The sequence below is a fragment of the Elephas maximus genome, chromosome 25 (assembly GCF_024166365.1).
Source record: "Elephas maximus indicus isolate mEleMax1 chromosome 25, mEleMax1 primary haplotype, whole genome shotgun sequence".
In the NCBI taxonomy this organism is placed as follows: domain Eukaryota; kingdom Metazoa; phylum Chordata; class Mammalia; order Proboscidea; family Elephantidae; genus Elephas; species Elephas maximus.
In genome coordinates this window covers 46,482,806-46,554,894 of record NC_064843.1, presented here as the reverse complement: position 1 = coordinate 46,554,894, position 72,089 = coordinate 46,482,806, and the positions used below count along the sequence as shown (strand labels likewise).

The following is a 72,089-nucleotide window of genomic DNA, read 5'->3' as shown; positions in this document are numbered from 1 at the left end:
ATGGTGAAATTCAACACCCACTCATGACACATCCATATTAGCAAATTAGGGATAGATAGTAACTGCTTAAACTGGGAAATGGAATCTACAAAAAAATAAGACCTATGGTAAATATCATATTTAATACTGAAATATTGAAAACTTTCCCATTGATATAACAAAATGGTCTATATTGCCCACTACCACCTTATCTAGTCAACCTTGAATTAGATCCATAAAGGACAATTAAGAAATAAATGGTATACCAAATTCTCATAAGACCAGACTTAATGGTCTGACCGAGACCAGAAGGACCCCAGTGGTCATGGCCCCCAGATCTTCTGCTGGCCCAGGACAGGAACCATTCCTGAAGCTGACTCTTCAGACATGGATTGGACTGGACAATGGGTTGGAGAGGGATGCTGGTGAGGAGTGAGCTTCTTGGATCGGGTGGACACTTGAGACTATGTTGGCATGTCCTGTCTGGAGGGGAGATAAGAGGGTGGAGGGGTTTAAAAGCTGGCGAAAAGGACACGAAAAGACAGAGTGGAGGGAGAGAGCAGGCTGTCTCATTAGGGGGAGAGTAATTGGGAGTGTGTAGCAAGGCGTATATGGGTTTTTGTGTGAGAGACTGACTTGATTTGTAAACTTTCACTTAAAGCACAATAAAAATTATTTAAATAAATAAATAAATGGTATAAAGACTGGAAAGGAGACATAAAGCTCTCATTACTAATTTAGAATATAAATGTATGTAATCCCATTAACCCATTGCTGTTGAGTCGATTCCGACTCATAGTGACCCTATAGGACAGAATAGAACTGCCCCACAGAGTTTCCAAGGAGCGCCTGGTGACCCTTTGGTTGGCAACTGTAGCACTTAACCACTATGCCACCAGGGTTTCCCTAAATGTATGTAGGAAACATAAATGAAGTTTGTGTAACAAATTATCGCATAGCTAGTGCCTTGAAAAATACACATTTATGATCTCATTGTTCCCATGGACCATTAGTCTGGGCATAGTGTAGTGGCAATCTCCGCTAAGGATTTCATAGGCTACAATCAAAATGTTGACCCAGGTATTCTAATCTGGGGTCTGGGTTTTTTTTTTTTTTTCCAAGCTCATTCAGATTGTTGGCAGAATCCAGTTTTTTGCAGTTCTAGAACTGAGGCCCTCAGTTCCCAGGGCCACCCCTCTCTACAGGCTGTTGACAACAGAGTTCTTTGCTTCTTCAGGGCCAGTAGGACAGCATCTCATTCTTCAGGAAGAGCCCAGTCCCGTGTAAGTTGAGCTAGAGTTCATCACAGAGGGGCTGGAGGATGCTGTGACAGGAGAGGGGTATTGAAGGGCTTCAGTGGTGCTGGTATGTTCCATTTCTTCATCTGTGGGGATTTACATGTGTGTAAATGTTTGGATATACTGTAGGGTTTCTCAGTTGTGGCACTATTGGGTCTTCATTGGGGCAGGGGGAGGGTTATCCGGTGCATCATAGGGTATTCAGCAACACCCCAGGCCTCTACTGTCCAGATGAGAGTAGCACCTCTCCATCCCTCCCCCCAAAGTTGAAGCAACCAACTGTCTCCAGACATTGCAAAATGTTCCTTGTAGGGGGCTAAATCACCCCTTAACCTCCACGGAGAACACCGGCATAGTAATTTCCTAATGAGAATCCCCACTAATACAAAAGTGAACGTTAGTATTTCACAATAGCCAACACAATTTTTGCTTGAACCTGCCACCTCTAACATAAGTAAAAAATGGTGAGGTATTTGCCTACTTTTTTACAGGAGGAACATTTATTGCTGGCTACCAACCCCTCCAAATCCTGAGTTTGAGGTTATGTCTGTTGCATGACTCTTTTATTTCGTGAGAGTTTTAAGGGCCACTACTTTATAGAGGGAGCCCTGGTGGAGCAGTGGTTAAAAGCTGGGCTGCTAACCAAAAGGTTGGCAGTTCAAATCCACTAGCTGTTTCCTGGAAACCCTATGGGGAAGTTCTACTCTGTCCTATACGGTCACTGTGGGTCAGAATTGACCCAAAGACAATAAGCTTGGTTTGGGTTTGGTTAATTTATAGATGAGGAAATTTTAATCACCTTTCATGATTTGAGGAAAATCTTTGTATTGCATGTCATTGGATAAGATCAATGGAGAAAGGGCTTATGCTTTGAAATTAAACAGCTGCAATAAAACTAGCGTCATTTCTAGTCCTCAGATATGGAAAAAACAAGTGTTTTTAAGTGTTACCTAGATTTATTTTCTTTTTTCTTGGGGAAAAAAAAAAAGTAGGAGCTGAAAACTTGACAGCACAGTGCATGCTTTATATAACAGATGTGTTTAAAGTACATGTTGTCTTTTAAATAAGTAAGTGCATTTAAAAAAATTAATGTAATTCATTGGGGTTTAGGCAGTGTTGTAAATCTGTCATGGAACATAGGAAGAACATCATTTAGTTATGTCGGAAAGGAGGTCAGCCCCACGGCCCAACCACCTGGACTTAACTGAGTCATTTAAAAACTCTTAGCATGAGGCCAGGGGGTTTGCATAACACGCACAAACAGTAACTTAACACCAAACCTAAAAAAAATCAACCCCCTGGCCATCAAGTCAATTCCCACGCAAGTACTTAACGCTAGTTACATCTATATAGGACAGTTCACTTAAAAACACATGTTCTTGGGTTATTTTATTTTTACAACTTTAAATAAAAGAAATTTAATAAATGCCTAAAAGCCAATGATTGAATTAAGGGTAGTATTTTCAGTTCATTAATATGCACGCACACATGTACTCACATATCTGTAGTCATCTATTTTGCAAATACGCCTTAGAGTAGTTTTAAATCCATTCGTCTGATATTTAGAATAATATATAAAGGGTATGCAATTTATTAAATAAAAACCAAAACCAAACCCATTGCCAGTTGAGTGGGAATTTTATGGAAGCTGAGAGCCACGTTTTTCTCCCACGGAGCTGCTGGTGGGCTCGAACCATCAACCTTTTTGTTAGCAGTCAAGCACTTAACCACTGCACAGCCAGAGCTCCTCTTCGTTTATTAAATAGTAGTATGCTATTATCAGTGCTTACAGTGGGCCATTGGAACCACCTTGCACCAGATTGCAAACGGCAACGGAAAAATGTTCAGAAATTTTGCTAGCTGGTGAACTTCAAGTTGGTAGTTCAAGTCAGCCACGGTGAGAGTAATTAGATCATAGAAACTGGCAAACTCTGCAGATCAGGTCTCTCTCGCCTCAGGGATGTGGGTTGTTCAACATTTACTGGAACGTCACTGGTGCTTGGGTTAAATGGTATTTATTTATAATTTTAAATCATGTGTATGCTTTAGCAGTAAATTGTATTACATATTTATGTGAAATATGGACTTTTAGGTACATTTTAGTTACATTTTCTTTTATAGAGTATAGCTTAAATATTTTCCCAGCTTATATCAAAAACCAAAAAAAAAAAAAAATCCACAGCCATGGAGTTGATTCCGACTCATAGCGACCCCGTAGGACAGAGTAGAACTGCCCCACAGAGTTTCCAAGGAGTGCCTGGTGATTTGAACTGTTGACCTTCTGGTTTGCAGCCATAGCTCTTAACCACTACACCACCAGGGTTTCCAGCTTATATCAAGACCATATAAATCATTGCCTAACAAATACCTCAAAGTATTTTATTAAGTGAAACAGAAGATGTTGAATTTCTGGCTTTCATTATCTGAGATTTTAATGCTTACCTCTTTCTGTATTTTGGATTTCAAAATTTTATATGAAGACAAAGGGAGAGGAGCTTGAAATACGGATCAAGATTATAAATTAGGAGTATAAAATTAAGTTTATTCAAAGATGAAGTCTTTTTTTTTCTATCTTCATTAAGAATGTAAGCAAAACAAAACAAAGTTTTAAAAACTACATGATTTAAGTAACTTGAGAAATACTTGGTTTGAATATCAAGAAATCTTTCCTAAAATGTGATCTGCAAAGTAAAGTAGACTCCTGTGTAGTCACACAGTGACTAAGGGTTTAGTTAACACATCGTACAGCTAGGAGCAGACCAAGACTGATGCTGGGAACCTCAGTGGGTGTCTTTGTTCATTTCCAGTTTCTCCTTTTCAGTAATAATACATCTTGACCAAATGTACTGAGCAGATGTTTATTATTCATTCATAGTATATATGGGGTTTTTGTTGCTATTTCATTTTGTTTTTTTAGGTTGAGAGTTAAATTTGAGATTCTTTCGTCTTCTCATTGTCATGCCGTACTTCCCATCTGGAATTTTTCGTTGACCTACTTCTTCATCTAATCTACAGAGCAGTTCTAAAGTCCTCTATCTTTCATGACTTATTCTCAGACTTCCCATTCTGAAATGCCTTAGACCATTGAACACTTGGTATATAGATAAATTCATTTAGCAATTTCTGATATATCCTGTGCTGAACAGCTTGTATTACTGTTTTCCAAACATTATTTAACTTTTATTACTTAACTTATCGGTTAATACCTTGTCCCATTACGAACAGAGCCTTATACTTCTCTCGACCTCACAGAATCTATCACAAGGCCTGCACGTAATATATGCTCAATAAAATTTGTTGAATGAAATGATGACACCAGCTGCTGTGCTCCAGTCTCCCAGGCCTGGTTATTATCAGGGACGACCACGCAGCATCGTTAATTTTCATACTTGGATTCATCCAAGTTTCTTTTCCATCGTGTACAATTTGCCAGATTTGAGGCAAACAATTGCTGCAGAAAAAAATTTATGCTTCCCATCTTCCCAGTTTTCATTTAATCTATTTTAAAGTCGACACACATGTGCAGGTTCCCCAAAAATCATGTAACCAGAGAACACTGTAAAAAAGTGAGGGGTGCAGGTACTCCAAAGTGGGGAACTGATGTAACTAGAGTCTGCTGAGGATTTTACAATATTGGGGTGGCTGGTCCTGATCACAGATGGTTGAAGCCTAAGGGGAGTCACAGGGAATCATCAAATAAGCTGTATCAGCAAGTATTAAATATGCGCTCTTGCTCAGCAGTGTGAGCATCTTTTCATATGTGTCTTCCTTCCATTTGTATTTCTTCTACAGGTGTTTATAAGCTTCTTAATCTTTTTCCTATTGGGTCGTATGTCTTTCTCTTAGTTTATAGAACTCCTTATATCTCAGGGAGGTTACACTTTTTTGTGTTCTCCATATTTCAGAAGTTTATTTTTCCCCAGGTTGAATTTTAGTAAAAACATGTATTTCAGTTGTGTGAACAATTTTATCCATCGGCTCATTTATAACTCCAGCATTGCATGTGTTACTGAGGGAAGCTTTGATCAACAGATGATTATGAAAATATTCTCTAAAATCTCTTCCAAGAATATTTGTCATTTTCTGCTTTTTCATTAGCGGGTCTGGAATTTATTTTAGGGTATGGTTTAGGGTCGAGATATATATTTTTCTTAATGAAGAGGCAATTGTCCAAATACTATTATGTTCAACTTTCCCTCCTGATCTAAAATGCCATTTATGGATATTACTCGTGTTTATCAATAGTTAATTCACATGGACGGTCACTCTTTCAGTTAGGCGGGACCCTATGATTGGCTTTAGCCAAGGGAATGTGGGCTGAACGGAAAATTGTCACTTGTGGCCTGAAGAAGCAAAAAGCTACTTTCAGCCTTTTAATTTTCTCTTTCCTTGCACGTTGATCATTGAAGAGGCCTTGTGATGAGATGGTAGACATTGTGTGGTGTGCAGAGTCCCTGGAGAGTTGCTTAAATCCATGATGTATTTGGCATGACAGAGAAATGAATGTTACAAGTCTCTGAGATTTGGGGGGTTGTTTGTTACTGCGCTCTATCATCATCCTGACTAATACACCACCTCTAACATACATAAGGAAACCGTGGTGGCCTAGTGGTTAACCAAGTGGTCGGCAGTTCGAATCTGCCAGGTGCTCCTTGGAAACTCTATCGGGCAGTTCTACTCTGTCCTATAGGGTCGCTATGAGTCGGAATCGACTTGATGGCAGTGGGTTTGGTTTTGGGTTGGAACATACATGATACCTACAAACATATAGTTTTTTTCTGGAGTCTTTATTTTAATCCATTTATCTATTTGCTTCTTCTTATACCAATACCTCCCTGTTTTATTGTAACTTTATAGCAGATTGCAATACTGGAGAGGGCAAGATTTAAATCATTTTCTTTTTTTAAAAATCCTGTTGGCTAACCATACGCCTTAATTTTTCAAAATACATTTTTAGAATTCTATAAAAGACCGTGGCAGGATATTTGATTTATACATTAATTTGGGAGAATTGACATCTATGCCACACTTTGCCTGCATCGTAAGTCCGTTTTTTAATTCAAATCTTTTTTTATATTAATTATTCAAGTTCTCTAGCTTTTTTTATATGTGTCTTATGGTTCTTTTAGGTTTAGTTCCTTGACAATTTTTGTCACTATTGAATTAGACCTTTGTTTATATTAACCCATTGACATTGAGTCTATTCCGACTCACAGCGACTCTTAGAAAATTCTTACTGGTGTACAGAAAGGGAATTGATTTCTGTATATTTATATTGTATGCAGTGCTTTTTCTCAGCTCACTTATTAGTTCTGGGGGAAAAAAGTAGTTAATTTTCTTTCACCAAGATGTGTTCCTAAGGTTGCTATTTCTTAGAGGCATATCAGATCTCTTTCTGGATCCATTTCTAATCATCCACTGGGGTATGATTCAATGTATTTCCATCTTTCTTGGTTTCTTCTACCATCTGTTCTAAGAAGTAGTACTGTGTCCTATTTAAATTCTCTCTTCCAACTCTTGTTCCTGTAAGGCATTTAGCAAATCTGTTTGTGTAATTAAATTCCTGTACTATCATTACTTTATGGACTAATTTTACAGCATTGCTTAGTTTATTTAATATTTCCATACCGGTTTCACCATCCTCAGTAGGAAAACCACTGTATAGTATTTCTGTAAGCTATCATTACAGAGTTTGTAATCTGAATCCAATTTCCTTCTCTCTCATTGATTATCTTCTTAATATCAAGTCCGGGGTTGACAATTTTATCAAGTTCTTTACTTGTTACTGTGTATTAAAAGTTTCTATCATTAGAATATAAGTCTTATGCAGTTTGGTAAATTGTCCTTTTACATCTATGATTCAGTGTACAACCAAGGATTAGGGCACAAAAGACAAATATCTGATGCTTATGAGTCTGGTTATATAAACCTTACTATGTTCTTTTCAGTCTTTTATGAACAAGTTTTAAAACATCCTGTGAGTACTTAAACACCATGGCAGAAAAGCACCCAACTACCCAAGGGCTTAAAAAATATTCTCTCTAATGCCTTTTTCTCAAACAGGCATCTGACACAATATCTACTTCAAAAGGTAAAAGGGGAGAGGTAGTTCCCATTCTGCTCTCTGAAAATACCACTCCCCCATAAAAACAAAAAACAAAGCTTTTCTTTAAAAAAAAAAATTTTTTTTTTGTTGTACTTTAGATGAAGGTTTACAGAAGAAACAAGTTTCTCATTAAAGAGTCAGTACACACAATGTTATATGACATTGTTTAACAACCCCAAGACATGGCAACACTTTCCCTTCTGCACCTTGGGTTCTCTATTACCAGGTTACCTGTTCCCTTCTGCCTCCCAGTCCCTGCCTCTGGGCTGGTGACTCCCTTTAGTCTCATTTTGTTTTATGGGCCTGTCCAATCTTTGGCTGAATGGTGAACCTCAGGAGTGACTTCATTACTGAGCTGAAAGTGTGTCTGGGAGCCATGCTCTCAGGGTTTCTCCAGTCTCTGTCAGGCCAGCAAGTCTGATCTTTCTTTTTGAGTTAGAATTTTGTTGTACATTTTTCTACAGCTCTGTCCAGGACCCTCTACTGTGATCACTGTCAGAGCAGTCAGTGATGGTAGCCGGGCACCAGCTAGTTTTAGTGGGCTCAATCAAAAACCAAGCTATTCTTGAATAAGTTGTTAAAGAAGGAGAGTGGGTTATTCAGAATAGGCTGGATTACGCTTCAGTGACACACAGCTCCAAATTTCAGAGTGGCTTGTTTACGGCCACAATTTATTTTGCTAATCTTGTAAAGGTATAAAGTCTAATTTCTACCCCCTTCAATCTGAGTGGGCCTTTAGTGACTTGTCTGACCGATAGAATGTGTTGGGAATGACATTCTAGAACTTCTAAAGATCAGCCCATACTCAAAGGGAGAGGATTACATGTTGTGACTGTGGTTGTTGTTGTGTGCCTTGGTATTGGCCCCAACCCTTAGTGACCCTATGTACAACAGAACAAAACAGTCTCTGGTCCTGCACCATCTTCACAATCATTGCTATGTTTGAGCCCATTGTTGTTGTCACTGTGTCAATCCATCTCATTGAGGGTCTGCCTCTTTTTTACTGATCCTCTACTTTACCAAGTATGATATCTTTGTCCAGCTTTCACATGCATATGTGGTGATTGGAAAGACCATGGCTTGGGTCAGCTGCACCTTAGTCACCAAAGTGACTTTTGCTTTTTGACACTTTAAAAAGGACTTTGCAGCAGATTTGCTTAAGGCAAGAAGTCATTTGATTTCTTGACTGCTGCTTCCATGCTTCCATGAGCCTTGATTATTGGTGCAAGAAGAATGAAATCCTTTGAGAACTTCAATTGTTTATCATGATGTTGTTTATTGGCCCAGTTTTAAGGATTTTTGTTCCTTTACTATTATTGTTATTGTATAAGGGCTTTGTATTAGCTTCTTAGGGCTGCCATTATGAATTACAGCTGAGCCCATCAACCCCAGGAACCATAAAAGATGAGTCGGGGATGGTTGGTTATGCAGTGATAGCTAACCAGAACAAGCTTATCAAAACAAAAGCTTATTTCTTACTCATGTGAAGCCCACTGAGGATCCGGGGAATCTTCCAGGATAACTGTTCTCCATGAAGCAGCTCAGCTATTCAAGCTACCAGGATCTTACAAACTCCTAGATCATGATCTTTTCTTCAAAAATTCTACATCAGGAGAATGGCACAATGGAGTGTCTTGCACTAGCAATTGAATGCTGGGAGTGATACATACACACCCCTTCTGCTCCCAGCCCATTGTCCAGAACTATTTACATGGGTAGGTCTCACTTCAAGGAGGTGTGGAAGCATAATCACCTGTGTGCTGGGAAAGAGAAGGGGACTGGATATGTGTCTACCACACTCTTCCTCTCGTACCATTTTGTCACCTCATCAGAGTTCAAGGGATTTCTTTTCCTACTAGCCGCCCTGTGGTGTCACCATTGGAAGTTAATGCAATTAATCACTTTTGAGATGTGAGCATGCAACAGAGTGAGAGAGTTCCAGCAAGACAGAAGTCAGAGTTTTTTGGAGTCTAATCATGGTCTGACATCCCATCTCTTCGGTTGTATTCTATTTGTTAGAAGTGGGCCACCAGGTCCAGTCTACGCTCAAAAGGAGAGGATTACACAAAGGCCTTGTATTAGTTTCCCAGGGCTACCATAAAAAATTGCCACAAACTGGGGGCATAAAACAACAAAAATTTATTTTACACAGTTCTGGAGGCTGAAAGTCAGAAAACAATGTGTCAGAAAGACTATGCTCCCTCTGAAGGCTTCCTTCCTTCTTCTTAGTTTCTGGTGGTGCCAGCAGTCCTTGGTATTCTTTGGCTTGGAGCTACGTCACTCCAGTTTCTGCCTTTACATGACCATCTTCCCACTGTGTGTGTTTATGTCTCTATATGGCCTTCTTATAGGGATACTAGTCATTAGATTTATGGCCCACCCTAATCCAGTATGAACTCATTTTAACTACATTACATCTGCAAAAAACCTATGTCCAAGTAAAGCCATATTTATGGTACTGGGGGTTAAGACTTCAACATAATTTGGCAGGGGAGGGGGATATAATTCAACCCACAACATCCCTGAATTCCAGGAGGTGAGGATCTTGGGGGCCATGTCAGAAGCTGCATATAGGGAGTACAGTGATGAGATGTTATTTTGCTATGTAGAAAAACACACAAACATGAGTAAGATGAAGCCCTTGATCTTGAAGAGCTCCTAGCAAGGGTTGGAGGAGTGGGGACAGAGTGTGGTAATTACAGGTTAATTAGACTACAGTACTAGAGGGGTTGAATCGACTTGATAGCAGTGGGTTTGGTTTTCTTGGTTTACTAAAGGGGTTGTGGTGGAGAAATATGGAAGGGCGATTGGATCCCAGAAGAGAGCACCTAATTCTCCATAGGCTATTGGAAGTAAACGTGAGCTATATCATGTTACCCAGTTGCCATTGAGTTGATTCTGACTCATAGCAATCCTATAGTATAGCTAGATAGATGGATAGATAGATATAGAGATATAGATATATAAATAGATATAAAATTTTTTTTAATATAGATACAGATATATAGATAGAGCTATAGCATAGAGGCTGCATAATGATTCACCAGTCACCTAGAAAGAAGTGTCCTAAGCAGATGGAAGAGGCAAGTCAGCATAAAAGTGCATGATGTGTTTGAGGAACAGAGAGTAGCTTTGTGTTATGGAGCATAAGGGACTGTAGAACGGTGCAACGTAAGTAGACAAAACTGAAGCTAGATTGTGCAGGACTTTGGGCAGCCTGCTAAGTGAATTTGACTTTAGGAAAAAGTCTTCAAAACATTATAGCATGCTGCTGCCTCCAAATAATAAAACATAATCTTTTTTTTTTTTTTTTTGAGTCATGCCATGAGCTAGGCATTACACTTATTTAATCTTCATAGCTACTTTATGGAGTAGGTTCTATTATTATCTGAAATTAAACAGAAACTTGTTAACTAATTTTAGCCACAAATCACATGGCTAGGGAGTGTCAGAGCCAAGATACTGGCCATGGTCTGACAGCAATCACTCCCTTACCAGGTACCCGGGTCTGTGCCTCCCCACGGTGCAGCCCACTCCCACACATTCTTCTTCTATTCCTTCCTACTGTCCTCGGTCTGAAGGCCAAGATATGTTACAGACAGGGACTAATTCAGTAATACGTTTCTTTTGTGTCTCAAATGCTCTCCCTAGCTTTTCATAATGAATGTATGATGAACGTAGCTTCAACACTGACTGACACTGGGCTACTCTTTTTTCATCCATTTCCTCTCCACCTCCTGCATTTTACTTCCGAGATATTTTAAAGCAAATCATAGACACCATATTATTTCATCCATAAATATTTCAGTATCTGTAACTAATACTTTAAGAAATATAAACATAACATCATTATCACATCCAACAATGTTAATTCTAACTCCTGAAAGTCAGATGCTATTTTTAGAGAACTTTTACCAGCAACATGTCCTATACAAAAGCAGCACTGAAAAGAACTTTAGAATTCTTATGCATGAATTATTTCTTTCTAGAAACACAGTAAAATAGTTTTTATTGAGCTTACAGAATTGATCTGTATACAATGACTGTGAGTTTTAGTAACATTTCTTACAATGACATTTCCTTACAATAGTTTGTAAATACATGAGTGTTATATTTTGATAAGGGCTGGGCCCACATGCAGGCACAGTGGTTAAGAACTATGGTTGCTAAACAAAAGTTTGGCAGTTCAAATCCACCAGCCACTCCTTGGAAATCCTATGGGGCAGTTCTACTCTGTCCCATAGGGTCGCTATGAGTTGGAATACACAGGATGGCAACGGTTTGGGGGTTTTGGTTTTTGGTTGGGCCCACCTAAGTTTTAACTAGTACTAAAGTTCTACTTTATCCTATAGGGTTGCTATGAATTGGAATTGACAGCAACGTTTTTTTTTGGTTTGATAATGAATACCTTATCAGGCAAGATCTTCCGTGTAGCCCAAATCAATTTTTTTTTGCTTATAAATATTGACTGGAGATTGATTTCATGTGCCCTGCAGTGCCTTTAATAGTATAGCTCTCTTAGTTTTAAGGCCAGGTCAGAAATCACGTTTTTTTTTCATGAGATATTGACCACATTATCTAGTTTTACGCTTTAAACACCTAGTAAATGCTTGTGACGCACACTTTGAAACAGCTCACCCACCCGCTAGTTGTAATTCAGTCTTGCATACTAAGGGTGCAGCAGTCCCAAGGCACAGATTATCAAATGTGTTTCTGGAAAGAGATTTGCAAATCATTTAAGGCAACTCTTATTTTAGAGCTGACAAACTATACCCATAGAAGTCTGAGATTAATTTATTGCAACTGACTGTATTCTTCTTAACAGACTAATTTTACCTGTTAGTACCCAGGTTTTAAGAGTTTTTATGAAATTAAAATTCATTTTTTTTGGTAAAAAATAGAATTGCATAGTCTAATTTCACCATTACCTCAAATTAGGCAGGAATGCTTCAATATACATATGCAAAGGACACTTAAATTTTCCTCTCCCTGTCAGCAAGAGATGCCACCATATCATTCCATTCTTCAATCGTCTACTTTGCTGTCCATTGCTCTTACGTTTGCTGCCACCGAAGTGGGCATGAATTTTTTAGTTACCGGCCATGTTTCTCTTCAGGAAAACCCACATGCGCCAACCCCTCTACGGGAGCCTGGGCAGCAGTGGCGCACGTTCTAACCTAATGCCATTGGGTCACCTGTTTATTTTCAGCGTGGCGGCGGGGGGGGCGAGTGGAGGGGCGGCCGTTGCCAGGCAACCGACACCCGGGGCAACGGCAGGGCAAGGCGCGAAGGGGCGTGGCCTCGGAGGGCCCGGGCCGATAAGAGGCGGTGTCGGCGCCGGTGTCTGGAGCGGGTCCTGTGAGCGCGAGCGGGCGGAGGCGGGGCGCACCGGCCTAGCTTCTCCTGTGACCTCCTCGGAAGGCCCGGTCGGGAGGGCCTGGGCACTGGCAGGCGGACGAAGCTGCCGGCCCCGCTGCTTTCTTTCCCCCACACCCCCTGTCGAGGAGCCAACATGGCGGGCGGGCGTTGCGGCCCGCTGCCGACGGTGCTCCTGGCCGTCCTGTCCGCAGCGGTGGTGGCGGCGGCGGCCGAACCCGAACAGGCCGCGCTGCCGGCCGAGCGCAGCCTGGTGCAGCCCATGACCGCCTCCAACTGGACGCTGGTGATGGAGGGGGAGTGGATGCTGAAATTGTGAGTGTGCCCACACGCCCCGCCATTCTCCCGGGCGCCACCCTCCCAAACGCGCGCGGGCCGCTCCTCATACGCGACTGCCTGCAAGATCGACCTCGGTCCTCGAACCCGCGGCGCAAACAACCTGTGGCGTCGGCGCCGGGCCGCTCGCGCTGCGCATGCGCGCGGCCCTCTGCGTTGACAGCTGGGGGTTAAGAGCAACATCCGCCTTCCCCCAGCTTTGTGGGAGTGTTTCAGGGGTGGAGTGAGCACCTTCCCAAGAGCGAGGAGGTAGAAAATCTGCAAGAAAAATCGTGTGCTTTTGATACACGTGTGTATGCAGGGGAGAAGGGGCAGTTACTCGGTGACGTGTATGTAGATTGTAAATACCTAGCGTGGACCAGGCAGGGTATTTGTACAACGAATAATGGACAGCTGCACGATGAAGGGCAGACCAGTTTGTACAAAGGGCCATGCTCTTCTTCATTTTGAAGACCCTGAGAAACCATTGTAAGAATGAATCAGAAAGCTGGGTGCGTCTTAAGTTTTCAGCAAGATTTTTATACAAATGTTGATATTTTCTAGAGGTAGGACTTTCTGGGTAGGGTCGCTATGAATCAGAATCGACTCAACAGCAATGCCTTTTTTTTTTTTTTATCATAGCTTAGTTGTGGCAGTGTCATAAACATCAATAAATTGCGTCTTTAATAGAAGGTAAATGGTGGATAGTATTTTTGCCTGATGGAGGTGAGAAAATATAATTTTGAGTAAGGAGAAGGCAAGGAATTTGTTAAATGTAACTTAAAATTAACTTCTTCGAGGAAGGAAATGATATTTGAAAGCAGGCTTGAAGTTGACAGTGGGAAAATGTTTCCTCAGTAGGCTTGACAGACATTTTTCATTTTCCTTGAAAAATAATAACAGAGACCATATTTCTTTAGCCTGAGGTTTCAGGCAGTATACATGGTTGATCATTAATATTTGGTAGTTAATTGTATGTTGAGAACATAGACACAGACTTGTATATGTCCTTTATTTGTTCAAAACCAAACTTTGACTCTTTCAGTTTAGATGGTGAAGAACATGGCCTGGAAATAGGTTGCAAGCAGAGGCTTATGGAGTGAAATTCTCAGTGTGAGATCAGGGCCAGAGGTTATAAGTCACCCAGCAGATGACATTGTTCAGAGAAGATAGTGCAGTCACCCCCTCAAATATGCATTGACCATTTTGGTTACAAAGAAGGGGATGTTTAGACCTCAAAGGAGAATACCCCTGGGAGCATTATAAATTATTGAGATCAGGAAACACTTATTAAACAGTTATACTGTGGGGGAGATGAGGAGGCCATTTTTCATTTAAGAGAGAAATAGCTTTAAAGTCAATGGAGCTCTATGTTAGGACTCCTATGTTAGGACTGTTTATAATGTAAGAGCTTTAGAGAAGTTACGTGTTCTTTCAGCTAATAGTATAGAAACTGTTTTTCAGTACATGCTTACACAATGGACTTTTTTAGATGTTGTCAGTTTTTCTGGTAAAAGCTGAGTTTGTGTACATACATGATGAAGATCAAAGCCAGAATGGACTCCTCATGCCTAATGGTGTCACTTCCTTCATGGTTCCTTTTGGAATAGCTTTTTTTTTTTTAAGTAGAAGAACTAAAATTGCTAAAATCCAGATGAATATAAGCGAGCCACAGCCATCAATTCCTGTGTTTGGCCATATTAACCCTTCAAATTTTACTTCCTCATACAAGCCTTGATGTACTAACCAATGGTTCTAAGCTTGCCATGTGTCCAGTTGTATGCAATATACTTGGGCTGGGAAGCATGATGAGTCTTGTGACCCAAAAGTAAGTTGTGTAGACATTTGAGATCGTTTTAGTGGAAGTTCTGTTTTCATGGAGTACATTTCAGAATAGATCAATATGAAGTGATCCTGGAAAGGAAATAGGATTGAAGCCAGTGAATATAACTTCCTTTTGTATACCAGAGTTTAAGTATTCGTTCTGAGGGATTACTGTGGCTCCTGTCTACTTGTGGTTTAGTTTTCTGTATTATTAGATGCTAATGTCCTCTCCTTCCTCGGAAAAATCTAACACTGTAAAAAATATAAACTCGTTATATCCTTAGTGCCACTATATGCCTGCTGTACCTTTCTAGGAATTCATCCAGGCAGCCAATAGGCCATCAGTTTGTTTGTTTTCTGATGCATGTAATAGAAAAAGAAATGTATTAATACTAACATCCGTGCTAATACTTTGTTCAGGTGAGATGGTCATAATCAGTGGAGTCTATTAGGGATCCACTCGGCGTATTTCTCTAAAGAAGCAAGTTGGAGTCCCTGGGTGGTCCAGACAATTAATGCACTTGGCTGCTGACGTAAAGATTGGAGGTTCCAGTCTACCCAGCAGCATCTCAGAAGAAAGGCCTGGTAATCTGCTTCTGAAAAATCAGCCATGGAGAACCCTGTGGAGTGCAGTTCTATTCTGACACACAGGGAGTCACCGTGAGTTGGAATCAACTTGTCAGCAACTGGAAAGAAGTACTAAATTAGGAGGCTTTCTGATAGCTGTGTTAATTTTTTTTTCTCTAGCAGTATAGTTAATTTTGACATGAGTAATTCTTAAAATTTTGTCTGGAAATTTGTACACCAGCAGTTTAGACAAGGCCTTACGCAAATTCTGTATTATTTTCCTTACTTAATAATGAAGTACAAGTTACCTAATTGCCAACAATAGGTGTCAAAAGGAATATATATTTAGGGCTAGGGTTGGAAAATTAATAGCTCACAGGTGGCCCAGCCTGACCCCCTACCCGTTTCTGTATGGCCTGTGAGCTAAAAATGGTCGTTACTTTTTTTTTTAGTGATTTATTTTATTGTTGTTGAGAATGAATATACACAGCAGAACATACACCAATTTGACAATTTCTTCTTGTACAGTTCAGTAACGCTGATTACATTCTTTAAGGTGTGCACCATTCTCACCCTCCTTTTTCAAGTTGTTCCTCCCCATTAAAATGAACTGACTGCCTCCTGAGTTTTCCTCAATGGCTGTACCCTTTTGCATTCCCACCAGCAATGGATAAGAGTTGCAGTTTCCCCACATTCTGACCAACTTTTTTTTTTTTTTTCTTTTTTTTTGATCTTAGCTAGCCTAGCCTAGTAGGAATGAAATGGCATCTCATTGTGGTTTTGATTTGCATCTCTATGATGGCTAATGACACCGAGCATAGTTTCATGTGTTTGGTGGCCATTTGAATGTCTTCTTTGGTGAGATGTCTATTCAAGTCCGTTGCCCATTTTATGATTGGATTGTCTTTTTGTTGTTAAGTTGTTGAAGATTTATATATATTTTGGTTATTAGATTCTTATTGGATATATGGTTTCAAAGATACTCTTCCAGAGAGTAGCTCTTCTTTTAACTATTTTGGTGAAGTCTTTTGATGAACGAAAGTTTTTAATTTTTATGAGGTCCCATTTATTTATTTTGTCTTTTGCTATTTGTGCTTTTGTTAGTATATTAGATAATCCATTGCTAAAAGCTAGGCCCCAGAGCCTTGTCCTTGCATTTGCTTCTTAGAATTTTGTTTTTAGTTTTCACGTTTAGGTCTTTAATCCATTTTGAATTTGTTTTTGTATACGGTGTGAGGCATGGATCCTGTTTTATTTTTCTGAATGTGGAGATCTAATTTTCCCAACACCATTTATTGAAGAGACTTTTTTTTCCCCATCAAATGGACTTAGCACCCTTGTCAAAAATCAGTTGACCATAAATGTGTGGGTTTATTTCTGGATTATTGTTTCGATTACACTGGTCTGTGTGTCTGTTACTATACCAGTACCAGACTGTTTTGATTACTATAGCTGTATAATATGCTTGAAAATCAGGAAATGTGAGTCCTCCTCTTTGCTCTTCTCTTTCAACATTTCTTTCGCTATTTGGAGACTCTTGTCATTCCGTAGAAAGTGGGGGATTGGTTTTTCCATTTCTGTAAAGAAGGCTGTTGAAATTTTGATTAAGATTGCATTGAATCTATGCATTGCATCTTTTTATATCTGGATACCTTTTGTTTCTTGTCTTATTGCTCTGGCTAGGACTTATAAAACATATTTAATAGAAGTAGCAAGAGCAGGTACCCTTGTCTTATTCCTAGTTTCTAGGGGAAAGCTCTCAATCTTTCTCCATTAAATATAATGTTGGCTGTTGGCTTTTCATATACACTGTGAATCATATTGAAGAGTCTCTCTTCTGTTCCAGTCGTCTTGAGCTGTATTATACATTTGATGCTGCTTTGAACGATGGGTTTTCAGATGCAAGTTCATTATTTGTTCATTTGATTATATGGTACCTTTCTTCTGAGAATTTTTCTTTCCTATTCCACTTCATACAAAGCTTCTATAATGCAATTCCTGGTTATACTGGCATTGATACTTCAATTCGTTTTTAAGAACCTAGCAACGTTTGGTGGCTCTGAGACATAAAAAGCTCCTGTTACAAAATTTCATTTGTTTTATATTCTTTGTCAGTCAATTTTTTTGGATCCATGCAATTGAATTTTCAGTTTTAAAAAAAGTTCTTCTCTGTTATGAAGGAATATCAGTTAAAATATATTTGTGGTAATGCACCATTCCTATACCTTTTATAAAATCTGAAAAATATCCGTTACCGGCTTACATTTTCTTTAATGCTTTGGGCTTATTGTATACTCAGTTTTTCTCTTTTTGTCTGCTTTCACATATTGTTTTATAATTTTTACCTCTAATTCTGCCGAGTCACTATAGTTGACTTGCTGTGTTATTTTCCCTTGACCTCTGATGCAGACTTTGACCTTTGTCTGAGTTAGGGAAAATAATCTAATTTTTAAAATGCCTTCTGATGCTTTCTCACTTTCTGATGTTTCACTCTGCCCTTCATTCAGTTGCTTTGCAACCTTTTTCTAGTTTAAAAACTTGTTTTGCTTGCATTATATCAATCCTTGAGAATACTGCTTTTGTTCTTTTGGAACACAAAAGCATGCAATATGATACAGTTTATGAACTGTTCCACTGACTTTCTTTCCCAAAAGACTAAGTAGATCTACAAGTAGCTTACTTTTGGACTGCCTACTTTTAAACTGATATCCAAAGGAAAAACATGTCTGTTGGGTTAAAATAAGTTGCCTTCTGTAAAGCATATAGATAGGGTTGTTATGGGTTGGAATCTACTTGATGGTAATGGGTTTTTTTGGTTTCTGTAAAGCATATAAATCTTTATAAAGCACCACTTTTTTCAGACTTTGTTCTTGTGATGATCACATTTCTAAATTGACATTAGGTGTTTGGTAATGGAAGAAAACCCCGAGAATTTCCCTAGGGCATTTAGGTTCTAATAATGTCTTCCTAGTATTCTTCTTATACCTGGAAAGAACATGTTGAACAGCATTGCCTTAATTTGCCCATGCCAGGTAGTTATACTGTCTTGCTGTTTAATGGATTGTCTTGATTGAATGTTAAAAAAAAAAGAATAGTAATTAAATATTTTTTATGTGTCAGGTTCAATGTCAGGGGCCTGGGAGACAATAAACAAGCCACAACCCTTCACCTCCAGGGACTGGTAGTCTGCTGTTTTCTGAAGGAAATGAATAGTATAAGTAACAGTCATTTATTTAGCAAATGCTTGCTGAATTCTTCCTCTTTTTCAGACATTCATCAATGGTTCACAACTGGGTGCTGTAGGGCTGGATGGTTCCTTGGTGCGTGGAGATGGCCCACATATTGCAGAATATTTAGCATCCTTGGCCTCTGCCCTTAAGTTCTACTAGTATTCTCAGTTATGTGACATTAAAAAAAAAAAAGGTCCCCTTCCCTGCCTCCCTGCACCCCCACGCCATGCACATTCCCAGATGCCTCTGATTGAGAACCTCTGCCCTGGGTATTGTCCAAAAACCGACCCATTGTCTTGGGTTTTTGGGTATCTTGGAGTTAATTCTGACTCCTAGCAACCCTATACGACAGAATAGAACTGCCCCTTATGATTTTCAAGGCTGAAATCTTTTAAGGAAGCAGATTACTACATCTTTCTCCAGTGAAGTGACTAGTGAATTCGAAACACCAACCTTTCAGTTAGCAGCCCAGCACTTAACTACTATGCCACCAGGGCTCCTTATTTAAAACTTGCAAAAGAGGAGCTTATAAACCAACACAGAAGAATTTGCTTTTAGAATGTTTCCTCAAAGTGTATAAAGCCTGAGGAAACCTTGGCATTCACCCCACCTGCATCATCATCACCATCATCATCATTAGTACAACCGCAGTAGGGACTTAAATTGCTGTCATGCTTGTTCCAGATGCTGTCTGACTTGATCATCCCAGCAGTCGGTACAGTATTATCATTATTTTTATTAACATAATTTACATGACTGTAAAGGTGCTAATTCCTCTTAAAGGCTCTTAAATCAAAGAAGGATTAATTTATGTGTAAGAGACAATCCCTGCAGTCTATTAAACTGCAAGATATTGTAACTACCAGACATTGGCAAGTTAAGATAATGGTTGCCAGGTATAAGAAGAGTACTGCAAAGATATTACTAAAACCTAGATGGCCTAGAGAAATTCATGAGGCTTTCTGCCATCACCTGATGTCTAACTAGAGATGAAAGTTTGAAAGAGTTAAGGTTTTGGCCAAGGCCAAGCCCTTAGTAAGTGGTGGGCAAGTCCAGAACTAGAACACAGGCCTGAGCTTGCAGTGTGGGATGCAGCCTTGGGAGGGTAGCTTGGTAGTGGTGGAGACTGGGGGAAGGACACAGAGCCTGGCTTCTTCCTGCTTAAGCTCATAGCTGATCAGCAGCATGACTCATCTGAAGAGAGGTCTTGTTCCTGAAGATCAGGTGGGAAGGGGAAATGCTCCCCTTGCCCGTAGGACTGAGGGGTTGGAAGCTATGTTTTTCCACTCATCGTAAGAGGGAAAGGATGGAGGTATTAAGCATTGAAGGAATGGACTCTGCCTGTCCACCACTGCAGTAGTTTCTGCTAATTAATGAAGTACACTATTTGTACATACTCATTCCCGATACTCCTCACCACCCAAATAGGTACCCTGCCTCCACTACACCCCTGCATCCCACATCTCCAGGAAAATTCTTTTTCACTGTGCCTTGGTTGTATCCATTGTTGTCCTTAGCTGTTGTCGAGTTGGACCCAGACTCAAGCACAACAAAAAAAAATGGCCTGGCTAGTTCTGCCCCATCTCCATGATCAGTTGCGGAACATACCATTTGTATCTAGCTTGACCGTTATCACAACTTGTAATTATAAATTTATTTCTTTTTTGGGTACTAGGTTTTTGTCTGGTTTCTCACTAGCCTATAAGCTTTTAAGTAGAGAAACAAGATTTTTCTTCTTCCTGTTTATCTCCAGAGCCTCAGTAACTGTTAAGTAGTAGGTGTTCAATAAATACTTTTTGAATAAATGAATAATAGGATTTATTTGGTTCTTTAATTAAGAGCTTCTTCAAATATAACACTGAAGGAAACATCTGTAAATATTTTCTTAGATACTTAGGGTAACCACTGGCATCTCCCGTTAGTTCATTGGTGCAATAAATATTATGGCCTAGTGAGGCGGGGCCAAGATGGCGGACTAGGTGGACGCTACCGCGGATCCCTCTTGCAACAAAGACTCGAAAAAACAAGTGAATCGATCACATATATAACAATCTACGAACTCTGAACAACAAACACAGACTTAGAGACGGAGAACGAGCAAATACGGGCAGACAGCGATCGTTTTCAGAACTAAGAGCCAGCGTACCAGGCAGGTGACCTTCAGAGCCCGGGCTGGGGCAGAGCCCAGGGGGGCAGACGGCACAGACAACGGGCCCAGCCCTACCCCCTCCGAACCCATCCCGGGAGGGACTCTAGCTGGTTGGCGCGGGCGGCGTAGCGGCGCAGCCAGTGGGAGAAACACCCGGGAGGCGGTGACTGATCTTGGAGCGGGGAGAGCAGCGTCCCAGCCGGGGAGCCGTCCCGCCGGGAGTTTGGCGGGAGGCGGGCGAGGCGCGAGCGTGGGGATCACCTATATTTCCCTAAAGCGACCCCGGGGGGGGCGCCCAGACGTTCGTGAGGGCCACGTCCACCCAGTTCGCGCGAGCGGTGTGGCGCACCGGAGGGAGAAATCCCTGGGAGGAAGTGACTGGTCTTGGAGCGGGGAGAGCAGCGTCCCAGCCGGGGAGCTGTCCCGCTGGGATCTTGGCGAGAGTGGGCGGGGTGTGAGCGCATTCCCCTGAATAGACGCCGGGGGCGAGCCCAGCTGTTCGTGAGGGCCACGCCCACCCAGTTCGCGCGAGTGGTGTGGTGCACTGGAGGGAGAAATCCCCGGGAGGAAGTAACTGGTCTTGGAGTGGGGAGAGCAGCGTCCCGGCCGGGGAGCCGTCCTGCCGGGATTCTGGCGGACGGGGGCGGAGTGTGAACGCGGGGATCAGCTCTATATTCTGTGGTGCTACACGCCTAGCTCTCTGATCCCTCCCCCACCCTCCCCAGGCCGCTCCATTAACATCCGAATACCCTGAGCCAGAAGGAGATTTCAGATAGGGATCTGACTGCATTTTTTTTTAGCTGATTACCAGGAAAATCTAGTTTCCCAGTGATGGCTCGGAGACAGCAGTCCATATCAAACCACATAAAGAAACAGACCATGACAGCTTCTCCAACCCCCCAAACAAAAGAATCAAAATCTTTCCCAAATGAAGATACAATCCTGGAATTATCAGATACAGAATATAAAAAACTAATTTACAGAAAGCTTAAAGATATCACAAATGAAATTAGGCTAACTGCAGAAAAAGCCAAGGAACACACTGATAAAACTGTTGAAGAACTCAAAAAGGTTATTCAAAAACATAGTGGAAAAATTAATAAGTTTCAAGAATCCATAGAGAGACAGCATGTAGAAATCCAAAACATTAATAATAAAATTGCAGAATTAGACAACGCAATAGAAAGTCAGAGGAGCAGAGTCGAGCAATTAGAATGTAGACTGGGACTTCTGGAGGACCAGGGAATCAACTCCAACGTAGCTGAAAAAAAATCAGATAAAAGAATTAAAAAAAATGAAGAAACCCTAAGAATCATGTGGGACTCTATCAAGAAGGATAACTTGCGAGTAACTGGAGTCCCAGAACAGGGAGGGGGACAGAAAACACAGAGAAAATAGTTGAAGAACTCCTGACAGAAAACTTCCCTGACATCATGAAAGACGAAAGGATATCTATCCAAGATGCTCATCGAACCCCATTTAAGATTGATCCAAAAAGAAAAACACCAAGACATATCATCATCAAACTTGCCAAAACCAAAGACAAACAGAAAATTTTAAAAGCAGCCAGGGAGAAAAGAAAGGTTTCCTTCAAGGGAGAATCAATAAGAATAAGTTCAGACTACTCAGCAGAAACCATGCAAGTAAGAAGGGAATGGGACGACATATACAGAGCACTGAAGGAGAAAAACTGCCAACCAAGGATCATATATCCAGCAAAACTCTCTCTGAAATATGAAGGCGAAATTAAGATATTTACAGATAAACACAAGTTTAGAGAATTTGCAAAAACTAAACCAAGACTGCAAGAAATGCTTAAGTAGATTGTTTGGCCTGATGACCAATAATATCAGGTACCAGCACAATACAAGTTCACAAAACAGAAGGTCCTGATATCAACGCAACTCAAATAGGGAAAGCACAAAAACAAACAAAGTAAGATTAATTCTAAAAAATAAATAAACAAAATAATACACATAACAGGAAATCATGGAAATCAATAGATAAACGATCACAATAATCAAAAAGAGGGACTAAATATGGGAGACATTGAACTGCCAGATGGAGAGTGATACAAGGCGATATAGAACGATACAAGTTAGGTTTTTACTTAGAAAAATAGGGGTAAATAATAAGGTAACCACAAACAGGAATATCAATTCCATAACTCAAGAAAAACGTAATGACTCAACAAACATAAAGTTAAACATTATGAAAATGGGGATCTCACAATCTACTAAGAAAAAAGTCTCAGCACAAAAAAGTATGTGGAAAAATGAAAAGGCCAACAACACACATGAAAAGGCATCAAAATGACAGCACTAAAAACTTATTTATCTATAATTACGCTGAATGTAAATGGACTAAATGCACCAATAAAGAGACAGAGAGTCACAGACTGGATAAAGAAACATGACCCATCTATATGCTGCCTACAAGAGACACACCTTAGACTTAGAGACACAAACAAACTAAAACTCAAAGGATGGAAAAAAATATATCAAGCAAACAATAAGCACAAAAGAAGAGGAGTAGCAATATTAATTTCTGACAAAATAGACTTTAGACTTAAATCCACCACAAAGGATAAAGAAGGACACTATATAATGATAAAAGGGACAATTGATCAGGAAGATATAACCATATTAAATATTTACGCACCCAATGACAGGGCTGCAAGATACATAAATCAAATTTTAACAGAATTGAAAAGCGAGATAGACACCTCCACATTTATAGTAGGGGACTTTGACACACCACTTTCGGAAAAGGACAGGACGTCCAGTAAGAAGCTCAATAGAGACACGGAAGACCTACTTACAACAATCAACCAACTTGACCTCATAGACTTATACAGAACTCTCCACCCAACTGCTGCAAAATATACTTTTTTTTCTAGTGCACGTGGAACATGCTCTAGAATAGACCACATATTAGGTCATAAAACAAATCTTTCCAGAATCCAAAACATCGAAATATTACAAAGCATCTTCTCAGACCACAAGGCAATGAAGCTAGAAATCAATAACAGAAAAACTGGGGGAAAAGAAATCAAATACTTGGAAAATGAACAATACCCTACTGAAAAAAGACTGGGTTATACAAGACATCAAGAAGGGAATAAGGAAATTCTTAGAAAGCAACGAGAATGAAAATACTTCCTATCAAAACCTCTGGGACACAGCAAAAGCAATGCTCAGAGGCCAATTTATATCGATAAATGCACACATACAAAAAGAAGAAAGAGCCAAAATCAGAGAACTGTCCCGACAACTTGAACAAATAGAAAGTGAGCAACAAAAGAACCCATCAGGCACCAGAAGAAAACAAATAATAAAAATTAGAGCTGAACTAAATGAGAAAGAGAACAGAACAACAATTGAAAAAATTAACAAAGCCAAAAGCTGGTTCTTTGAAAAAATTAACAAAATTGATAAACCATTGGCTAGACTGACTAAAGAAAAACAGGAAAGGAAACAAATAACCTGAATAAGAAACGAGAAGGACCACATCACAACAGAGCCAAATGAAATTAAAAGAATCATTTCAGATTACTACGAAAAATTGTACTCTAACAAATTTGAAAACCTAGAAGAAATGGATAAATTCTTAGAAAAATACTACCTACCTAAACTAACACATTCAGAAGTAGAACAACTAAATAGACCCATAACAAAAAAAGAGATTGAAATGATAATCAAAAAACTTCCAACAAAAAAAAGTCCTGGCCCGGACGGCTTCACTGCAGAGTTCTACCAAACCTTCAGAGAAGACTTAACACCACTACTACTGAAGGTATTTCAAAGCATAGAAGAAGACGGAATACTACCCAACTCATTCTATGAAGCTACCATCTCCCTGATACCAAAACCAGGTAAAGACATTACAAAAAAAGAAAATTTTAGACCTATATCCCTCATGAACATAGATGCAAAAATCCTCAACAAAATTCTAGCCAATAGAATCCAACAACACATCAAAAAAATAATTCACCCTGATCAAGTGGGATTTATACCAGGTATGCAAGGCTGGTTTAATATCAGAAAAACCATTAATGTAATCCATCACATAAATAAAACAAAAGATAAAAACCACATGATCTTATCAATAGATGTAGAAAAGGCATTTGACAAAGTTCAAAACCCATTTATGATAAAAACTCTTACCAAAATAGGAATTGAAGGAAAACTCCTTAACATAATAAAGGGCATCTATGCAAAGCCAACAGCCAATATCACTCTAAATGGAGAGCACCTGAAAGCATTTCCCCTGAGAACGGGAACCAGACAAGGATGCCCTTTATCACCACTCTTATTCAACATTGTACTTGAAGTCCTAGCCAGGGCAATTAGGCTAGACAAAGAAATAAAGGGTATCCAGATTGGCAAGGAGGAAGTAAAGCTATCACTATTTGCAGATGACATGATCGTATACATGGAAAACCCTAAGGAATCCTCCAGAAAACTACTGAAACTAATAGAAGAGTTTGGAAGAGTCTCAGGTTATAAAATAAACATACAAAAATCACTTGGATTCCTCTACATCAACAAAAAGAACACCGAAGAGGAAATAACCAAATCAATACCATTCACAGTAGCCCCCAAGAAGATAAAATACTTAGGAATAAATCTTACCAAGGATGTAAAAGACCTATACAAAGAAAACTATAAAACTCTGCTACAAGAAATTCAAAAGGACATACTTAAGTGGAAGAACATACCCTGCTCATGGATAGGAAGACTTAACATAGTAAAAATGTCTATTCTACCAAAAGCCATCTATACATATAATGCACTTCCAATCCAAATACCAATGTCATATTTTAAGGGGATAGAGAAACAAATCACTAATTTCATATGGAAGGGAAAGAACCCCCGGACAAGCAAAGCATTACTGAAAAAGAAGAAGAAAGTGGGAGGCCTCACTCTACCTGATTTCAGAACCTATTATACAGCTACAGTAGTCAAAACAGCCTGGTACTGGTACAACAACAGGCACATAGACCAATGGAACAGAATTGAGAACCCAGATATAAATCCATCCATGTATGAGCAGCTGATATTTGACGAAGGACCAGTGTCAGTCAATTGGGGAAATGATAGTCTTTTTAACAAATGGTGCTGGCATAACTGGATATCCATTTGCAAAAAAATGAAACAGGACCCATACCTCACACCATGCACAAAAACTAACTCCAAGTGGATCAAAGACCTAAACATAAAGACCAAAACGATAAAGATCATGGAAGAAAAAATAGGATCAACCCTTGGAGCCCTAATACAGGGCATAAACAGAATACAAAACATTACCAAAAATGATGAAGAGAAACCAGATAACTGGGAGCTCCTAAAAATCAAACACCTATGCTCATCTAAAGACTTCACCAAAAGAGTAAAAAGACTACCTACAGACTGGGAAAGAATATTCAGCTATGACATCTCAGACCAGTGCCTGATCTCTAAAATCTACATGATTCTGTCAAAACTCAACCACAAAAAGACAAGCAACCCAATCAAGAAGTGGGCAAAGGATATGAACACACATTTCACTAAAGAAGATATTCAGGCAGCCAACAGATACATGAGAAAATGCTCCCGATCATTAGCCATTAGAGAAATGCAAATTAAAACTACAATGCAATTCCATCTCACACCAACTAGACAGGCCTTAATCCAAAAAACACAAAATAATAAATGTTGGAGAGGCTGCGGAGAGATTGGAACTCTCATACACTGCTGGTGGGATTGTAAAATGGTACAACCACTTTGGAAATGCATCTGGCGTTATCTTAAACAGTTAGAAATAGAACTACCATACAACCCAGAAATCCCACTCCTCGGAATATACCCTAGAGATACAAGAGCCTTCACACAAACAGATATATGCACACCCATGTTTATTGCAGCTCTGTTTACAATAGCAAAAAGCTGGAAGCAACCAAGATGTCCGTCAATGGATGAATGGGTAAATAAATTGTGGTATATTCACACAATGGAATACTACGCATCGATAAAGAACAGTGACGAATCTCTGAAACATTTCATAACATGGAGGAATCTGGAAGACATTATGCTGAGCGAAATGAGTCAGAGGCAAAAGGACAAATATTGTATAAGACCACTATTATAAGATCTTGAGAAATAGAAAAAACGGAGAAGAACACATACTTTTGTGGTTACAAAGTGGGAAGGGAGGGAGGGAGGGAAAGGGTTTTTTATTGATCAATCAGTAGATAAGAACTGCTTTGGGTGAAGGGAAAGACAAGACACAATACAAGGAAGGTCAGCCTAATTGGACTGGACTAAAAGCAAAGAGGTTTCCGGGATAAAATGAAAGCTTCAAAGGTCAGCGGAGCAGGGGCTGGGGTCTGGGGAACATGGTTTGAGGAGACTTCTAAGTCAACGGGCAAAATAATTCTACTATGAAAACATTCTGCATCCCACTTTGAATTGTGGCGCCTGGGGTCCTAAATGCCAACAAGCGGCCATCTAAGATACATCAATTGGTCTCAACTCACCTGGAGCAAATGCAAAGGAAGAACACCAAGGCCACACGACAACTAAGAACCCAAGAGACAGAAAGGGCCACATGAACCAGAGACCTACATTATCCTGAGACCAGAAGAACTAGTTGGTGCCCGGCCACAATCGATGTCTGCCCTGCTAGGGAGCACAACAGTCAACTCCTGAGGGAGCAGGAGGCCAATGGAATACAGACCCCAAATTCTCATAAAAAGACCATACCTAATGATATGAATGCGACTAGAGGAATCCCAGAGACAATGCTCCCCAGAACTTCTGATGGCACAGGACAGGAACCATCCCCGAAGACAAATCATCAGGCATGAAAAGGACTGGTCAGCGGTGGGGAGAGAGATGCTGATGAAGATTGAGCCAATTAAATTAGATGGACACTGGAGAGTGTGTTGGCAACTCTTGACTGGAGGGGGGATGGGAAGATAGAGAGAGAGGGAAGATGGCAAAATTGGCACGAAACGAGAGACTGAAAGGGCTGACTCAATAGGGGGAGAGCAAGTGGGAGAAGGGAGTATGATGTATGTAAACCTACATGTGACAGACTGATTGGAATGGTATGATTGGAATGGTAAATGTTCACTTGAAGCTTAATAAAAATTAATTAAATATATATATATTATGGCCTAGAACCTGCCCAGCTCCTTTCTGGACACAAAGGTTACAGCACTTGCTGACTTTGTGAAGCATTCATTCTAGTGAAAGGAGAGAATTCTGATGAATTCCACTCTCTCTAGCAGGTGTCTTGATTTTCAGAATGCTACTAATTTTTCTCTACATTTTATGACATGTCTTAGGATGCTCTTCTAGAGAAAAAGATTTTAGCGTAAGGTTTTCAACTATTAGGCCATGGAAGAGTTTTTCCAAGATTTTTCAGAAAAAAAGAATAACCAAACCCCTTGCCATTAGATCGATTCTGACTCATAGTGACTTTACATGGGTAATACGTGGTTGGTCTTTCTGATTCCTCTGGCTGAACTCTTATCCAGTAAGCTAAACTGCCTGTTAAAGTATATCTGATAATAAAATGTTCTTTTTTTTTAAAGTTTGCCTACTGCCTCTTTTGCTAGCCCTCTACCAAGCACGATGTCTTTCTCCAGGGACTGGTCCCTCCTGCTAACATGTCCAAAGTACATGAGACAAAGTCTCATCATTCTTGCTTTTAAGGAGCACCCTGGCTGTACTTCTTCTGAGACAGTTTTGTTCATTCTTCTGGCAGTCCATGGTATATGCCGTATTCTTCACCAACACCATAATTCAAAGAGATCAGTTCTTCTTTTTTCCTTATTCATTGTTTAGCTTTCACACACCTCTGAGGAGATTGAAAATACTGTGACCTGGGTCAGGCACACCTCAGTCCTCAAAGGGACACCTTGGCTTTTCAACAATTTAAAGAGGTCCTTTGCAGCAGATTTGCCCAATGCAATGTGTCTTGATTTTTTTTTTTTAATTTTTATTGTGCTTTGAAGTGAAAGTTTACAAACCAAGTCAGTCTCTCACACAAAAACTTATATACACCTTGCTACATACTCCCAATTGGTCTCCCCCTAATGAGACAGCCCGCTCCCTCCCTCCAGTCTCTCTTTTTGTGTCCATTCCTCCAGCTTCTAACCCCCTCTATCCTCTCATCTCCCCTCCAGACAGAACGTGCCAACATAGCCTCAAGTGTCCGCCTGATCCAAGAAGCTCACTCCTCACCAGCATCCCTCTCCATCCCATTGTCCAGTCCAATTCCTGTCTGAAGAGTTGGCTTTGGGAATGGTTCCTGTCCTGAGCCAACAGAAGGTCTGGGGGCCAGGACTACTGGGGTCCTTCTAGTCTCGGTCAGACCATTAAGTGCGGTCTTTTTATGAGAATTTGGGGTCTGCCTCCCACTGCTTTGCTGCTCCCTCAAGGGTTCTCTGTTGTGTTCCCTGTCAGGGCAGTCATCTATTGTAGCTGGGTACCATCTAGTTCTTCCGGTCTCAGGCTAATGTAGTCTCTGGTTTATGTGGCCCTTTCTGTCTCTTGGGCTCATAATTACCCTGTGTCTTTGGTCTTTATTCTCCTTTGCTCCAGATGGGTTGAGACCACTTGATACATCTTAGATGGCTGCTTGCTAGTGTCTAAGACCCCAGATGCCACTCTCCAAAGTGGGATGTAGAATGTTTTCTTGATAGATTTTATTATGCCAATTGACTTAGATGTCCCCTGAAACCATGGTCCCGAAACCCCCGCCCCTGCTATGCTGGCCTTCAAAGCACTCAGTTTATTCAGGAAACTTCTTTGCTTTCTGTTTAGTCCAGTTGTGCTGACCTCGCCTGTATTGTGTGTTGTCTTTCCCTTCACCTGAAGTAGTTCTTATCTACTATCCAATTAGTGAATATCCCCTCCCACCTTCTCTCCCTTCCCCCTATCGTAACCATCAAAGAATGTTTTCTTCTCTGTTTAAACTATTTCTGGAGTTCTTATAATAGTGGTAGTATACAATATTTGTCCTTTTGCAACTGACTAATTTCACTCAGCATAATGCCTTCAGATTCCTCCATGTTATGAAACATTTCACGGATTCATCACTGTTCTTTATCCATTGTGTGAATATACCATAATTTATTTATCCATTCATCCGTTGATGGGGACCTTGGTTGCTTCCATCTTTTTGCTGTTGTAAACAGTGCTGCAGTGAACATGGGTGTGCATACATCTGTTCGTGTAAAGACTCTTATTTCTCTAGGATATATTCCAAGGAGTGGGATTGCTGGATCGTATGGTAGTTCTATTTCTAGCTTTTTAAGGAAGTGCCAAATCCATTTCCAAAGTAGTTGTACCATTTTACGTTCCCACCAGCAGTGTATAAGTGTTCCAGTCTCTCCACAGCCTCTCCAACATTTATTATTTTGTGTTTTTTGGATTAAATGCCAGCCTTGTTGGAGAGAGATGAAATCGCATTGTAGTTTTGGTTTGCATTTCTCTAATGGCTAATGATCGTGAGCATTTCCTCATGTATCTGTTAGCTATCTGAATGCTTTCTTTAGTGAGGTGTCTGTTCATATCTTTTGCCCATTTTTTAAATTGGGTTGTCTTTTTGTAGTTGAGTTTTTGCAGTGTCATGTAGATTTTAGAGGTGAGGTGCTGATTGGAAATGTCGTAGCTAAAATCTTTTTCCCAGTCTGTAGGTAGTCTTTTTACTCTTTTGATGAAATCTTTGGATGAGCATAGGTGTTTGGCTTTTAGGAACTCTCAGTTATCTAGTTTTTCTTCTGCATTTTTAGTAATGTTTTGTATACTGTTTATGCCATGTATTAGGGCTCCTAACATTGTCCGCATTTTTTCTTCCATGATCTTTATTGTTTTAGATTTTATACTTAGGTCTTTGACCCATTTTTAGTTAGTTTTTGTGCATGGTGTGAGGTATGGGCCTTACTTCATTTTTTTGCAGATGGATATCCAGTTATGCGAGCACCATTTGTTAAAAAGACAGTCTTTTCCCCATTTAACTGCTTTGGGGCCTTTGTCAAATATCAGCTGTTCATATGTGGTTGTATTTATGTCTGGATGCTCAATTCTGTTCCTTTGGTCTATGTGTCTGTTGTTGTACCAGTACCAGGCTGTTTTGACTACTGTGGTAGTATAATAGGTTCCAAAATCAGTTTTAAAATCAGGTAGAGTGAGGCCTTCCACTCTGTCCTTCTTTTTCAGTAATGCTTTACTTATCTGCGGCTTCTTTCCCTTCCATATGAAGTAGGTGATTTGTTTCTCCATCTCGTTAAAAGATGTAGTTGGAATCTGGATTGGAATTGCATTAAATCTATAGATGACTTTTGGTAGAATAGATATTTTTATAATGTTAAGTGTTCCTATCCATGAGCAAGGTATGTTTTCACACTTTTGTAGGTCTCTTTTGGTTTCTTTCAGAAGTGTTTTTTACTTTTATTTGTATAAGTCTTTTACATCTCCAGTAAGATTTATTCCTAAGTATTTTATCTTCTTGGGGGCTACTATAAATGGTATTGATTTGGTGATTTCCTCTTCGATGTTCTTTTTGTTGGTGTAGAGGAATCCAACTGATTTTTGTGTGTTTATCTTGTATCCTGATGCTCTGCTGAACTGTTCCATTAGTTTTCTTGAGAATTCCTTAGGGTTTTCTGTGTATAAGATCATGTCATCTGCAAATAGAGATACTTTCACTTCTTCTTTGCCAATCTGGATGCCCTTTATTTCCTTATCTAGCCTAATTGCCCTGGCTAGGATCTCCAGCACAATGTTAAGTAAGAGTGGTGATAAACACCATCCTTGTCTGGTTCCCGATCTCAAGGGCAATGCTTTTCAGGCTCTCTCCATTTAGGGTGATGTTGGCTATTGGCTTTGTATAAATGCCCTTTATTATGTTGAGGAATTTTCCTTCTATTTTGCTGAGAGTTTTTATCATGAATGGATGTTGAACTTTGCCAAATGCCTTTTCTGCATCAGTTGATAAAACCATGTGATTCTTGCCTTTTGTTTTATTTATATGATGGATTACATTAATTATTTTTCTAATGTTGAACCATCCCTGCATACCTGGTATGAACCCCACTTGATCATGGTGAATTATTTTTTTTGATATGCTGTTGAATTCTACTGGCTAGAATTTTGTTGAGCATTTTTGCATCTAAATTCATGAGGGATATAGGTGTCTAATTTTCTTTTTTTGTGGTGTCTTTACCTGGCTTTGGTATCAGGAATATGCTGGATTCATGGAATGAGTTTGGGAGTATTCCGTCCTCTTCTGTGCTCTGAAATAGTCTTTTGATTTCTTGATTGCTGCTTCCATGGGAGTTGATTATGGATCCAAATAAAAAGAAATCCTTGACAAGTCAGTCTTTTTTCTGTTTATCGTGATGTTGGTTATTGGTCCAGTTGTGAGGATTTTTGTTTTCCTCATGTTGAGATGTAATCCATACTGAAGATTGTAGTCTTTGATCTTCATCAGTAAATGCATCAAGTCCTCTTCGCTTTCAGCAAGCAAGGTTGTGTCGTCTGCATAACGCAGGTTGTTAGTGAGTCTTACTTCAATCCAGATGCCACGTTCTTCATATAGTCCAGCTTCTCTAACTATTTGCTGAGCATGATTTTAGTTACCGTACTCTACAGCAACGGGTTTGGTTTTGATGCACATCTGTATTTATCTCTGGATAATACAGGAGAGGAACCATCAAGTTCGACTCAACTCTAGCATGGTGCTCAGTTAATGTTTACTGAATAAAAATATATGTATATAAAACAGCCTCCTGGCTTAAAGGCCTAGGTGTTTCTAGCTCCTCTTCTATTTAAAAACTTGTCCGGTAGAGATATAGCCTACAGTGTCTCCTTTCCTTCTTCGAGTGATTTGGAATTGCTACATGTCTTTGAAATTGACTCACATTCTTTGGGATCCACTAGCAACAGATTGTCTGGTCTCTGCCCATCAGATCTATAGTTTTGATGTATCTGAAACTCTTTGGCTAGTTGAGAGACACCTTTGTGAAATTTGCCTCCTTTAGTGGGGCTTTTAAAACAGTATTCTCCCTCAAGGATCAAAAGCTGTCTGGAAAGTGAAAAAATTTGGGTTGAAATTTTAAATTTCAAAATTTCATTGTAAGAATAACATTGAAATACAATATTTTATGCATTACAATAATTTATAAAAATCATCTCAAACTTTGGCTAAATTTTTTTCTGGGGAATTTATAGTCATGTATTTTTTTTTTATTATTAAATCTTAGAAAATGTACTTTTGTATTTCTGCATCAAATGACTTTGGAAAAGTTTGATTTTATACTTAAGAACTTTTTAAAAATGTAAATACTCTATTTTGGTTCTGTGGACAGTTCTTTATATGTTTATCTTGTTGTGCTATTCTTCTCCTACAGTTATGCCCCTTGGTGTCCATCTTGCCAGCAGACCGATTCAGAATGGGAGACTTTTGCCAAGAATGGTGAAATACTTCACATCAGTGTGGGGAAGGTAGACGTCATTCAAGAACCAGGTAGTGTAAATGTTGGACAACAAATGCCAAAGTTTGTTTCCAGTATTTCATTTTGAAATTTTTCAAGCATACAGAAAAGTTGAAAGACTAGAATATTGATTTACCTGTGAACGAATCCCCTTGAGTTAACAGGCTACATTTTAGCATTTCTGGGCCTGTCTAATGTATGTATATGTGTGTATATATTTGTATTATTTATTTTTAATTTTTTTCTTTTTGCTGAGCCAATTTGAAAGTAGGTTGCAGACATCATGACACTTTAACTTTCATCACTTCAGGGTATTACACTCTCCCTGTTTATCCCATGCTCTGGCTGACGCAAGCAGTTTGCAGTAGGCTGCTAATGTAAAGGTTAGCAGCTCGAACCCACCCAGCAGTGCCACAGAAGAAAGGCCTGGCAATCTGCTTCTTTAAAGATTATAGCCAAGAAAACCCTATGGAGCAATTCTCTGTAACATGGGGTAGCCACAAGTTGGAATCAACTTGATGGCAACGGGTTTGGGCTTTTTTTTTTAGTTAGTTGTTTTCATAAAGTTTTTTGGACCACAATCCAATCAAGGTTCATAAATTGCATTTGGCTGGTATGTCTTGTTAGTTTTTTATGGCATTGACGTTTTGAAGAGAACAGGCCAGGATGTGCCGAAGTGTTTCCTCGTAGTGACATTTATCTTATTCTATTTTCCGTAAAGTAAAAGTTTGGCCAAGAGGCGTGACTAGATTCAGGGTAGACATTTATGGCAAGAATACTTCATACGTGTTTTATGGCAAGAATACTTCATACGTGTTGCTGTGACTTCGTATTGCATCGGGTCTGAAGGCACCTCCCGTCACCATTAGTGATGTTAAGTTTGAGTCCTTGGTTAAGGTGGTGACACCAAACATCTCAGGCATAGAGAAACAACCTCACTTTGTAATTAGCAGGTAATCTGTGGGGTGATACTTTAGGGTTTTAAAATCCATGATGATCTTGTCACATATTTCACAGTGAACCCTGGTATGGTGAATTTCTAATTTTGTCATTCTGTCTACATTTATTGGAACCTTGGTAGTGCAGTGGTTAAAACACTCGGCTGCTAACTGAAAGGTTGGCAGTTCGAACCCACACAGCTGCTTCATAGAAGAAAGATATGGCAGTCTGCTTCTGTAAAGATTTACAGCCTTGGAAACCCTGTGGGGCAGTTCCACTGTGTCCTGTAGGGTCACTATGAGTCAGAATCAACTCAACAGCAGTATTTTTTTTTTTTTTTTTTGGTATCTACATTTATTAGCTGTGAGTTCTGAATATTTTAAAGAGAGAGAAAGAAAGGGATCACTTTTACCCCAAAAAGTGAAGGGAGAGAGAGGAAGCTCTTTTACATCCTGAAAAGATATGCACAATAAATTTGTAGTTTAAAAAAAACTTTACATATTGTATATAAATTAAGAAGAAAAATTGGGCTATTGTGATCCAAATCTCTAAAATTTGGCTATTTGCAAATTTTATGAAAAATTTATTTTTATTCTATAGATTATCTGTCATCTCTTCCCATCTACTTCAATTTCTGTTTTATCTCCTTATTAGGAAAAAAAAAGTTTGGTATGGAAGTCTAGCTTTCACTTTTAGATAATAAACTGTTAGTTCAGTAAACACAAAGTAATCAATTACCAATTCCCTGGGCAACAAAAGGGATGACGTTTGTTAAGACCCGTGTGTCTGCAAACCCATGGAGAGAGATTTTCATAAAAAGCTGTGCATCTTAATCCTTCGTCTGTTTAAGCCTTCAAACAAAGCTCCCTCTGCCCATCTGCTGTTTAGAGACAGACACGTGATAGTCATTAGCTTATGGCTTTTGGGCTGTTATAATGAGTTATTCTGTTTGAAGATCAAGTCATTACAATTACATTTTTGCTGAGAACAGTCTTTTTGTAATTTGAAATCAGGTGTGAGCCTTGTCAGTCAGTGAGCACCAGACACATTCTGTGAGGGGTTTGTTAGAGGTACAGCTGGCATACTCGCGTTTCAGTCATCTGAGTTCCTCTACCTGATCCGAATTCACAGCATGATTCGAATTAAAAGAATTAAACAGCGTTATGATGGATTCACAAATCTGAAGTCTAATTGAGTATAGTCTTTCTATCTAAAATGTAGACTTAAACAGCCATTTTTCCATTGTGACTGGATTAAGTGCTTTTCGATAATGAAGTGAGAGAGAAATTAATTATGAAGAAATATGTTAAACACAGAATCAGCATTGATATATAGTATTTATGTAATATAAGCTGTATATACTTGAAATATATACCAAGGAGGAAGGAGAACAAACAAAACCCCAAAAAGAAATACAATTGTTTTATGTATTAGAACAAGTTTTTAAAAGGCACACACTAAAACCAAACCAAACCCATTGCCGTTGAGTCAGTTCCGACTCATAGTGACCCTTTTAGGCAAGAGTAGAACTGCCCTATACAGTTTCCAAGGAGTGCCTGGTGGATTCGAACTGCTGACCTTTTCAGTTAGCAGTCGTAGTTCTTAACCACCATACCACCAGGGTTTCCCAAAAGGTGGTTGGGCTCTAGAATTCTTTTAAATGATAAAAACTTAAGAACTGTAACTCATAAATAAAAATTCGGAAACAGAATTCTACATGTGTGATTGTTTGAGGGGCCCAGAGAATATCTCACTCAGTTCAGATTATACTGTTTTAAGTTATAATGATAAACTTAATGCTTTCAATTTAATCTTTGAATAGAGTTTAGAAATTATGTGCATTAAGGTCAATAAGGAAGACAAAGTTTTGGCCCCTCATTGAGCTTACATTACAGTGAAGTATATAAACAGTCACAAAAATAAAATGTGACCTAATGAAACCTAATGTTTGATGGTGCTAAGAACTATGAAGCAAAATAAAGCAGAGTAAAAATGATGGGGGCCACTATTTTCAATAGGGTGGGGAGGAAAGGACTGTTTGACCAGAAGTTTTGATACACTGAGAAAGTGAACGTCCACAAGCTCTAGGGGAGGAGCCTGGCAAGCAGATCCAGCTGCATGTGCAGGTGGGAGTGTATTTGGCTTATTTGAGGAAGAGTATGATTGCCAGTGTGATATTAGAGATAAGTAGGGCGAGTGAGGTAACTAGGGATCTGGTCATGTAGGGTCTTGTTGACTATGGGAGGGAGTTTAGATTTTATCTGAAGTGTGATAGGAAAGAAGCTACTGGCAAGTTTTGAGCCGGGCAGTGACATGATATGATCTGTGTTTTAAGAGTCCCTTTGACTGCAGTGTAGGAAATTGATTGCAGGAGATCAGAAGTAGAAGCAGAAGAGCAGTTGGGAGGTTAATACAGTAGTCTGGAGTTGAGAAGATGGTGGCTTAGAGTGCCAGCAGTAGCGCAATGCACGGTGGTTGAATTTGAGATAACTGCATTTAGCTGGAATATCCAAAAGTATTTTCTGATGCATTGGTTATAGGATATGGTAGAAAGAAGGAATGGAGAATACTGAGGAAGGATCAGGTTTGGGGTAGGGGTTAAGTTCAGGATGTTTATGAGACAGCCGGATAGCAATGAGCTAGAGGTATCAATTTGGAGATCATCAGTGTAGATTGTATTTGAAACCAAGGAAAGCACTGAAATGACCTAGAGAGTGGGTGATAGAGAAGTATACTGAGGACTGAGACCTAGGGCACTCTGACATTTAGAAGACAAAAAGAGGAAGAAGTTGCAGCAGAGCAAAAGGAGAAGCCAGTGCGGTAAGAGGGAGATGGAGAAGTAGGATGGTTCTGGAAGCCAAGTGAAGACAGCGTGTCTCGTGGGGTATTAACTCACTGGCAAGCCCCTGTGGCAGTTGGTCCCTATTCTTGGAAGCAGAGTAAGTGTTTGCTTCATTTTTACTAAATCTAAGATCCTGATTAAACCGTGGAAAACCATTGAAATGATATTGTATTTCCCTGCAGTCAGACACTTCACTGGATTTTTCTGTATACACGTTTCTGTTCGGTAACAGATACGATTAATATATTCTTTCTTCATGGCTTCCTTGTCACAGAAGTGCCTAGAGAGGGAAAATTTCATTTCTTTTCTCAGGAGGTAAAATGTAAGAAGAGGAGACAGGAAGAATTTTTTTTTCCCACAATTATGCTAATATTTTATTTCTTCAAAAGCACTTCACAAGAAAATATAAGCATGGCTTCCGATAGGAATGTTACACCTGGACTTGGTACCAAGCTCACAGGTTGAGTTTTGCAAAGAAAAACAGGCTTTCAAGTTAAACAATTTATAACTAAAACTTTAATACCAGGGATTCTCACAAAACACATTACAAATGACAGCATGAAAAAAAATCTTGCGTGGTAACTCAAAGTTCATCTCCACAGCATACCCTTAAACTGGCAGGACGTTGGTATCTTGAATAATCTCAAATTTCTAAATGATGTTACAAATAGTTATCTACTCATATACAGCAATCACATAAGGAATTTATGACCTAAAGTGAAAGTAAAAAACTCTTGAAACCTATCAGATTCTACATCAACTGGGCGACCTCTGCACATTGTGAAGCCTTGGTTGGATTTTTTTTTTTTTTTTTTAAACCTCTAATCTAGTTACATGGTGCAGCTTTTAAAGACCGGTTATCCAATTACAGCTTCATTGTATATCCCAGCTATAGACAAAATTCTTAGTTCAGTTTTTGCCAGTTTTGTTTCCATAATATTAAGACATCACACTTTAGCTGGGCAAGACTTAGAGGTTTATAATCAGTCTATGCAAGACCGAAGTTCAAAACATTCACTTTGCTTAAGGGGACGTTGTAAAGTAATAAATTCTTGGTATTACATACCTCATATGATCCATTTCAGGAAGAATTTTTTATGTTCTTTAGTTATGTCTGTAACTCTTCATTGGTTTATCTCATAAGAGGTTCTTTTAGGTATTGCAAATAGAAGATAAGATTTTTAAAATGATAAAACTAGGGATTATAAACATGCTGCAGTTTTACAGCTGAGATGTAGAAGTCAAGGAAAGCACAGACCTATGGGTCGGTTTGTGTTACATTGCCTGCTTCATGCTTCATAAACCAGGTGACGTTTCGGTTGAGCTGACTTTAGGAAATTAGATTTAATGTGTATGTAGTTGAACCTTCTGCTCCATGCAGATGAGCTTCGTTGTTAAGGACAGGAAAATAGCTGCTCGTAGTGTACAAGGCCGAGAATAAGCATTGTACTTAAAACCTTCAGTTTATTACAGAAGCCAGCTTAGTTTACTGTACTTCAGTGTTTTATTTTTAATTTTATAAATTATAAAATTTAGTCTTTTTGTATTCTATTATATGGACAACTCTGTTTCAATCTCAAAGTTAAGGTTAGTTCTACTTTTTATTGTGTTTTCCTTCTGCTACTGTCTTTGGTGTTAATAACTAACATTTAATGAATATTTACTTCAGCCTGTCATCATGTTAAGAACTTACGTGCCTTTTAGCTTCTCAGCAGCTCAATGAAGAACAAACTGTTCATCTTCAAATTACTCACAAAACTAAGGCTCAGAGAGATGAACATGCCAAGGCAACGCAGCTAAAAACTGGTGGAACAAATGCGGCTAGCCATCCCTATTTTCTTAATATTGAGCTTTAATTTCTTGTATTTTTACACATCGTGTGATTTCATATTATAATTTATCTTCTTCCTCTAACCTTTTAACTCTTCTTTTTCTTCTGCTGTATACATTTAAGATAAGTTTGCTGATAAGATATTAAAATTTTTTCAGCATTCTAGATTTATGGCCTTTTTCGTGTTGCAATACAGCCATCATTCTAAAGTGGAAGTTACCCTTGAAGTACAAAAGGCACGCAGAAATTTTGGGACACTTGTGGTTTATTTAAAAGTTTAAAAATGCACTGGATTCTTTCACACTCTCTGAAGTTCCTTGACGTGAACCATTACTCAAACCTTGAAATGAGTTGCTGTGGTGCTGTTATAATTCTTTGTTAAGATACACACCTAATTTGTTTTTACACCCTGAAGCTACAACCTCAGAACTACAGATGGTGCTTCTCTATTCCAGGTGGTCATGTTTCAAATTTCCAGGCCATGAAAGTTTTCCCTGACACATCATAGCAACAGTATAAAAGGTAGAGGACATTTTTGGAGAACTGAGATGAGGACCAGAGCTATCTGACCTCTTTCAGTCTTTCAGAAGTCACTGTTATCTTGCTAAGAATTTTCTGTGGTGTTGGATCTTCAGGGCCTTAGCAATGTGTCACAGTCCAAGGAGTACTTACTATATGGCAGACACTGTGGTCTGTATGCTTTATAAATTTAAAATCATTTAAGTGACTGTCCCAGATTAAAACTAAGAAGACACAGCTAGGGTTTGACCCCAGTCAGGCTCTCTCGAGGAGTCCCTGTACCTTTCCTCTTTATGTAATAGGTAGACAGGAATGCTTGAAAGAAAACAGTACAGCCAGGTGTGTTCACATTTGGAAATACAGTTTTTCTAGTATATAATTCGATGTGTCTTATAAAAATTTTTTTCTTTATTTTTTGCCATCTCCGGTAATGACCAGGAAACCCTGGTGATATAGTGGTTAAGTGCTACTGCTGTTAACGAAAAGATTGGCAGTTCAAATCCACCAGGCGCTCCTTGGAAACTCTGTGGGGCAGTTCTGCTCTGTCCTGTAGGGTCACTATGAGTTGGAGTCGACTCGATGGTAGAGGGTTTTTGGTAATGACTAAGAATTTATGTAGGATTTAAAAGAACAAATTTTTTGAAAATTATTTTAAGTGATACATAATATTTATTAGAAACCCTGTCTGATCATTCTGATAAAAATAAAATCTAAATTGATAACTTTTAAGTGACTGGATACTAGTTATTTGTTCATTCTGTTTTAAAAGATCATATAAACAAAGTGTAATTCCCTAACTTCATAACTCTTCTTAGATGGATTTTTGAGTGGTTGTAGGAATCTGTAGCTAGGAAAGAGGTGAGATATGAAACTATTTCTAGTAATTATTTTTAAACCAAAGCATATAATAGTTTTTAAACACTTAAACCCATTCCAACTCATAGCGACCCTATAGGACAGAGTAGAACTGAGTAGGACAGAGTGGAGTTTCCAAGGAGCACCTGGTGGATTTCAATTCAACTGCCAACCTTTTGGTTAGCAGCCATAGCACTTAACCACTATACCACCAGGGTTTCACTTAGGAATACTAATACTTATTCCCCCTGAGAATTTAGAGTTGGAAATATGCTAAAAGATCTATCTGTTCCCTGCAAAGGTGGAACTGCTAGCAATGTTAAAGGTGAAAAATGCCCTGTAGACAGAGGTGCTTGTTACAGTCCTCAGTCACCTTCTCCCCAGGTCACTTGTGTTTTTGTATTGCCAGTAATACAACTTTTGTTTTTTAATGTACAATGATAAATGTATAGAGAAAATGTTTGTTTTTCTGACATTGTGTTTTTATCCTCAGAGTACTCTGCTTCCCTTTAAGTGCCATAGGGATGTTTTAGAGTTCACTGTCTGACATAGGGGTCCCTGGGTGGCACAGTCAGTTAAGTGCTCAACTACTAATTGAAGATTCGCAGTTTGCACTCATGGAAAAAAGGCCTGGTGATCTGCTTCTAAAAGGCCATGGCCTTGAAAACCCTGTGGAGTGCAGTTCTCTGCATGCTTGGGGTCACCCTGAATCTGGAATTGACTCAACAACAAATGGTTTTTTTGTGTGTGTTGTTGTTTGATATGGGAAAAAATAAAGGATCTTTCTTTAAAAACACTCATATCAATTAATATATTATTATACTTTATTTGGTTTTAATTTATAAGTGGGAGGAGATCAACTTTCCTGTGTTATTGAAAGTAAAGCTTCAAATTTAAATTGATGACCTAGAAAGATGTAAAATTTGAGTGACTTGATTTAAATGGATAATGTTTGATTTTGTCCAGATTGTTCTTAGGTGGGAAAGTCAGAAGTGATGAGAAGTTTTAAAATGATGTCTCTGTCATTTTTCCAGGCTGGGATAGCCCAAAGAAACCTTCTCCCTGGTGGTCGGGAGAATCCTTTAGCTCGCCTTCTCTTTGTCAGAACCAGGCTTACTTACTCTTGGAGCCCATGTTTTATTTATTTGTAAACATTTTATTCAGGTTTTTGTTCATATCCCTTTTCTTCATATCATCTATTTTAGTTTTTAGTCATGATTGTGATTAATTGATAAATTTATTTTTCTCTGCCACTAGACTCTAAGCTCTGTGAGAGAACAGAAACTGTACATGTTTTTGTTTATCTGTGTGTCTTGAACACTTATTACAATCCCTGGAACAAAAAAAGATGCTTAGCAAATATTTGCTGAGTGACTTAAGGGTTTTATTTGTGTGTATCCAGCACAGCATTTAACATGCGGTTAGTATTTAGTAAAGGTCTGCTAAGACAAACTGAAAAAAAGATGTTTACTGTACATATATTCCCTTGACAGTACTCACAAATCGTAAATGTGCGAAGATTATACACAATCTTATTTCATACTCTTTATTTTTCTTTTTAAACTTATACCTGATATAATAATTAATACCTGTAAATTATTGAGTTCTTTATATTGTACCACACACTAAGCTAAGCACTTAGTATACTTGACCTAATCTAACCTCAGAACAGTCTTATGAATAGGCTTTAAAACTCTCATTTTACTGTTTCGGTAACTGAAGCTCAGAGAGCTTCAGTAATTTATTTCAAGTCACAGAGGTATTAAATGGGGAAGTTAGTATTTATGCCATGGTGTATGACTCCAGATGCACCCTCTCAACCACCACACAATCCCAAATGAGTTCAGGCCAAAAAAACTCCAGGGTAACACATTGAAAATAAGCAAATTGCATGTCAGTGACTAGAAAGTGTTAAGCAATTAGAAATGGTTAAAAATCAAATTTAAGTCAAAAAATAAATACCAAATGTGATTATAATTATAATGATTTAAATAATACGATTATGAAAGCAAGCTCAAGGCTGCATGTTCCTAGAACTTAAATAAGTGCTTGGGTTACCTGAATTTGACTTTAACTATTTCTTGTTTATGCATCTTGTAGGTTTGAGTGGCCGCTTCTTTGTCACCACACTACCAGCATTTTTTCAGTAAGTTTAAATAATATTCTGGTCTTACAAAGATTAGAAACGATTGATGTGTATCAGGAATGCTTAGTTTTTTCCACAACGAACATTCATTCATCTTAACATTTGAGGGGAGAAAGACGATCTGCACAGAGTGATAGCTGTCAGAGGAGAGGTGTGCCTAGAAAAAGAGAACCTAATTTCAGGCAGGAACGAGAGGGAGAGAAGGGGTCAGAGAAGATTTTTCTGATGATGTAAAAGATGGAATGATTCCTAATAGATATGGAGAGATCGGTTACGCAGCCAAGGTAGAGAAGGCCTTTCCAGATAGAGGAGGCAGCATGTAAAAGCCTAGGAGAAAGTGCTGCACCTTCTGAGAACTGTAACTATTTTTGTATGGTTGGCCCATAGGGTATTGGGTCACCTGGGTGATGAGGCTGGAGAGGCTCAGGGCAGTGATGTTGTAAAGAGCAAAGAAAGGATGGATTCCAGAGATGCTTAAAAGGTAGGATCAGTGGGATTTGGTGACTGATTTAACCATAGGGAAGGAAGAACCAATGATGACTTCAGTCAGACCATGTATAACCAGTGAATCCTATTGCCATTCTTCAAGCTAAGAAACTATTAGAATATGACGAGGTTTAGTAGATAGAGGCAAAATAGAAAAGGGACTCAGTGTGAAGTGCCCATACTAATTCTAAATGGAGAAATTCAGGTGACTTTTTTGTTGTTGTTGTTGTTCGGGATCTAGAGCTCAGAGGAAGAATCTAGACTGGAGATGTGTGTTGGGAATTCATCGGCATTGAGGCAGATACCAGTTGAAGTATATCTAGAGAAAACAGATACAATGGGAAGAGAAGCAGGTCAAGTATAGAACCTGGGATTGACCAACATTAGCTTATCTTCAAAGGAAGACAAGGGAACTAAGAAGGGATGGTTAGAGTAGTAGGGAGAAATCCAGATGGTCATGTCAAAAAATCCACGGGAAAGGAGGAAAAAAGGGATATGGCTGTTCAATAGTGGACATTGCCAAACACAGGTGAAGTAAGATTGGCAGAAAAGTACTCCACGGATGTGGCACTTAGGAGCTATTGAGGACCCCCGGTATGAGCAGTTTCAGTAAAGTCATGAAAGCAGAGCCCACATTGATACCAACTAGCGAATGAGTAATAAAGAGGAAAAAATAGCAAATAAAGACTCTTCCCCTGAGAAGGTTGACCATGACAAGAAGGTGAGGGGGAGGGAAGGCACAAGGGGGATGTGAGACTAAGAGGTGTTTTGTTGATTTTGAGGGGAGGAACTTGAATGACATAAATTTGGAAATATGGATACAATTATTTTTAACTTGATAACAATTGCTGTTTTGCTGTTGTAAGAGAAAAATTAAAATAACTAGTAGCAAAAATAATAAAAAGTAACTTGGCAGATTAAACATTGCCAAGAACTTTGCTTATAGTCACAAATTGTACAGTGATAAGAAAAAATGTTTAATGTTTTCAGCTTTGGAATTTCTCATTTGTAATAGATTAAAATTTATGCATGTCTGACTATAATTATTCATGTCTGACTATAATTTTTTTTTCTAGATTTAAGCCGTTGAAAATTCAGAGTGAAGCTCACTTGTAAAACTAATAGTCAATATGGTTTTTATTATCTGTAGCACCTGTTATTTTAATGGATTTATTTTCTATTTGTTTTTATAATTTATAGTGCAAAGGATGGGATTTTCCGCCGTTACCGGGGCCCAGGAATCTTCGAAGACCTGCAGAATTATATCGTAGAGAAGAAATGGCAATCAGTCGAGCCTCTGACTGGCTGGAAATCCCCAGCTTCTCTAACGTAACTTGTTATTTTTTCAATGACAAAATGTTATTAATAAAGCAGGAGGTATCAGGTTAACAGCGCTGGGGCCTTCAAAGCCTACATTTTCCTGTGTATTCCCCACCAGTTCCCCAGACCACACATGACCATACTTATCCCATGCGGTATTTTTAGTTTTATGACCCACATATGTTTCAGTTAGTTCTTATTATACTGGAAAGTAAGTAGCCAGATTTGAGTGGGTTATAGAAGGCTTCTCCTTTAGCTTTTGCATAAGCCATGCTGATTGTGTTCTCTTGAAAAAAAAAAAAAATTAATATTGAGCACATTTACAATTCTTTCTTCTTTTTACATTATTGATGAAATGGAGGAGTAACTTTTTCTTTAATTGTAGTTCATGAAGAAATTGCTGTTGTATCTTATGCAAAAAAATCTATGGTATCTTTAGCTTCCAAGCAGAATAATGCTGGGTGTACTTTTGGCCGTGATGATAAAGTATATAGAAGGTGCAAGCCAGGTAAAGAAAAGAACAGGGGGAAGAATATTCCCAGGAAAGGATGTAGCATGTTCATAGGCTCTAATTTAGAAAAAAGCTTGGCGTGCGTGAGGAGCAGAAATGTGGTACTAGCATAAGATGAGTAAGAGAGGCAGGCCAAAGCTGGACCACTCAGGGCCATGTGTCTATGGTGAGGAACTTGGATTTTATCAGTACATGTGATGAGAAACTGACTCTTAAGAGATTGGAGGGAGGAAGAGTGGTTGAGGTGCAACCAGTCAAAAGGGTGTCTTAGTAGCTCAGCCTAGGAATGGTGGTAGCCTAGATCAGAGTGGCATCAGTGGGGTTGGAGAGAATGGACCCATATAAGATATCTTTTAAGGTAAACTTGACCAAGGTGAAGGAAAAAAGAGGATTCACAAATAAAAACTCCTGGGTCTCTGGTTTAAGCACTTGGTGGATTTTGATACCAGTTACTGATTTGAGCAAAAGAAAATGAAGGATTCTGTGTTGGACAAGTTTGAGATGCAGACGTTTTTGTAGAGCTCTTTACATGGGTACATGAGATGGATCTCCATGGAGAATTCAGGAATACAGTTACAAATCTGGGAGTCACCAGCATACAGACAATGTTCAAAGCCTCCAAAAAGGTGGAATCACCTAGAGACAGGGAAAGAGAGAAAGTGAACCATGAGAGACTTCAACATTAAGAGGTTAGGTAAAGTAGGAGACAGCAAAAGGGAATGGAAAATGAGCACCAGTGAGGCAGGAGGAAAGGGGAGTGTGGTTTCCTAGAAGCCAAGAAAAGAGTGCTTAGAAGGAGGGAGTAGTTGCTTGTGTCCCATGTTACCAAGAAGTGAAGAAAGATAAGTCTAAGATGTGGACATTGAATGCAACAATATGAGGACATCATGGCTTGATAAGTAGCATTAGTGCAGTAGTCAGGATGGAAGCCAGATTTAAATGGGTTAGAAGTATATATGTATAGTGAAGAAGAGAAAATAGCAAGTATAGACTACTTTTTGGAGAAGTTTGTCAATGAATCTAGAGGGCCACGGGAGGGCCAGGATGCTATTTTTAAAACATAGAAGAGAGTAGAGCATGTTTGCATGCCAGAGAGGGAGAAATTGCTAATGTAGGAAGAGGGAATGACTGAAAGAGTCATGTCATTAACAAGACCAACAGGATGAGATCCAAAGCACAGTGGAGGAATTACAATTGTGGAGGAGCCCTGGTTGCACAGTGGTTAATGTGCTTGGCTGCTAACTGAAAGGTCAATGGTTTGAAACCACTAACCATTCCCTGGGAGAAAGATGGCGGCAATCTGCTTCTGTAAAGATTTCAGCCTAGGAAATCCTATGGGGCAGTTCTACTTGTCCTACAGGGTCACTATGAGTTCGAATCGACTCGATGGCATGGGGTTTTAGGGCAGATAACCCTGGTGATGCAGTGGTGAAGCATTCAGCTGCTAACTGAAAGGTTGGAGTTCGAAACCCACTAGGTGCTCCTCAGGAGAAAAGACCTGGTGATCTGCTTCTGTAAAGATTATAGCCTTGGAAACCCTTTGAGGCAGTTTTCCTCTGTCCTTGAGGGTCCTACGAGTCGGAATTGACTTGACAGTGATGGGTTTTGATTTTTAAGGCGAATAGACCAAGAGAAGGTGGATGCAGGTGGATGTCAGGCTCAGGTTTAGTGGTAGGGGAGATAGGAGAGATCACATACTGGCTTCTGATTTCTCGGTTTCATAGGAGGAGTGTTTGGCAACCGAGAGTGCATGGGAAGGGGAGGATGGGTAAGGTTTGAAGAGAGCAAATAGAAATTTTGCTATCATCTCAGAGCCTAAAGAAATCCAGTGGGAGTGGGCAGTATTGAGCACTCCTCCAGGATTATGAAGAGAGACGAGTCAGCTGGGTCATGTGATTTTTTTTCCCCCTCAGTGACATTCAGCTGCTCAGGGTTGGGGCTTTAGCTAGGTATGTGCAATGGAAAGAAAAAGGGCCACAGGAATTTGAATGTATATGCAATGGAGTGATTCAGATGATAAGTAGGCTCTATAAGAATGGAAATTAGTTCAAGAGAGAGGGAAATATATAGCAAGGGGGGGGGTCAGTAGAGGGGCCCTCCCTTAGACTTGAATTTTGGTTTCTTTTTTGTAGTATATGTGACCAGTGATTCTCCTCTCTTTATTAACTAATTTATTTATTTTTAGAATGTCTGGAATGGCTGGTCTTTTTAGCATCTCTGGCAAGATATGGGTAAGTGATCTTAAATATGCCCTTTGAAATTATATTCCCAGAGAGTTTTATTTAAGACTAATAATGTGGCTTCTAAACAGTAGGAAAGTAAACATTTTATAAATACTTTCATACTTTCACTTTTGTTCTTAAATCACACAGCTGTTCTCCTGTGGTGTCTTTGTGTAGAAAGGCACAAGTTGAACAGGGGACCCGTAAGTACTGTGTAGAAGTCATATTTTCTTAGGTCAGTAATGAAACCCTTTATCAAAGCTGAAGGCCTTATATGGTTTTATTTCTATCTTGTTTTCCTATTCTTTTGATCCCAACAGATCAAAGAATGCAGAAACCTGGAAGTGGTTCCGTATGTCAGGGGTCAGAAAACTACTGTGAGGACCCGCTGCCTGTTTTTGTAAATAAAGTTTTGTTGAAACACAGCCATGCTCATTCATTACATATTATTTATGTCTACTTTTTTTTTGCAGTACAGTGGCACAGTTGAGTCGTTAGAGATTGTGTGACCCACAAGCCTAAATATTTACTATTTGCCCCTTTAAGGAAAAGCTGTATACTTCTGCTTTATGGGATTGTGTCATTGCAGTGACTGTTTCAGAGTGTTAAGAACTGTTATTCAGGTTAAAATGTTGACTTACATAATCTTGACTATGTCACATAGCCTTTTGTTCCCCTTGATCTGTGGAAGTGGGCTAATCCCTACCCGATTTAACAAGATTATTCTAGAATTAAATATTATCTCCTTAAAATGTTTTTAAAAATCTTCAGAGTGAGTCCCTACATATATTTTTTCTAAACTGATTTTTTAGGTCATGCTGTCGTATTTGGAACTTAGTATTCAAGAAACTCATGAGGGCTCTTTTTTATCTCTCATGTACATTGATAAATATTGAGAGAAGTTTAAGAGGACCCTTTGTGTCCCAGTTGTATTACATTTTCTCCCTTGTGAGATAGAAATAGCTAGTTTAGGTTTTTTTTTTGTTGGTTATCTTTTGTTTTTAACAACAGAGGCTAGTGGGAGACTTGGATTCAGTCTTCTTTCAACCCTTTTTTTTTTTTTTGGTATATATCAGTTAAACAATAACAAATATTTTCCCTTCCTCTACATAGTTTGAAATTCATGGGTTTCCTTCTGCTACTTAACATTAGTGAGACTTTTTTTTTCCCAAGGGCTAGGAATTATGAATGGCAAACTAGGAATTAAGAGTAAGGAATTATGCCTTTTGCAATGTATTGCCACTAAAGGTAGACAGAGCTACATAGTCAATAGCCAGCTGATAGCCTTGCAGCCTTATAATCTTTGATGTGACAGGAAAATTGTAATAGATGGTTGTCAGGAAGCACTGATAGCATGATCTTAAACAGAACCTAAGATAAGTGCAGGTCAAGAGATTAATTTGTTCTGTGGTTTAAGAAAGAGCCTCAATGAAAGTTGATCATGGCCTTCACTGGTTGTTAAAGAGATTAACTTTCAGAGACAGAGTATGAGGGAAGATAAGTAATTGCCCTGACCTTATACAGCTTGACATTTAGTGCTTAGATGAGCAAGAGTTTAGATAAGAAGTTAACAGTTTTTCACTCTATCCTGAAAGTGATTACAGTGTATGTCATTTGGAGCGCATCAAGGCCAGAGGTGGGTATTTTATCTTTGTACGTGCAGTGCGCAGCTGTGGACAGCATAGATTAATTCTGTTTGGATGTTTCGGCCTGCGGAGAAAGAACCATTTGGCGAATAGAATAGGACCCACCTCTGAATAACCAATTAAGATGTTCTTCTTAGTGATTGAGAAGTACAGTATATATAGCATTTATGCATATATTTATGCTTTCTTTCTAGGTATTTTAGAAAGAGAAGTTTTATAAGATGAATTTAAAATTTGACACACAGTTTTACATTTTATAAGTTCAGTTTTGTCTAATATTAATGCCATATTATATATATTTTACTTAGCATTTCTCCAGAATATCTTCTTATTCCACCTGTCTCTTTACTTTCAACCTTTTTGTTGCTGTTATGTTTTAAGGGAGTCTTGCAAAAAGTGTATAGCAAGGAGTAAATCTTTTAACTGATAAATTTGTCCATTTATATTTATTGGAATCATGAATACATCTAGTATATTTCTGCCATTCTTTTTTTTTTTTTTTTCTGTTTGCTAGGCTTTTAATTTTATTTTTCCTACTACCGTTTATTGTACTTATTGAATATATTTTGTTTTCCTTTTCTCCCTTCAGTAATTTGGAAGTTGTTCTATTATTTTCTTTAGAAGCCACCCTTACGTTTAAACTTATGTGCTTAACCAACAAGATCTAAAGTTAATCCTTACAAGCTACCCTTCTGAACGATGGAGAGATCTTAGGATGGTTTAATGTTTGCATGTTGTTAATATCTAGGATTTTATCTCAATCTTTTAAACCCCCCAAATCACTCATTATCCTTATTTTTGGTCTTATATGTTCAGTGTGTATAGATTTACCCGTGTGCTTACAAATTAGTTTCCACACCAGTGCTTCTTGCCTTCCTGTGGGGCTCAAGTTCCTTCTTTCCAAAGTTTATCTTTTAATGTCTCTTTGAAGTCTGATAATAGTTATCTTTGATTGGCTCAAAATGTCTTTATTTTTCCCTAACTCTCAAATGAGAGTTTAGATGTGAGTAGAATTCAGGGCTGACAGTCATTTTTTCTCATCCAGTTGAAGCTGTTGCCCTCTGGCCTCTGTTGTTGCTGAATTGGAAATTTGTCCTTTGTCTTCTGCATTTGTTCTGTTAAAGATAATTTGCCAAAAGTTTTTTTGTTTTCAGTATTGTGCAATTTCACTCTTTGTCCATGTTTGGACACAGAGTGCATGTCTCATGGTTTTTAATATAGAAGTCTATTTTATCAATTTGGAAACATGCCCATCTGTTATCTGTATCCTTTTTATCTGTGACTTCTGCAACTCTTGTTAGATATATGTTGAGCTTTGTCATTCTGTCATCCATGTCTTAGTCTTCCTTTCGTGCTTTCTTTCTCTCTCTCTCTCTCTCTCTGTTACAGCTGAATAATTCTTCAGATCTGTCTTCTAGGTCACGCCAACTGGGGATAATCTGTCGTTTAACCTGGCACTGAGTTTTTAAAGTCAGTGAATATACATATTTTTCACTTAGAAGACTTACAGATTTTTTTTCCAATTCTTTTTTTTTTTTTTCTTAACAGTACCTCATTTTTTCTCAAGGATTTATATGCTTTTTTTTTATCTTTGAAAAATATTTTTAATGGAAGAAACAGAATGGAAATGAGAATCGTCACTGAGAAGAATGTAATCAGTGTCACTGAGCAACTTGTATAGAAATTGTTGAATGGGAAACTAAATTGCTATGTAAACCGGCACTGAAAACACCATAAAATATCATTGAGAGAAAAAAATACATGGGTTAGGAAATGGTGAAGCCAGTCTAAATTTGCCCACAATAATTTCTCCCTCCTGAATTTCTGTACCACAGCTCTTATCAACCATACCATAATTTAACAGTTATTGCTGAGTACCACACAGTGTTGTCTCTCATATTATGACATAAATGCTTTCTTTCTTAGTAGATTGTAACCTCTGTATGGGCAGTGTTAAAGGAAGCTTTTTGAGGTGAAGGAAGTGCTCATCATCTTGATAATGGTAATTGTACAGGGCTCTTATCACCTGGTTTTCTAGGATCCAGGCCTTGGCCTCTTATTCATAAGGAGTGTGAAATCTGGCCTGGTGGGACCTGATCCTTGGTTGTCTGCCAGGCCTCTGGTTCAAACTTTACCCTCTAGGTATAGTTTTGCCTTGTTAGCCTTACAGAACTATTTACTGAGTTAGTCCCTATAGGTGACCACCCTGCTGGCTTAATTAGCTTATTTAGCTACCACCTTGCCTGGAGCCCTGGTGGTATAGTGGTTAAGAGGTTGACTTGCTAACCAGAAAATAAGTTTGAATCCACCACCCACTGCTTGGAAAACCTTTGGGATGGTTCTTCTCTGTCCTGTAGGGTTGCTGTGAGTTGGAATCAAATGAAACAGGTTTGGTTTAGTTGGTTCACCTTGGCTGGGATCCTTGCATCAATGTCGAATCTATAATTGAGGGTAACATAGTCTATTTCAGCTTGTCTCTAGATAGTAACAAACTGCAGTGCAACCATATTAACACAGTGAACAGAAGAAACACTTCACATGGTGTGAGGGCCCCAGGGTGAGGGGGCTAGAACCAAAAAAGTGTAAAGTGTCAGAGAAGATGAAGAAAACACAGAAGAGGAAAAGACATAGAGTGACTATTAACAGAAAGGCGAAATTGTTGGTGCCTATCCAGGATCCCTTTTATCCCAGTGAGATTTTTGTGGCTACATGGACAGATGTGAATTCGCCTTTTCTTCAGCAGCAGTCTCCTTTGGATGGTAGCTGGTTAGATGTAAAAAACCTTCATAGGGAGACATGCATGTTTTGAAATGGAGAAAAAGAACAAAACAGTATGTATAGTTTTATGCTTATATGGAATTTTTGTGTGCGTACTAGGAAAGACCTAGAGAGATATTAAAAAAAAACAAAAACCATTATTGACTCATGGCAACCCTGTAGGCAGAGTAGGACTGCCCCATAGGGTTTCCAAGGAGCAGATGATGGATTCCAACTGTTGACCGTTTGGTTAGCAGCCGAACACTTAACCAGTGTGCCACTGGGGCTCCAGAGAGACATTAGCAGATAACAACAATGATTAATTCTGATATTGGAATTATGGCTTAATGCTTTTTGGAGCCCCAGTGGCACAGTGGTTAAGATCTGAGCTGTTAACCAAAAGGTCAGTGGTTGGAATCTACCAGCTGCTCCATGGAAACCCTATGGGGCAGTTCTGCTCAGTCCTGTAGAGCTGTTTTGAGTTAGAATCGACTCAACTGCAACAGGTTTGGTTTGGTTTTTTGAGTATGCCTTTCTGTAATTTCTGATTTTTCTTCAGTGGAGAAGGGAAAGCCAAACCGAGAGCAGTACCTAGAACATCAGATCCTACTGAGCTAGTGCTTCCTTAAAGTCTTAGTTTCTGCGGTAGGAGTAAAGCCAACTTGCTAGGTCTGGCATTCTAGAGATAAAAGCTGATCTTCAGGATGCTGGGATCACCTGATGATGAGACGCCTGCTGGGTTGAGTTGCTGTGAACTCAGGGGCTTTGTTAGGCCTGCCTTTGGCCTTCTTAGCTCTGTGCCAGCCTGGTATGTGTTTTTGTTTAAGGTGAGGAAGTTTCTTGAATAGTCTTATAAGCCAGATCCTGTGCGTGTCCCACTGTCATCTTGGGTCCCGGAGATCCTTGGATAGGTAATTTGTGCCACAGCGTGGGGCAAGTGTTCTTCCAACCCCCAAAATTCAATTTGTATTTCTAGTCTAGTTGTGAGTATTGATATAGTTGATATCCAGCTAAGTATTTTAATTTTCATATGACCACATAGAAGTAATAGTCATTTTAACTATAATACCCATCCTCATTGGTAGCATTGAGATTCCACCTACCTAATTTACAGGAGCCACTGAAGCCTGGGTGATGTAGAACTAGCAGTTTCTTAAAGAATAGATGACTTCAAAATATGCAGTTGCTACTGAATTTCCTTTTATAGTAGCACTGTAAATCCCTTTAAAATTGATGTAAGTTTAAAAAAAGTGACTCAACGTAAGGAAAAATGTTAATACTAGAAAGAATGGTAAGGAAAAATGTTAGTGCTATAAAGGATGGTACAAGGTGAGGCAAATATCATGAAAGCAGTATGCGGAAGATTGAACTTTGGGAAGCACTACTGCTGGTCTGATGACACAGCCAGGATTAGAAGTCCTGGGGTTAAGATTTTGTCCGTGACACATGTGTCCAGACTTTCCAGTCTTCCATCTTCTCATTTTCACAGTTGATTACAGTGATGCGGAGAGCCGTTATCCTTCTCTATGCGAGAGACAAGTCATTGTTTCCCACCTCATGTGTAGGTCCCGAACATATCTGTTGTCCGTGCCGTGGACTGTTGTTACTAGAACACCTTGAATGGTTAGCACAGAACCCGGCCTGGACTATGTACTTGATAATTGTTTTTTATTGGTTATAGCCATTAACCATCGTTGTCTTTGTTATTTTAGCTTTCCCTTCTGGCTAGGCAATAAGAAATACTGTTATCTTTTTATTTGCTTATTTTTTTAACCAAGAATGAGAGCAGGATTAAAACGGAGCTCTGTGGCAGTCATACAGTATATGTTTTTGCTAACTAGGTTAAGCATTTGAATGTACTTAAAGCATTATTCTATTGGAATTTGTGCATCTATGCCATTCACAGAGGTAGTAATATAGGCTGTAACTTACCTAAATGTTACTGTTGTTATGAAAGGATGCAGGCATATGGAAAATACTAGCTAAAATGAGGGAGGAAGTATGTATGATGGATACTATTGCAGCTTATGATTAAATTGACATCACAGAAGATTGAATGTCTTATAAATACCTCAGAGTGAGATTTAAAGACCATGAGTGTTTAGACTGTAAGAGTAAATTTAAGAACTCCAGAACATTCCCTTGTTATAGGTAGTGGCTTCTCTTCTCTTACCTTTTTTTTTTTTTCCTCTTTAAAAAAAAAAAATCAATAACAGTGTTAGAGTGAGATGGTGTACATCTACTATTCCTTTCCAGGATGCCTCTCCTAAACCCCACAAGGGACTGTGAGGCTGTCTCCTAGTGGCGTGAGTGTAAAACATGGTGAGGAGTGAACCTCTGGCCACCACCAGGGAACCTTCCTAGCTGCTCCCAGGCAGGGGAGATATTTTGATAACTCTGATCTGTGTCTGAAGGGGGTGCAGGGCTTGTCCTAGAACTCCTCAGAGTATATTCTGTGAAACAGGTAGAATCTGAATCTAAAAAGCCTTGTGTTCTTCAGGGCTACTAGCCCAGCTCTGAATGAGAGTCTGAGTTCTGAGCTGGCTGGCTGGGTGCCCTTGGGCAGCATCTCATCCTACCTGAAGTAATTTAGACTCCCAGAGGGAGTGCTAGCTTCCCTGGGGAAGGAAGGCTCTAGCTCTGATCTCTGGAGGCTTTAGCCTGTCCATTCCTTAAACCCATTTGATCACTGATTGCAATTTTCTTCTCATTTACTCTGATGTTACGATGTTTGCATTTAGTCTTCTCACACAATTTGTATGCAGCTAAAAATTAGCTCTAAATTAGTTATCTGTTAAAATAGTAGAAGGTATTATCCCCATCAGGTAACATTTTAGTACATTTCAATAAATGGAGTAGGATGTTTCCTTGAGGTGAGCACACACAATATTGGGCACGAATCAGTATTTTCACAAGGGAGACTATCACTTTTCCTGGAAATTAAGGAACAGAAACACAAAAACCTAAAATGAAATTAGATCAGTGTTAAACAGTCATTACTTTGGAAACATATATACAGCAAAACTTCAAGTACCTAGTGTCATGAACCCAAACAATCTTTAGGGACTCTAAAACCATCGTGAACTCAGACAAAGTAAACAGGTGAAGATTTATGTCTGCTGTTGTGAAAACACAGCTCGATTAGTGAGTCATTAGTAATAATCACCGGAAAGACCACAAGATGACGGGGTTTCTCTAAGAAGCTCAGATAAATCCCGTAGAGTAAGCTGATGCTTACAAGAAGATTGAAGTGGAGCTTATTAAAATAAAAGGATGCTTTGAATGTGCTAAGAAGTGTGTGACTTAGAATGCAGTGATGAAGAGAATGGATGCAAGTAATTTATTTAAATCTGGAAAATAGTAGAAGGTTTCTTGAGGCTTGCTCCAGTAACATATTTTTCAGAAAGGGCATAAGATACTGTCCGGAAGGGCTTATGACTGCACATAATTTATCCCACTTATATGAATAAAGTAAATGACCAGGTATTTATAAAGCAATAATCCAGAGGTCAGCACAGATGCAGCCTGGCGTTCCATCTCTTCTAATGCTTTGGCACATTTCGGAGTTTAATCCTGATGATGGCACTGAGTCATCAAGAAAAGCAGAAACTACATGCCGTGCACATTTTTTTCTAAAGTAGGGAAATTCCAGCAAGAAGAATTTGAATGAAACAGCCTTTTCCCAAATCCTTCTTTTATCTGCTGGTCTGTAGCCTACCGGTTACTCTTAATAAACAGTTGCCCTGGCTGAGGGCGGAATGATGACCAGTGCCTTCAACAGAGGACAGGTGGCAGTTTTACAATGCACTCCCTAAGAATGGTATCTTAGTTATCTGGTGATGCTGTAACAGAAATACCATAAGTGGGTGTCTTTTAACAAACAGAAATTTATTTTCTCAGAATTTAGGAGGCTAGGAGTCTAAATTCAGGGTGCTGGCCCTAGGGTAAGGCCTTCTGTGTAGGTTCTGGAGGAAGGTCCTTGCTCTTCTGCTTGTTCCTGGTTCTTTTGCAATCTCCATGTGTCTTGGTATCTATCTTACACCATCTCTGCTCTGCTCACTTGTTTAATCTCTTTTATATCTGAACTAAACTAATTGTATATCATTAACAAAGACAACCCATTCCCAAGTGAGATTATAACCACAGGCATAGAGGTTAGGATTTACAGCACATATTTTGGGGGGACATAATTCATTCTATAACAAATGGCTTAAAAATTTGTTAGTATTTTTCCTTATTCAACAAATATTTATTGTGCACTTTGAGTTCACATGTCAGGTTTAAAATGCTTGTTGAGTCTTGAGATCTTTCTCTTCTGCTGAGCAAGGAAATGGAAAGAAAGGATCTCAGATTATTTTAGGTCAGTTAAAAAGCTGTTTGTTTGCCTATCTTTCAGAATTGAGCCGGAATACAATATATTAGTTACGTTGATATTTATAAATTGAAGAACCAGTGGGAGATACTTGAGTGATTTAGATTTTGAGAAATATGAAAATTAGAATCATTTTCTTTAACATTATCAGTTCTAGGCAAGTCATTCAGCCATTATCTCTGCCTGCTCAGCCATTTCATCATTATGAGTGCCCAGTAATTGCTAGTTAACTTAATAAATAAGTGAGTTGTAAGGAATAGATATTTTTGAAGCTATAAAGGTCTAAAGCAGGTGATGTCTTGGTGACCACTAAGCCCTCACCAGGAAGCGTGGCTTCTCCAGGCTCACACTCACCAGGAAGCATGGCTCCTCCAGGCCCACATCAAAGTGGACTGTGACTTCAAATTAGGAGATTCATATCTGTAATTTTTGCCCAATTTAGGATGTAAAAGCCTAGCTAAGACTGCATCTGTTCATTCATTTTTTAGTGTTTATCATTAAGTGGAGTTCCATGTAACAGTAAACATGAGGGAATATACACTTTACTTAAAGTCTTTGATGAAGTCTCTTTTGCTTATAATCAATGGGAAAACTGTTTCTTCTGTCTGATACTACATTTCATGTTTTATGGTAGTTCAGAAAATTATTAAGGATGGGTAAGGGTAGAGCAATGAGAAGTCTGACCATAGAAAAAAAATGTGGAGACATTTGAAATGGTTGCTGTTCTGTAAGTAGTAATTATTTCTACTTAAACATGGTAAAAGGCCACAAAGTTGGATTTTTTTATATGGATGTTACATTATGAGTAAGCATTGAGGTTTATATAATTACTAGAGGAAAGTTATAAAAAATGTACTGAGCTATGAACTGGATTCTTTCAGCTTCTCAATGTAAAATTTGAATTGTTCTTTAGGCATCATTAAATGCATAAATCATTGGGTGGCTTTTGTGGAAGCCTACATTTGTATATAGAGGCAGTTTGCAAACTTGTAACTAGAAAGGAAGAGTAAAATACTTTTGTCTCCTTATAAGTAAATATTTTACTTTTTTTTTTTTCTGATTACAGCATCTTCACAACTATTTCACAGTGACCCTTGGAATTCCTGTTTGGTGTTCTTATGTCTTTTTCGTCGTAGCCACCTTGGTTTTTGGCCTTCTCATGGGGCTGGTAAGAGATAATGCAATTTTTTACTGTCTTTAAAGCAAAATAGGTTTCACATAAATCTAGAAAAAGCCCCAGAAAATAAATAGCACTTAAACATTCTTTAGTATGTTACCTAAAAACTTAAATAATATTTACTTGTTTGATACCACTTTCAATGATAATTTGAAATGTAATAGGAAATTGATTAAATTAGTGCCTCCCTTGACATGATCTTATACACAGAAAACCATAAAGAATCTTCAGAAAAAACTACTGAAACTAATAGAACAGTTCAGCAGAGTATCAAAATACAAAATAAACATACAAAAATCAATTGGATTCCTCTACACCAACAAAAAGAATGCCGAAGAGGGAATCGCCAAATCAATACCATTTACAGTAGCCCCCAAGAAGATAAAATACTTAGGAATAAATCTTACCAGAGATGTAAAAGACCTACACAAAGAAAACTACAAGACACTACTAAAAGAGACCTACATAAGTGGAAAAACATACCTTGCTCATGGGTAGGTAAACTTAACATTGTAAAAATGTCTATTCTACCAAAAGCCATCTATAGATACAATGCAATTCCGATTCAAATTCCGATGACATTTTTTTCAATGAGTTGGAGAAACAAATGACCAACTTTACATGGAAGGGCAAGAGACCCTGGATAAGTAAAACATTACTGAAAGAGAAGAACAAAGTGGGACGCCTCAGTCTACCTGATTTTAGAACCTATTATACTGCCACAGTAGTCAAAACAGCCTGGTACTGGTACAAGCACAGATACATAGACCAATGGAACAATTGAGAATCCAGACATAAATCCATCCACATATGAGCAGCTGATATTTGACAAAGGCCCAAAGTCAGTTAATTGGGGAAAAGACAGCCTTTTTAACAAATGGTGCTGGTATAAGTGGATATCCATCTGCAAAAAAATGAAACAAGACTCATACCTCACATCATCCACAAAAACAAACTCAAAATGGATCAAAGACCTAAACGTAAAATCTAAAGCGATAAAGATCATGGAAGAAAAAATAGCGACAACATTAGGAGCCCTAATACATGGCATAAACAGTGGACAAAACATTACTAAAAATGCAGAAAAGAAACGAGATAACTGGGAGTTCCTAAAAATCAAACATCTGTGCTCATCCAAAGATTTCACCAAAAGAGTAAAAAGACTACCTACGGACTGGGAAAAAGTTCTTAGCCATGACATTTCCGACCAGCACCTGATCTCTAAAATCTACATGATTCCGCAAAAACTCAACTGCAAAAAGACAAATAACCCAATTGAAAAATGGGCAAAGGATATGAACAGGCACTTCACTAAAGAAGACTTTCAGGCTGCTAACAAATACATGAGGAAGTGCTCATGGTCATTAGCCATCAGAGAAATGCAAATCAAAACTACAATGAGATTCCATCTCACTCCAACAAGGCTGGCATTAATCCAAAAAACAAAAAAAAATAAATGTTGGAGAAGTTGTGGAGAGACTGGAACACTTACACACCGCTGGTGGGAATGTGAAATGGTGCAACCACTTTAGAATCGATTTGGTGCTTCCTTAAAAAACTAGGAATAGAACTACCATATGATCCAGCAACCCACGCCTTGGAATATATCCTAGAGAAATAATAGGCTTTACATGAACAGATATGCACAGCCATGTTCATTGCAGCACTGTTTACAATAGTAAAAAGTTGGAAGCAACCAAGGTGCCCATCAGTGGATGAATGTATAAATAAATTATGGTATATTCACACAATGGAATACTACACATCGATAAAGAACAATGATGAATCCATGAAACATTTCATAACATGGAGAAATCTGGAAGACATTATGCTAAGTGAAATTAGTCAGTTGCAAAAGGACAAATATTGTATAAGACCACTATTATAAGAACAGGGGAAATAGTTTAAACAGAGAAGAAAATATCCTTTGATGGTTACGAGAGGCGAAAGGGAAGGAGAGGGGTATTCACTAATTAGATAGTAGATAAGACAGCACACGATACAGGAGAGGTCAACACAACTGGACTAAACCAAAAGCAGTTTCTTGAATAAACTGAATGCTTCGAAGGCCAGTGTAGCAGGGGTGGGTTTGGGGACCGTGATTTCAGGGGACATCTAAGTCAATTGGCATACTAAAATCTATTAAGAAAACACTCTGCATCCCACTTTGGAGAGTGACGTCTGGGGTCTTGAATGCTAGCAAGCAGCTATCTAAAATGCATCAAGTGGTCTCAACCCACCTGGAGCAAGGAAGTATGAAGAATGCCAAAGACACAAGGTAATTATGAGCCTAAGAGACAGAAAGGACCACATAAACCAGAGACTACATCAGGCTGAGCCCAGAAGAACTAGATGGTGCCGGACCACAACCTATGACTGCCCTGACAGGGAACACAACAGAGATCCCCTGAGGGAGCCGGAGAGCAGTGGGATGTAGTCCCCAAGTTCTTGTAAAAAGACCAGACTTAATGGTCAGACTGGGACTAGAAGGACCTGAAGGCCATGGTCCCCAGACCTCCTATTAGCCCAAGACAGGAACCATTCCCAAAGCCAATTCCTTGGACGGGATTAGACTGGAATAGGGGATAGAAAATGATACTGGTAAAGAACGAGCTTCTTGGATCAGGTAGATACATGAGACTATGTTGGCATCTCTTGTCTGCAGGGGAGATGAGAGGATAGAGGGGGTCAGAAGCCGCCCGAATGGACACGAGGTGAGAGTGGAGGGAAGGACTGTATTGTCTCATTAGGGGAGAGCAATTAGGAGTGTATAGCAATGTGTATGTAAATTTTTGTATGAGAAACTGACCTGATTTGTAAACTTTCACTTAAAGCACAATAAAAATTAATTAAAAAAAAACTATCTTCTTATCGTATCCCCTAAATATTCTGAGGCTGTGTGCCCCCCAGAATGTAGACAGCAATGAAAGGAGAAGTGGAACCCCTACTTGAATCAGATGGTCAGTTTCCAAGGCAGCTGTAATTTCACACGTGGCCTGCTTGATTAGAACACTGTGTTGGTAAGGCCAAAGCTGTGAATTTATTCCTAGGGTAAATAAGAAAATTTTTTTCTTGTTTTTGTCCTTAGTTATACCTCTAATCCTGACCAGCTCCTTGTACGAACACTGGTTTTTTCCAAGGTGGAATATGTAAGAGAATGTGTATAGAGGAACCCAGTCTTACTGAGAATAAAAGTAAGATGCAAAGCAAATTATGATCTTGTCCTCTTTGGGCACGAAAATAAGTATCAAGTAGGCATCTATACGTTTTGTCCCTAGGTATGTTTTAAATGAGAGTGAAATAATAAACTTACTTAACTGTGTAGTCAGCTATCAGTGTTTTTGCATGTTTTCCTCTTTGATATAAGTGAACTAACTTGTTATATTTTCCTTTACCTACAATTGAACAATTTTATTGAGCTTTAAACTCTAGTTAAGATAAGGAGAAGTTCTCAAAAGGCACTACAGTGTTTACTAATACATGCCTTTTAAAAACTATGATGGGAATGTAGTTGATGATTACTAAAAAATGAGTTAAAAACTCCTAGGTCAGATTGTTTTAGTCTTATTGTATTTTATAATGAATTTTGGCTCTTTAGCAAGGTCTTTTTAAAAATAAGTTCAGAATGTTAACAGTTGCTTTTATAGCAAGTCATAACTTGGTATGACAGAGTCCTAACTCCAGGGAGCCAAAGAGGCTTGATTTTAATTTGCTGTGAACACGATTAATTCAGATTATGGCTTCTCTTTGGAATTGGGCTCCTGCTGTTAACTTCAAGGGTGGGCATGGGACTTAAATACCTGTATATGTCATCTGTTAAGTCCTGGATCTGTCCCATTCTGTTGCATGAATTTTATTGCTAATTAACATGTCTCCATTGTTCTGGCCTAAAGGGATTTGATTCTGGATATAAGTAGAATGTAATAGTCTTTGCTTCTCCTACCTATTGTCTAGTACTAGACTGTACTGACAGTGTATTTTGGAGCCATATGGAATGTGAGGCTCTTGTAGGGGGAACAGTATGAGGTCCAGGGTGATTCATAGAGTTATGGAGAATGTAGATTGAGTATGAGCCTATTGTAAGACCAGTGAAAATTCCTTTTGATATAAAGCTTTTTAGAATTTTATCTTTGAGGTTGACTGTAAGGCCAAGTATTTAAGTCAGGCCTGCTTATGCCCTAAGTTCATTTGGAAACTTAGGTTAAAATAATCAGTGTAGGAAAGAGGCCAGGAGGCTTATCGTAAAGAAAGAGTAGAGCTGATTCCAGACTGTTCAAGTGATTAAGTGACCTAGAACATTGTTCCTTTATAAGATACTAGGGACAGAACTTTGTTTAACAAAATAATAATAAAAAAATTTAAAGCAATGATAGACTTATAAATTTTCTGTTAATACAATTCTGAAAATTAGTAAACGCATATCTCTGCTCAAAATGCCTTTTCTACAGTTTAGTATGTATTAACAAGAGACACACAATAGCTAGAGTTTTGCCTTCAGTAATCTTAGATTTCTTACATACTTTTTACTTTTGTGAACTAGTTACTCAATTTGAAACAGCTCACATTCTAATCCAACTTAAGTCAACTATTCCAAAATGGCACTTTGATTAACTTCTTGGTGTATAACTAGAGAAGTGTTTCTTAGCCATTTTCATATCTTAGCCACGTAGAGAATGATGTTTGCATGGTGTACTACCGTAAAGGAACAAGATGCGTGACAAGGCTGTTTGAGGCTGGCAGTGACTGGCCCAGGAGACGAGTAGCCCTGTTTCTTGCCCAGACTCCCAGAGGGAAAAGCTATCTTAACACATCTGTCACAAAGCTGGGCTCTAGAGGTTCTCTCGTAGCAACACCAACTGAAATCTAAATGAAATGAGCAGTTCAGATAGAATGAATCTGAGATGAAATTGCTGAACACGGAATTTCCCAGAACGGAGTACTAGGAATTGACCAAACACTCAAAGGAAAGAGCCTTTGCGTTGCTCCATTTGGTCCCCTTGTGGACAACCTGCAGCCCATTGAGGTTTTGCATTTGCATTTCTCCTTTACAGAGCCAGGATTGGAGGCACAGTCTTCAGGTATGTGGTTCAGTGCTCTGTGACCCCTTTGTCATTAAGTGGGAGATGAAAGCAGAGCCCAGGCCTGCAGACATGCAAAGCTTCGTCCTGGTGACTTTCAAGATACTCCTTCCTATGAATGGTTTTCCATGAAGAAGTGATTTCTTAACGTTCACTGCTTCCCAGCCTGACTATTATGTTTCCTATTTTTTCCCAGTTTTAAAAGATGGGAAGTTAAAAAGCTGATAGTTTTGACTTTTGTTTTTTTCTTGATTGAACCTAGTGATGGTTGAAATGTTTTACTAAATGTTGTTGCTCACGTGTAAACAGAGGACTCAGTTTTAGGAGTCAAGCAAATACTTTGCATTTTATACCAATATGGGAAAGAACCTTAAGCCCATAGTGTGTATCAAGTCACTCTGACAGCATCGTTTCCTGCTGTCAGCAACTCTCCACTGAGGGACAGAAGACAGCGAAGCTCTAGACAAGTAGAAAAGCAGTACAGAACACAGGCAGCGGTCCAGGGGACTTAGCTCTAACAGCTTTTCTGCTCAAATAGTTCAGTAATGGCTATTATCTGGTCTCCATTTCAGTTGGTATGTATAGATGTTGTCTACATTTTGCCTCATAGGCAGGTTATTTTTCTAGATGCTGACTACTGCCTAACACAGAGCCTCCCACGGGGGTGGGGCGGGGGGGAGCTCCAGTATTATGGGATATTGATATCACCCTCTGTGAAAAATGGTAAATTCATCTGCTCTCCACATTTAGATACCTGGCTATCTGGGTAGAAGCTGAAACCTGAAACTATAACCCTGAAAGGATCACTGGAGGATGAGGAGGAAGGCATCATTCCCATGTAGATCTTGTTTGTAACAGTGTCATTCTTAAGTGGTTCAGAAGGTGCCCCATTCCAAGGAAATGGCAGTCTAGATCGGAAAATAGATCTTGAACGGAGAGAATCTGAGTTCTCAATCTCAATCATTTCATATGAAAGTGTTTTCCTCTTTTCTGCTCAAATCAAGTTAATGGCTTAGAGCATGTTGCCTCTTGTATCCCTTTGCCCACGTGGATCTTAGCCTGGCGTTGAGGCTTTTGCTGGATCCTGGGAGCCCCTGCGATCCTTCTTAGCGTAGCTTAGGGCAACCAGACAGCTGGGGCGGCCCCTCTGTCCTGACTATGCCCAGGCTTTAAATGCCCCCTCATTCAAGCAGTCATTCTTTATCCTTCCTACCTCATAAATGGTTGTAATCTCTTTATCTCAAGTCCCCAAGTACTTTATTCATTTTTCTTATGAGACTCATGGTTCAGATTGCTTTACAGTTAAACTGCCATTTTTTTCTCTGTACTAAAGAGCCAGGACTGTACTTTTTCCTTTTCAACCTACCCCCCTCTGAAGATATTGTTATGGTACCTTGACCTTAATGTACCCAAATGTTGACTAAAGTAATAATGAGTATATGGACACTAATAATCCTGAACACAAAGTAGGGTACTAATTTGATGCTTATAAAATAGGATCAAAAAGTCTGTGACTGTGGGTTCTTTAAAATTTCGTAGCACCATTTAACATACGCAATATACAATATGAAGTACTCCTACTTTAAAGGCTGGGCGGTTATTCAAAGTGAAGGCGTAGCCTGAGAGTTAACTAGGTGCAAGCCTTCCTGCTAGGGGACAGCTGCAGCGTGGGCAGCTTCCTCCTGTGTTGTATCTCTGTGGTGCCACAATGTAGCGAGTGGCTCCAGCTTCTTTCAGCTCCAGGTGACTCTGCCCTGTTTGACATGCCCATTAGCTTCATCACCATAACTCTTAGTGGTCCCTGGCCGTGGAAGGTGGACTGGAATGATTGTGTCCTTAAGGAGCTTGTAGTTTATCAGGGGACAAGGCATGTGACTCACATTGCAGTCAAGGTCAGAGGTGGAGCTAATAAATCATGTCTAAAATATGATTTACTTAGTTCACACCCTTGGTGGAGTTTCCTCACAGATTGTTTCTATAGAAATTTCTTGTGATGCTCTTGAGAACTCCAGCTCAATTGAGGATTACCCACTAGTGATAGGCAGCCCATATATAGGATAGTTTGGTTTTTCCAGAAAAGTGTCTTTAAAAAGACTTTTTCAGACTTGGCTGATAGTGTGTCTTTTTTCTTATACTTGATTGATACGTTTATTTGTAACAGGCTATCTGCAGACAATTGACTTTGTGACCTTTGCTCTAAATTAATAGTATTTTTCTATATTACATTACATTTGAAAAATAGAAAATTGTTAATTATACCCTTGTCTTTTTTGAGGACTTTTGACCAACTGCTAATTATTTGTCTAAGAATATCTGTGTATAGAAGCGAGGCCTAATTTTGAGGCCCTTTGGTAATAAATGTCCTACCTACTAACTGTAAAATCACTTTTTTCCAGGTCCTGGTGGTAATATCAGAATGTTTCCATGTGTCATTTCCCAGGCATTCACCTGACCATTCTGGTAAGCATGATAAACTCACAGAATAAGGTATCCTTGGACTCTGTGCTGTGCCCTTTTCTACTCATATGGATGGTGGGTTTTACCCTTGATTTGCTAGGTGACCAAACCAAAATTCTTTGAAATCGGTTCTCTGGGTAGATTTGAACAAAAATTCTTACTTACCCTCTATTAAATTAGAGAATGTTTCATTTTGGAATTTTTTTCCCTTTAAATGCATGTTTTTCATTAGTCATTGTCTAGCTTTTCCTTTATTCACGCTTGGGATGAAAAGGGAGTGAAGGGAGCTAACATTTATTGAGCTTCACTGTGTACCAGTTACCGTCCTAAGGCCTTGAAAAGCAGTCTCCCAACTGCTCTTATGGATGAGAAAGTAGAGGCTCTGAAAGGCGAAGTCATTTGTCCCAGGGTACAAAGTCAGAAAGTGGAAACTTGGGTTTTTAATGCACTTCTGTCCAAGTCCAAAGTCTGTGTACTGCCCCACACTGTTTCTGGGACCAGGTGGCCCTGGATTCTCATGTCTTTACCCCTGGTTATTTTTAAGAATTTATATGAAGACTTTATGGGGACTTCATAATTACCAAAATTTATGTGGTAGTTTAGCTAAATAAGCTCAGGTTTTTTTTTAGTTTTTGAAGTTTTCAGCGCTTTGAACCTTCCATAGGTAGTTAGAAAATATACTATGTTCCTTAGAATTCTTGAAAGTGACAGAAACCCAATTCAAACCAGTTTAAGAAAAAAGGAGAGTTTATTAGCTCACGTCACTGAAAAGTCCAGGGATGTTCTGCTTTCAGACATAGGCCAAGTGCTGTTAGGTTTCTGATTCTGCGTGGTTGACTCAGTGATTGCCAACAGCCCCAACTCACGTTTTCCCAGCTCAGCAATTTCTGCAGAGGGAGAGGGGCTTTTCCTCCAGAGGAAGGGCTTTTCCTCCAGACTCTGCTGAAAAAAATCCCGAGGAGTACTCTGATTGGCTCAGCTTAAGTCATATTGCTGATCCAGTCACCATGACCAGGGGGTCACTGAGTCTTCTACAAGCTACAAAATACAGAGAGAGAAGGAACCTTTGCTCTCCCTGCCCATGTGCTCTGATAAAGTCAACACAGTCAATGAAATCTCCAGTGAGGGACAGAGAGGCCCTGGACAGGGCTAGGATGCCAACCAGAGAATCTGAGAGCCAGAGTTTCAGGGAGGAGAAATCGTCAAGTAGTTCTCCCCTTTGGCTTTTTTTGCACTTCACGGTTAAAAGCACTTAATTAATTGCTGAATTATTGTTTATTCAGAGGACATTCTTTTTGCTCCTCTTCCCTCCACAGAGCAGAATCAGAGGTCAGAGGAGGCTCACAGGGCTGAACAGTTGCAGGATGCAGAGGAGGAAAAAGATGATTCAAATGAAGAAGAGAACAAGGACAGCCTTGTAGATGATGAAGAGGAGGAGAAAGAAGACCTGGGGGACGAGGAGGAAGTGGAGGAGGAAGAGGAGGAAGACAACCTGGCTGTAGGTGTAGACGGGGAGAGGGGTGAGGCCAATGACCAGGAGCCCCTGAGAGAGGGCAGCGTGGCCGAGGAAGAAGTGGGACCAGAGAAGACCGAAGGGGAGGTTCCTGAGCAGCCCTCTTCAGCTGACACAGAAGTGGCAGGAGACTCCTTGAGGCAGCGTAAAAGTCAGCACACTGAGAAGGGACCGTAGGCTGTATGAAGGTTTTTCCAGTAATAGAGACCAAAGGAATAAATCTCTTTCCCTCCGGTCTGCAGTTTAAACCAAATCTTTACTTTTTCCTGAGTGAACGTGCTTCTCTCATAAAAGGATCTCAAGTCGTGGTCTCAAGGCACTAAGCCTCATGTATATTAAAGAGAATCTTTCAAGCGTGACAATCAGAAAACAGACAAATACAGTGTTAGGACCTGTTTGGGGACTAAGAATGCGAGCAAGTTTATTTACTCGGGGCTGGAGAGTCTCGGCGAGAGGAGGCACTCCCAAGTCCTCACTAGTCCCTGCCGGACGCTGCGGGCTGCAGACTCCGTAAAATGAAAGCAAAGCAGTCTCTACTCCTGAGCATCCTCCGCTTGTCTAAGTGTTCATTTTTGTCAGACTTTATAAGAAACATCAAGCAGCATATTCTAGGAACACTCTTTTTAGAGATTGAAATTGAGAGGGCCCTGGATAGTGTTTTGGAAAAGAGCTTGGAAGCCATCCCAATCTCTGAATCACCTTTGTTGTGTTTTATTTCTTATCTTTAATTTTTTCCAGCTTCTCCAGCATGGGCTTGGAGGTTCCCGGCACCCTTCCCAGTCCCCGCTTAGTGCCAGGGCTGAGCCGGCGGTCAGGCTCACGTCAGCTGTGTTTATTCTGACTTAAGGGTTAGATAATCAGGAACCACAGCCTGCGAAGCCATGACTGCTGTGAAATGCTGTAACCTTCAGCCATTCCGAAGGCAGTGGGTTTCTTATAGAAGAGGTTTTTTTTTTTTTTTTTGCCAAAATGTAGTAATTTTTTTTCAAAGTGTTCTTTTAGCAGTATTGTTTTTGCAGCCAGGAGTCTTCTGTGCCTTGCCACTACAAGGTAGTCTTTTGCAGAAAACTTGAATACTGTGTTGTTTTTCCTCCCATCTCAAGAGGTTCCCTGGCCCTTGAACCACCTTAGTAATAATTGCAAAACCACTTCTGGTTTTCCTTCAGCCGATGTGCTTTTGGGGAAAGAATTAATGAAAGTCAGTACCTGGAAATGAAAGATTTAGTGTCTTTTCCTTCTTTCTTCATTTTTGAAATAGTTGTATCTTTGTAAATCTCTCAGTACTCCATCTACTAAAAGTATCGGGATTCAATTTCTTAAAAACAAAACAAAAAAAAATTCATGTATCTCCTTTTCTCATACCTGGTTTATGTCATAGAATAAATTCAGAAAATAAGATTCCAAGCTTAAGAAAGATGCCTAAAGTTGATCTCTGCCTCTTGAGTCAGAGTAATAAGGAATGTGGGTTTATGAAAGTTTCTTGTCCTTTTTAAAATGAATATGCTGTATGCTCCTGTCTGGCTATTTAGATAACCTTTTCCTTGTACTGTGTGCAGTGGGGCTCACAGCAGGATCCAGAATCTCCCTGCCCTCGTGTGGTTGAATGAGGCTGTTGCCACTTGAATATCCCAGCAAAAGGGAGGGTTTTATTTTGACAGAATCTGATTTTTAGAGATGGTTATTTTTCATTCATGTCAGTTACCTGACAGTCTCCACCCCTGGCAAGGTAAGGTTCACTAAGAGTCTCCAGTCACTGTGCTCCCCAGCACAGCAGTGGGACATTGAGTTTGAAGCCATCGCAGCACTGATGGACTGGAGAATTCTGACGTGCCAATTTCCTGTCCCTCCCACCATGTAGTACCCTGACACCTCCTTGCCCAATAAAATCTACCTTGGCTTTTTATAAATTTAAGACCAGTTTCCAATTGAACTCCAAATACTATCTAACTGAAGAATAACAAAAGTATCTTTTCTACCCCAGCAGTACTTTAAAAATTGGAGGGAGGGGAGAAAGACATTTTGGAGAGAAGGATACATTAAAAGTTCAGGTATGTGGTTATGGGAACCATTTTAGCTCATTTTCCTTTTTTTAATATCCTGACAAAAGATGAGTTTTTTACTAAACACCTGATCGGCACACATCTAAATTAATTTATTTTACACTTGAGGCCTTTAGGTTTCTTTTTAGTAAAAAAAAAAATGAAAATACAACTAAAGGAAAAAAAAAAATCAGCCTAAAATAATTTAAATCTAAGGTTAGATCAACATTTCAATAAGATTTTATGGATATTTAATCCCAAGGTCACATGCATGGGAACATGATTTTGACTTAAAAATAATCATGCCTTTTCCACTATTGCAGTATCAGTTATTTAATTAAAGAATAGTATTTTGTGCAAATGAAAATTAAGTGGGGAAATTAAAGTAACTGTGTTATGGAATGGGGGTGCCGTGGTTTGAGTAGTGGAGCAGGGTGCCTTTTCATCGATGAGAAGTTTGAAACTTCTTGCTAGTTTTATTAGTTTCTTTCCTTATCTATCGTTAGGTTTGTTAAATCCCAGCTTGCTTAGAGATCTTCTGCGGAAGCCGCAGACATGTCCCGTTGTTTCTGTCCCTAGGAAGTCTGAGCACTGAGTGGCTAGAGGGGCCTGGCACCGCATGGGTGCACGCTCACAACCTGACCTAGTGCTCATGATCAGGTATTGGCCCCTTTACCCACATAAAGTCAAAATAACTATTAAAAAGTAAACCAGGATTTGGCAAGATTGGTCTTTGACAGTGGGGAAAACCGGCGTTGACTTTTTGACCTTGTCAGTAGCTATGGCACAGCCACATGATCTGGGCACATGTAAGGCCTCAGAGCCTGATGCTGTAACACCTTTGGTGCCGATGATAAAGATGTCTTTGAAGGCGAATACATAGCCTGTGGTTTTTTTATAACTAAGTCCTTCAGGAATGGAGGGGATATGTTGCTTTACATGATAGGAAACATGAAAAAGTCCAAAAAAAAAGCCAGAAAAGATACAGTAAACCTGTGATGTCAGCATAAAACCTTAAATTGGCGTGAAGCAAGGGAAAGAAGAGGGAGGGGGTGCTTTTGCTAATGTGTATTGATAGTTTATGTATCTTCTGCACCTCAGTGTTGAGGTGTTACTTCTGCCAGTATTACAAATGTGTGGCTGACCCATCCCGTCAAACATACCAATGCTTTGGAAAGTATTCATGTATATGTTTTCTGCCAACAGAGAAGTTCCTTGTTAAAATCTCTTTATCTCAGTCCTACATTTTAATTGCCTAGAGAAATAATAGTTTGTCCTGAAAAAGCCAAAGGTGAAATCTGCAAGTGCGGTGAAGTCCAGTGGGGCAGCTGTTTGAGCAGCTTTTCACAGAGGAGGCTCAGACTAAAGGCCTCTGATACCTTCAGGCCAGAAAGTGACCTTCATATGGCTTACTCTTAGTGATGTCTCTTGTGGACTATGACATTGTAAATGTGTGACTCATACAACTTTGACATGTTTCTGATGTAGTGTTATATTTGTTAACAGCTTCTTCATGGAAATGCAAGTTTTATATTAAAAACTGCTCATTTGTATTGCAAAGCATTATAAATCTGTTATTTATATTCTTCATAATAGTTATTTAGCCCAATGAGATTTAATTATTTTTGTCTTTATCCATGTATTCTTTGCTTCCATAAATAGCATCTGATGCAACTGCAATGAAGTATCAAGATAACAGTTTGAAGCAGCATTTGGACTGAATTATCAATCACTTGATCACAAAATTGTACACAAACCCTTGATCCTATATGCTTTCAATTTATTGTAATTTTCCATTTGTATCAAAACCTAATGATACTGATGACTAAGTACAAACAAAATGATACATTTCTTTTCATATGAACAGTTTCACAAAAGCCATTTGCCTAGGCAGTGAAAGAAATACTACTTTGTTAAAAGAATAATTTTCCTGTCCATCCACAGCCTGTTTTCTGTCTCTGTCTTCTTTTCCCCTTTAACTGCCCTTTTCTCTCCCTCCTCTTCCTTTCACTCTCATTTTCTTCCTGGCTTGGTGCAACTCAACCCCTCTGCCCGTTAGCTCTTCTGGAAATTCTGCTCTAAACCAAGAACAAATCCAAAAACCCCAAGGTGCCTCCTTGTTGCAGCCCATTGTGTTGCCTGTGGAAACTCATTACACTCACCTCTCAGGTCTCTCTTCTGTCCTGAGTGTGGGGTGGCCAGGGCTGGAGCAGGTGGCAAGGGATGCTGCTTAATCTCCCAAGGCGCTGTGCGTGGACTGTCCTGGTCTCCAAGGGCATGTGGAAGACTCTGGTCTATGCCCGACCTTCCCTATCGCTATAGCAGTGGAAGAGCACAAGGAGGCAACTCTTAAATACCTTTAGGGGCTGAAATGATGAAGATTTGATTTCTCTATTACGGAAGGTGGTAGGGGGATATGTAGTAAGAAAACAATCAAACAAATATGCCACTAAGTTCCTCCCTCGGAAGAACTGGCTCAGAATGTTATATTCCCATACAAACAGATATGTCCATTATGCTGTATGTAGCCCAGTTGAACCTGGTCGTACAACCCTGGTGGTAACAAAGCCTTCAGTTATTGAAGCCAGCAGCACTGAATTGCAAAATGCAGTGTTGAAGGCTTGTTAGAATGTATTCCACAGTAATAAGAATACTTTCTTAGAACATGTGAATTCCTTAAGGTTGGTAACTTGTGTTAGGCTAGGCTAGGCTGTGCTGGCAGACCCTCCAAACCTTCAGGGCATTAAAAACAAGAATCTCAGTACTCTTTCACTAAGTCCAGGGGAGGCATCCCAGGTAGTAGTGACTCTGCTCCATGCAGGGTTTCCTAGGACCCACCCAGGTCAAGGAAGATTCTCTGTCTCTAAATACAGCTCAGGTTGATGTGGTCCTTACCATCCCAGCCAGTTAAAATGGAAAAGAACGTGGAGGTACGTTCTTGTGGAGATTTTAAGGCTAAGCCTGCAAGAGGTACAAATTACTTCTGTTCCTTTTTTTTTTTTTTTAATGAAAAGACGAATCACAGGATCACACCTAACTGAAGGAGAGGCTAAGAAATGTAATCTTGCCATGTGCTTAAAAGAAAGGAAGATTTGAGAGCTTGCAGTCTTGGCCCCAATGACTTTATCTTACCTTCCTTTGTGTCCCTAGTGGCTGCAAAGAGTGAGTTTCTGAGAAATGTTAGCAGAATGCATGCATTTATTAACATAGACGCAACCCTTGTCTTCCTTCTGGACTTCACCATTATTGATCTTCAAGATGCCAGAGTTTTTAAAGTTTGTGTTGTGTGTTCTCATGGAGTTTATGTTTTATCAGAAAATATGGCAATAATAAGTAGGATAACAGCTACAAATTGAAAAATTAAGGAGTGTTGTGAAAGTTTATATAAAAAGGAACCTGAGAGCTTGGATAGTACATGTGACCAAGGAGGGTAAGAATAGAGGTTTCAGAAGCAGAGATGGAGTTGAAACCTCTCAGATAAATGCAAAGAGCTTTTAAGTGGCACATGTGAAAAATAAGACCAACATTTATCTCAACAAGAAGTTCTTTGCTAAAGCATCAGTGTAGATTCCGGGTCTCATTTTCTTTTTGTATGGGGCACAATTTAATTATCTTGGCAAGAGCTTTTTAGAGAGATTCTATAAATCTCCCTAAATGGGATTCTGGCTAGGAGACATCTGATTATTCATGTTAACCTAAAAATTAACTTTTAGAAAGATTGATGCCATCAGAAATCTTTATGTTTTGTTGTCACTGGCACATCCCTTCCCTAAAAGTATTGGTAATAGTTACTTGAGTAGAGACCATAGGAGAGAACCAGAGCACATTTTACATCCCAAAAGAACAACTTGCTAGATTTACAAAAATTACAGAGCTGTCACTCTGGGATTGTCTTTCAAACTCCAGCTCTCTGTGCAGTAAGCTCTAAGCATAAGTCTCAATATAGTAAATAGCAGAAACCAACAAATTACTGGCTAACCATTGATTTACTATTTTAATAACTATAAAAACAAAATTAACTATATTGTACAGAATATTCTAAGGTTTT

At 39.2% G+C, this 72,089-nt stretch overlaps 1 protein-coding gene across 1 annotated transcript; it reads left to right on the top strand.

The window, feature by feature from the left end:
- Window positions 1–12,677: 12,677 nt before the first annotated feature.
- Window positions 12,678–69,630, top strand: TMX4 (thioredoxin related transmembrane protein 4). The gene is made up of 8 exons (XM_049869968.1): window positions 12,678–13,074; window positions 33,248–33,363; window positions 42,418–42,463; window positions 44,150–44,278; window positions 46,966–47,011; window positions 56,844–56,945; window positions 64,429–64,492; window positions 65,806–69,630. Exons 1-8 carry the CDS (start codon window positions 12,896–12,898, stop codon window positions 66,177–66,179), a joined length of 1,056 nt encoding a protein of 351 aa, XP_049725925.1. The 5' UTR covers window positions 12,678–12,895; the 3' UTR covers window positions 66,180–69,630.
- Window positions 69,631–72,089: the final 2,459 nt, after the last annotated feature.

Bases quoted from the DNA above. Each gene is read 5' to 3' on its own strand.
- TMX4 (XM_049869968.1), top strand. From the start codon at position 12,896: ATGGCGGGCGGGCGTTGCGGCCCGCTGCCGACGGTGCTCCTGGCCGTC. The intron at 33,364-42,417 runs GTAGTGTAAATG...TGCATCTTGTAG, and splicing joins AGACGTCATTCAAGAACCAG to GTTTGAGTGGCCGCTTCTTT. The intron at 42,464-44,149 runs GTAAGTTTAAAT...TATAATTTATAG, and splicing joins ACACTACCAGCATTTTTTCA to TGCAAAGGATGGGATTTTCC.